Source organism: Danio rerio, chromosome 13 (genome assembly GCF_052040795.2).
Source record: "Danio rerio strain M-AB ecotype USA chromosome 13, GRCz13ab, whole genome shotgun sequence".
Classification (NCBI taxonomy): Eukaryota; Metazoa; Chordata; class Actinopteri; order Cypriniformes; family Danionidae; genus Danio; species Danio rerio.
Window position 1 is genome coordinate 7,782,555 of NC_141033.1, and position 72,089 is coordinate 7,854,643.

At 34.6% G+C, this 72,089-nt stretch overlaps 3 protein-coding genes and 1 long non-coding RNA gene across 13 annotated transcripts in view; 2 read left to right on the top strand and 2 right to left on the bottom strand.

Moving 5' to 3' along the window:
- Positions 1–3,847: 3,847 nt before the first annotated feature.
- tnfaip2b (tumor necrosis factor, alpha-induced protein 2b) lies at positions 3,848–15,523 on the top strand. Its single transcript, XM_087278919.1, has 11 exons — positions 3,848–3,997; positions 5,986–6,646; positions 7,349–7,460; positions 7,916–8,038; positions 8,124–8,218; positions 8,326–8,418; positions 9,504–9,630; positions 12,152–12,277; positions 12,890–13,045; positions 13,189–13,310; positions 15,150–15,523. Exons 1-11 carry the CDS (start codon positions 3,934–3,936, stop codon positions 15,310–15,312), a joined length of 1,842 nt encoding a protein of 613 aa, XP_087135045.1. The 5' UTR covers positions 3,848–3,933; the 3' UTR covers positions 15,313–15,523.
- Positions 15,524–21,546: 6,023 nt separating this feature from the next.
- si:dkey-196h17.9 lies at positions 21,547–38,931 on the bottom strand. 2 transcript variants are annotated; one of them, XM_087278928.1, is made up of 13 exons: positions 38,797–38,931; positions 36,644–36,925; positions 34,863–35,322; positions 34,681–34,774; positions 32,345–32,449; positions 32,158–32,258; positions 30,327–30,428; positions 30,087–30,219; positions 28,099–28,215; positions 27,840–27,992; positions 25,462–25,583; positions 25,336–25,390; positions 21,547–22,246 (listed from the first exon to the last, which is right to left on the bottom strand). In XM_087278928.1, exons 2-13 carry the CDS (start codon positions 36,741–36,743, stop codon positions 22,220–22,222), a joined length of 1,569 nt encoding a protein of 522 aa, XP_087135054.1. In that variant the 5' UTR covers positions 36,744–36,925; positions 38,797–38,931; the 3' UTR covers positions 21,547–22,219. The 2 variants fall into 2 exon arrangements, with proteins under 2 accessions (XP_087135054.1, XP_087135053.1); XM_087278927.1 differs by lacking the exons at positions 21,547–22,246; positions 38,797–38,931 and having other exon boundaries at positions 23,886–25,390; positions 36,644–38,613.
- Positions 38,932–40,459: 1,528 nt separating this feature from the next.
- Positions 40,460–47,077, bottom strand: LOC147840986 (uncharacterized). 2 transcript variants are annotated; one of them, XR_015505652.2, is made up of 10 exons: positions 46,975–47,077; positions 46,478–46,568; positions 45,102–45,400; positions 44,754–44,884; positions 44,579–44,625; positions 44,359–44,449; positions 44,131–44,261; positions 42,712–42,878; positions 42,221–42,308; positions 40,460–40,866 (listed from the first exon to the last, which is right to left on the bottom strand). It is a non-coding gene; the product is annotated as an uncharacterized LOC147840986 (long non-coding RNA). The 2 variants fall into 2 exon arrangements; XR_015505653.2 differs by lacking the exon at positions 44,359–44,449 and having other exon boundaries at positions 40,666–40,866; positions 42,807–42,878; positions 45,102–45,209.
- A 1,520-nt stretch (positions 47,078–48,597) lies between these two features.
- cngk (cyclic nucleotide-gated potassium channel) overlaps positions 48,598–72,089 on the top strand; it is a 53,956-nt gene continuing 30,464 nt past the window's right edge. For 3 of the 8 annotated variants that reach the window (XM_087277336.1, XM_087277340.1, XM_087277342.1), the window contains exons 1-22: positions 48,598–48,703; positions 50,569–50,694; positions 52,840–53,119; positions 53,203–53,302; positions 53,945–54,030; positions 56,180–56,258; positions 59,186–59,360; positions 59,444–59,608; positions 59,723–59,869; positions 59,962–60,024; positions 61,510–61,624; positions 61,726–61,862; positions 61,970–62,035; positions 62,113–62,248; positions 65,103–65,216; positions 67,780–67,952; positions 69,418–69,560; positions 69,630–69,739; positions 70,462–70,594; positions 71,167–71,283; positions 71,667–71,766; positions 71,911–72,057. In XM_087277336.1, the coding sequence (XP_087133462.1) occupies positions 50,569–50,694; positions 52,840–53,119; positions 53,203–53,302; positions 53,945–54,030; positions 56,180–56,258; positions 59,186–59,360; positions 59,444–59,608; positions 59,723–59,869; positions 59,962–60,024; positions 61,510–61,624; positions 61,726–61,862; positions 61,970–62,035; positions 62,113–62,248; positions 65,103–65,216; positions 67,780–67,952; positions 69,418–69,560; positions 69,630–69,739; positions 70,462–70,594; positions 71,167–71,283; positions 71,667–71,766; positions 71,911–72,057 (2,712 nt within the window). In that variant the 5' untranslated portion in view covers positions 48,598–48,703. 8 annotated transcript variants of the gene reach the window in all.

The following is a 72,089-nucleotide window of genomic DNA, read 5'->3' on the forward strand; positions in this document are numbered from 1 at the left end:
TACATATGACGTATAGCACCACTGAACACATAAAACGTCATGCACACACCATAATATCACAAATAATAATATTAAATACTGCATCAAATGGCACTAACTTTGCATCCCTATACAAACAATACAATATTATAGAAAAATATTACAAAAATAAAAAGACAAATCTCTAGTGCTCTTTATGGCTCTAACATTGACTGTCGAAAAAAAATTGCTTAAAGGAGCTAATAATTTTGTCCTTAAAATGGTTCTATAAAAATGAATAACTGCTTTTATTCTTGCCGAAATAAAACAAATAAGACTTTCTCCTGAAGAAAAAATATTATCAGACATGCTGTAAAAATTTCCTTGCTCTGTTAAACATCATTTGGTAAATATTTAAAAAAGAAATCAAAGGGGGGCTAATAATTCTGACCTCTGTATACTATTCATGCATGAATAGTATATGTTTTGTGTATTTCAAACAAATATTATTTATTTTAATAATTTTTTTAAATGGTAAATAATTAGGAAATGATTCCAACAAGCTCTTTATTGTATTAGTTGGTATCTATTCACCAATCATGAACAGACATTTGAACTTTGTGAAATATATAATGACAAAATCCTTAGTCAGCCCTTTGAGTCCTCCCTAACTCTTTTCCCCCAGTACCGATTAATAGCTTGTTATTGTTTCAGCCACCATAAGATTTAAACCAGGTCAAACTCATTCAGTCAGAGATAAAGAGAGGTCAAGAATTTAATTAATTCTTTTTCCAGTCTAAAGTTACTCACTGTTTCAGCTCAGGCCATCAAATGGTGTCAAAAGAGGAGTGTACTTTCCCCTCATTGGGAATTTCCAATAAAGCAGTGCTCCAGACTTCCAGTAGGCCTACCACTCTAGATATTCCGGATAAAGCAGGGTCAGGACATCCTGTGGATTTTACAGGTATGGACATATAGAAAGGAGGATATGGTGGCAGGATATCTGCATACAGTCAAAGCACTGCTACACACATTAAACTAACATAAATATATACATTTAGGAAGTGTTTTTATCCTTAAAAATTAGAAACATCATAAGCAATTAATCAGTAACTATACTTTCAGTTCAATGCCATATTTTGGGAGTAAAATATAATAAAAATGGAGATCTATATATAGTGAGTAGCTGTATTTTAAATATTTTGTCAAAAAAATAATTAAATTGAATTATGGTCTTCATTCATTTATTTTCTTTTCGGCTTAGTCCCTTTATTAATCTGGCGTCGCCACAGCGGAATGAACCACTGACTATGGTCTATTGTTTTCTTAATTTTTTTACATTAACTTTTTTTTTTTTTACAAGTCAAATGGAAAAAAAAGCTTACGGCCATATTTTAACTGACACGTGTTTCACCAAATATGTTGGAACATATTTAACATCACGCAAATAATGTATGGCTACATGCGGGAAATGATTCAAAAGTTGTGCCAAAAGAACTATATTTGGTTCACCAAAAAGCCTTAGACGTAAACTTTTTTAACATATATATGTTTATTTCGTATATGAGGAACATTTATTAAGCCATGTGCTTATGAAATCTTTTGTGCATTGTAAGAGCTCTTTAAATGTGCTTTATGGAATAATTTGTGTCAAGAAACATTTTATTTTACTTTTTATTTACTGTATGTTCTGTGCATTTTTATTGACAAGTGATCTCTGTAGCCAGCCTGGTAAAAGTTTTTTTTTTTTTGGGACTAATTTATTTGCTTAATTGATTCATTTCTGATGTGAATTAATTTTCACAATTTTTGATGTATCGAAAATATTTCCTCAAAATGTAAAAAATCCTATTTTTAAAATGCAAATTTACTTTATATAGAAAACATGTAGTCTGTTGTCATTTACTAGACATAAACTAGCCAGCTCATTCAACTTTCCTCAGAATTTGCCCATTTGAATAAAAACAATTGTAATATAGTAATAATGTAGAGCTTTACGATTTTTTCTAGTCTCTGAAGAATGTTAAAATTCATGGATAACAACAACAAACTAAATTGTATTAAGATTAACTTTAAAGCTGGCAGATTTTTGCCTTTTTATTTGTCTTTTTTTTTTGGAAGAAGAATAAGAAGAAGGTCCAATATTTAGAATAAAAGTTACTTGTCAAATGTTTATTTTTTTTCTATTTAACAACAGTAGGCCAATAGCAAAAGTTAACTTCACTTCCTTCTATGTTGCCTTTGATGGTTTATTTCCACAATTTATGATGGCATAGCAGACAAAATTGGACAAATCAGAAAAAGTGGCAAAAATTCTGGACCAATGGCAAATACTGGACCTTTGTCAGTGGGTGGTAAGTCTTTCGAACCACGTCCGAAAGCCCCGTTTTTTCACTAAATCCAATGTAATAGGGGCATGCTTCAAGCTATTAAGTTAGCCTTTCTTTCTTTCTTTCTTTCTTTCTTTCTTTCTTTCTTTCTTTCTTTCTTTCTTTCTTTCTTTCTTTCTTTCTTTCTTTCTTTCTTTCTTTCTTTCTTGTAGATCGTTTTACCACTTTAAAATCAGCTGTTCATTATATTGGACTTTTGTCATCCAATCAAACAGCAATAACTCTGCCTGTGTAGTTTGAAAAATCTCCACTAGGGTGAGGAGAAGCATGACCACTTTCTTCCAAACACTTAAGCAACATGTTCAGTGTTTTTATTTATATGTTTGCCAAGATTTAGGTTATATACAGAAAAAAGAGATGGCATTTATTAATAAAAGTTAAACATATATTGTAGAATTGCAAGTTTTAAATCAGGATTAAAAAACCATATGTCTGTCTATTATCATCGATTGTGCAGATGTAAAAAAATCAGTTTATTATAATGTACAACAGGTTTAGACGTAAACGGAATAGAGCAACCAAAAATCTAAATTGATTTGAATAGGGAAAAAATCTATTGGAGTCAATGGTTACAGGTTTCCAGCTTTCTTCGAATCAACAGAAAAAAAGAAAATCTTAAAGGTTTGAAACAGGTAAAGGATGTGTAAATGGTGACAGCATTTGTATTTTGGGGTGTATTTGTTTCAATGTCTTCACATAGTGGGTTTTAACGTGCAGTCAATAAACAAACAAACAAACAAACAAAACAAACAAACAAACAAAAAATGAAGTTAAAATATTATATTGTTCAAGTTTGTAACCTTCAGTATGTTAATTATTTTATTTTTAATTTCATGTTTTAAAGTAAGCTACAATTGCAATGTCCATTGAAATGGACATAATATGGATTAACGAGTGATGGAATTTGTATTGTTTTATTTTATTTGGTCTCAATTTGCATATAGAAGCTTAAAGAACAGGTAAAATATACTTTTGTAAAAAAAAATAATTCTGTAAATGGGAAAATAATTCATATCTGAAGGGGTTAATACACCAGCAATTGTGTAGAACACTGCTGCCAGATTTGCCCTTGTCATATTTTGATAACCTAATCTTGAATGTATTAGTCATAAGGTAGCAGATTAAATACTACTTTATTAATTATTATTAATTATTAATTAATAATTATTACTTATTTATTAATTATAAACAATTGAAGGTAAATAATCGAGGTTTTTTTTTTTTTTTGAGTCTAGAATGAGGAGATTAAATCGCTGAGAAGACTTCTTAAAATAGGCTCTTGGCATTTCTCCCACTTCCAGTTTGACTGTAGTATGTAGGCTATGTGTCTGTTTATTTATCCGTCTGTGCTGTGAGTAAACTCGGTCTTCCTTTTCTTAAGTGTGATAAACCAGAGCACGAGAACTCCTGGATGAATCTTGATGATGTCAGTAGTTTTGCTCCACCTCTCGCAGATGAAGCCTATAATATAAAAAGCCCGTTATGTCCACAAAGCCTTTAACTTGCTGTAGATGAATGAAAGAAGATCTGAACTGTCTCTCTCGCACGCCTAATATCGCGTTGTTTGTTTTCTTTATTAGAAACGATGACGAAAAAGCACGGAGTGTTAAATCTTTTTAAAAAGAATGGCAAAAAGAGCCATTCTCCAGGTAGGACGACTTAACTTTTCATTGAGTCTCCTGTAAAATATTAAATGCCTTAGGCTTGTTTATTAATCAATCAATCATATTGTGACATACTGTGTTATAAAATGTAACCTTATTTTGTAGATTTACGCAGTCTGCTTGAATTTATCTTAAAGATGCATAAGTAGAAAAAAGTAGCCATTTTAAAGTGTAGTCCATTAGTTAATGTTAGATATGTTTTCTAAATGTTAAACAATACAATTATAACAGTATTACAGTATTTATTCTCCTTTAATAATGTTAGTAAATAAAAATAAAGTTCATTTTTACGTTACCTCACAGTGTTTTGACAATTAAAATTTTAATATTGCCTTAGTAAACGTTTAACTTGGATTAATAAATGCTGTGCAAATATTGTTTACACTTGGCTAAATTTGAGTAAATATATAAACTAACATGATCTAATTGACCACTAGTTTAAACTGCAATATATCAAGTGTAGGAAACATTTTATTTTAGATTCATATGCCCTGTGCTTGTTTTAGTAGGCTAATAACAGTAAATTACGCATCTGCAATAACTTTACACTGTAAAACCAGAGAAGTACAGTTAACTCAAACTGTTTGAGGAAACCGATTGCAGCAAACCATTTAAGTTTTGAGTACTGAAAACTATATGACTTGACTAGAGAGTCATGCACACAATATTTGTGTTGACCATTTGTGTTGTCAAACTCTTAGAGTATTAGTAACTTAAACAATTTAAGTTCAGTTATCAAATCGCTATAAGTTCAACAAATTAAGTCCGAACTATTAATATAGCTACTTGAATGGTTTAGTATTGCTCCTAGTTTTAGAGTTAGGTTAACACAAAGATTACAATTAATTAATTCATAACTCATTAGTTTTGAAATCTGCCTAATATAATCCAGTCGTAAGTTAAAATACCTCTTTTTCACTTAGTGAAATTAACCTTTTTTAAAAATTATAAGTTAAACTAACTTATTTCATTTAGTGATTTTGACTGTTTTAAAGTGTAACCAAATCTATAGCTTACAGTAAGTCCATGCTAAATTATATTACTCAAATTATGCAAATTTTGTTAGAAATTTTACATTTTATTTGTAAACCAACTGAAATTAAACACATAAAGTGCAATAATTAAAAATACTCATATTTTAAGACCTGCCTATTTGTGAGATGTATGTTTATTTATCATTTCATTTTTCATTTAGTTTTATATTTACAGTGTTTTTATTATATATATATATATATATATATATATATATATATATATATATATATATATATATATATATATATTTTTTTTTTTTTTTTTTTTTCTATCTTCTGCATAACAATTTTTTTCTGCTATATTTGTGTTTTTTAAAAGTAAAATACTTTGAAAATTAAGTTTTAAAGATGCTACACAAAAAATAAATTGTTTAAAGTTAAATTGATGTAAGTAAAAGTTTTAACTTGGTTGTTTACTTATTTTACTCTGCTTATTTACCTGTGTTTACTCTACACTGTAAAACCCATGAGTTAAGGTAACTCAAATCATTTGATGAAACTGATTGCAACAAACCATTTAAGTTCAAAAACTAATCCTAATAAGTATTGTGAAATTAATCCATTTGAGTAAACGAAGCAATTTAAGCACAGTTAAACCCAATAAATGAAGTGAACTCAAACAACTGAGTACTGTAAAACCCAATAAGTTAACTCAAAGCATTTAAGGAAACCAATTTCTACAAACCATTTGAGTTTCAAAACTTAATCTGTATGAGTCCAGTGAACTTACTCCATTTAAGTTGAAGTAATGAAGTATTTAAATAACTCATTACCTTCAACACTGAGTTCAAAACTCTTTTCAAATGAGTAGAATTACCTTTGAGTAAATTTTGAGTTAACTACACTCATTTCATTTGATAAAGTTGACTGTTGGCTTTTACAGTGTATATAAACTTCATTGATACACACAAAAATGACACATTATTCTGTGTTCTACAGAGATTCCCACGTTTAAGCAGAATCTGAAAGCGCACCGCTTTGTGGATGCATGCAAGCAGCTGATCCTCAGAGAAGACCGTCTGTTTGTGCTGAAACAGGACGGGATTGGATCCAAAATGAGGCTGGTGGAGGAAGAGGAAGATTCCGAAGCGAGGCTAGCAAAAGACTATGAGGACTTGCTGGAGTGTGTGAGGCAGACGCTGGAAAACTCCCTGGAGCTCCAGAGCAAAGAGGAGCAGGAGATGTTGAAGGAAGCTGTGCATGCCGTCCTGGAGGAGGAGAAGCAGGACATTCGCTGGGAGGGCTTTCAGGAAAAGCAGAGACCATCATGGAGGCCTAGAAGATGTAAACAGATCCACGAGGCTCTGCTGGAGATGCTGGTTCAGAGGAGGATGGAGGAAGCACCAATAGATTCAAGCATCGATGTACGTTCCTCCATGCAGCAGTCGATCATCTGCAAAGCAAAACGCCTGAAAGAAGACTTGCTGAAAGTTGTGACGTGGGTGAGCTGCTGCTATCCAGAAGAGCTGAATGTGTGCCAGTTTTATGCCACACTGTATCATAAGGCCTTCGCTGCCAGACTGAGAGAAGTGGCAGAGTTCACACTGTGTGATGAAGACTGTGTGCTGATATTGCAGTGGGTGAACCAGGATTACCCCAGGTAAGAGAGACACAGGGTTATGCTGCTTTATTACACTCAAAAAATGACGTTTGCTGCCTGTTTAAATTACTTATTTAAAAAACAACACAATTCTTAAGGTCTTTGGGGAGGCAACTTAATTGTTTTATGTTCAATTTACTTAAATTTGCAAAAAACTATTACATTAACTTAATTGCATCATAACAGTCTTGTGAAAAGGTTCCATAATATTACAATTACTACAGACTGCACTGTTAAAAATAAATAAATAAATAAATAAATATATAAATAAATAAATAAATAAATAAATAAATGAATAAACAAATAAATGAATAAATAAATAAATAAATAAATGAACAAATTAATAAATGAATAAATACATTTGCATTAAAAAATGGCAAGTAAAAGTGGCATTTTATCACTAAAATGTACAGTAAAAAGTCATTATTAAAATATATAAATAAATAAATAAATAAATAAATAAATAAATAACCATGTAGTAATGTCAACAACAAAAAATGAAAATAAATAAATAGAAAGTGTCATACAGGGAACTTTGGGGAAGTGAAATTACGATTATTCACCATAAATATTAAGGAATTTCACTGTTTATCAGGTAACAAATATTTACTGTAGCATTGTAACAAGTTTTTCAGTTTTTTTTTTACATTGTAGGTAGCGATGTGGCTTTAAATTATATATATATTTGTTCTTTGTCCACAGCATTCTAAACTGCAGAGAAATAAAAGAAAGGATCGATCAAGCAAAGCTTGATCCGCTGCTTCCTGAAGACCTGCTTGCACCACTGGAACAGCAGTTTCTATCCAACGAGAAGGTTTGATGCTTTATGATTTACTCCATTCATTTATTCATTTTCTTTTTGGCTTAATACCTTTATTAATCTGGGGTCGCCACTGCAGAATGAACTGCCAACTTATCCAGCACATGTTTTTATGCAGCGGATGCCCTGAGCGTTTTTATGGGCGAGCATTCTCAGTAGACATGTAAACTTGCGTCCATATGTCTATACAGTTACATATAAACATGATCCTTTAATCACTTTATTCTGTTGAGCACAAAATAAAATAGTTTGAAGAATGTTGGAAACCTGTAACCATTGACTTCCGTAGAACACTATGGAAGTCAATGGTTACAGGTTTTCCACATTTTACAATATGTTCTCTTTTGTGCTCAGAACCAAATATGGTCAAGGATGAGGTAAATTATGCACAAATAGTAATTTTTCAAACAGTCCTTTTAAAGCTTCGATTTCAATTTGCTTTTCACCAGAGGGAAGTGAGCAAATGCCTCCACAATATTCTGGACAGAGAAGAAACAGCCTGGAGGGATGGGAAGCTTCCACAGCTGATGGACCAGGTGTACTGCTGTCCACAGGCCATCGATGTGATCCAGGTAAGGAAGAAAACTATGGATCAATCTTTTAATTTCGTTCTATAATGAATCATTTAGTAACATTTTTTTTCTCATTTCTTCCTAGTTCTTTCACAGACATGTAGAGTTCACTGAACAGGTGCTTGGTGATAAGACAAAAGCACGGAGGATCACTTGCCAGATGAGCAATTTTCTGAAAGAGTAAGCATTTAGTTAAGCTGTTTAGTTTCATATTAATTTATGAACATAATTTATGAATATATCTGTGGACAAAATCACTATAATCAACTCAATTTGTGTTCATACAGTTACAGAGCTTTTCATGCTAAAGTCATTAAGAGCAAGCAGCCTAACACTGAAGCCGTTTTGTTGGTCAACCTCTCATATCTTATACAGTGCAGGTACGTATTATCTACAGTTGAAGTGATAATTATTAGCCCCCTTGTTTATATTTTTCCCAGATTTCTGTTTAACGGAGAGAAGATTTTTGTCAACACATTTCTAAACATAATAGTTTTAATAACTCATTTCTAATAACTGATTTATTTTACCTTTGCCATGATGACAGTAAATAATATTTGACTAGATATTTTTCAAGACACTTCTATACAGCTTAAAGGCTTAACTAGTTAATTTAACTAGGCAGGTTAGGGTAATTAGGCAAGTTATTGTATAACGATGGTTTATTCTGTAGATTATCGAAACAAAAAATAGCTTAAAAGGGGCTAATAATTTTGACTTTAAAATGGTTTAAAAAAATTACAAACTGCTTTTATTCTAGCCGAAATAAAACAAATGACGCTTTCTCCAAAAGAAAAAACTTTATCAGACATTTTGTGAAAATGTCCTTGCTCTGTTAATCATCATTTGGGAAATATTTAAAAGGTTATTATTTAAAAAAGGTAATGATTCGCACTCAATTGCTTCGTACTGTTTTTATTTTTTATTTTTCTTACATTTTACGGGTGATTAAAAGACAGACGTTTCGGCACAAAGCCTTCCTCAGTGTGTGACACAATTCTTCAACTCCACCCTTTTATCTCATAGTCAATCACAATGTGCAATTAATTAGACCGTCACTCTCATTTCATAATCCATTAATCACACAATAACTTATAATCTCCACAGCAATAACAATAAACAATCTTCACATTTCCGACCTCACTCTACAGAGATAAAGTGCATCAACTATATCATTAATCAGGTGTACATCATTACAATAAAAATCCGACAGCTAACATTAAAAAAAAAAGTTTACATTTGACAATTACTCAAGGATTAAAAAACACAAATCTTACCTTCACCTCTACCCACATAACCAATTATACAAGAGACATTTACCCTCAAATTAAATTTAAATTAAATATTTAAAAGTAAAATAAAAATCAAAGGGGGCTAAAAATTCTAACTTTATCTGTATAATCAACTAAAAAAATCAAATCGACCCTTTTTGAATGTGTGCTAAAAGTCTTTACCCTCTCTACAGGGACTACATAATAAAGAATGCACATCTGTTTCCTGAAGATGTCAAGACAGATTGCCTGTCTTTACTGACCGGTATGACAGAAAGCAGCCACTGCTACTTCACTTCTAACATGCACAGGGAGATGAAGGTAAATGAGTTTTTTCTTTCATTTTTTCCCTTATATAATGCATTGATACATTGTATTAAATTGTTCTCACAGATATCTACATAGATGCATGTTGCTTAGGTCAGTGCAAAAATTCTTTAGAAATGGTCCAAAGTCTATTTTCAAGCTAAGGAACTGGCCCGAGTAGAAAACACTGTTAACAATATCCTGTAGGATCTAGTAACCTACTGGCAGCAGTTTACCAGTAACTTATTGTAAATCAGAACAGCAAAATTACTTAATTTACATTTATAGCACCATTTATCTAGCTGTTAGAGCAGGGGTCACCAATCACGGTCCTGGAGGGCCGGTGTCCCTGCAGGGTTTAGCTCCAACTTGCCTCAACACACCTGCCTGGGTGTTTCAAGTATACCTAGTAAGAGCTTGATTGGCTTGTTCAGGTGTGTTTGATTAGGGTTGGAGCTAAAACCTGCAGGACACCGGCCCTCCAGGAACAAGTTTGGTGACCACTGTGTTAGAGCTTAGATAAGGCCCAAAAAATTAAACCCGGCCCTACCCGAGCACATGCACCTTGTGTCTGAGCCCAACCCGTTCCAACACATTAACTGTAATCATGAGCCAGAGCCCGATTTCTTTCATTCATTCATTCATTCATTCATTTTTTTTACTTAGTCCCGTTATTAATAAGGGGATGCCACAGCGGCATGAACTGCCAACTTATCCAGCATATGTTTTACGCAGTGGATGCCCTAATGGCAGCAACCTATCACTGGGAATCCCGATTTAAACCCGACTATTTTGTAATGTGTGGGCTGTTATAACAGACATTCTCCAATACAACTCTGAGTTGTTTGAACTACAGAAATTAGTTTAGATTTATCTTAATGAATAATGCAACAAGGACGAAGAATGTAAACTGCATTGTTTGTTTATTCAGAATGAATCGTAACACAAGAGGACATTGAAGGCTGGCTATTATTCTTCTTGCCATGGCAAGCCTGCCCCATGTCTGTTCATAGTGGAAGTCCCTGTTGTTTTTTTGCTATCACATCTTTCACACCGTACACGGAAGCAGAGTATGAGCAGCGCATGTTTTTTTTTAAAACAAATTAGAGGTTTTTGGCTGCACGCAAATGCAGTGCATCAGTGCGGAGTGTGAGTAAAGCTGAAGCAGCAGTGCTGTGATCATTTCGGCTTTGGGTCTTTTTTTCACGCTCAGTTAAAGTGACAGTGCTTTGATAATGACTAAAACACATTGAATGACAGTAAAAAGTAGCGATTTTACCCAATAAATGCATCGATAAGATCCACTGATTTTTATGGACTGATTTTATGAATTCTACATATGCGCTGTGCACGCGCTTTAGCTCTGCTTGCATATGCGGTGTGAATGTGTGTCAGTGGAGGAGATTCTGCGTATGCTTGCGTTTTGACCTTATTTGGAAGGATTGTGAATATTAATGAGCTCCGCTCTGATGCTCCAGCAGCTCATGTCAGTGTCTGACGTACTCTGAATTACACACCTGCAAAATAAACATTCTTAATTGAATTTTTAAATATTTTAATATTTATTTGGTGGCATATTGCTTCAAAAAAATCACATTAAGTGGTGAAGGATTTGACACGATGCACAAATGTGCATTAAACTAAAGACTTCAGTAGTTTACATGTGCACATTACAAATGTGCATGTGTCTATTGAATCATGGTGAATGCACACTGCAAATTTCACAATATGCACATTAAACCAACAAAAGATACAATGGAATACATTTAAAATTGATATATCTCTGCTATAACTGCTCCTTTAATCTTCCTTAAAGCCATTTTCAAAATAAGAGTTCCACATACATAGTATAATACAAGCTTAGATTCACTAAATCTGTAATTTTACGGTTTATTTCAGGCAGCTGGGGTCATTAAATTAGACATTAAATAACAGAAATCTCTTTATTTAAAATTCTGGTAAATTACTGTAATTCAACCTCTGTTTATTTACAGTAAATTTCTGTAATTTAACAGCTGTTTTTTTTTTTTCGGCACCCCAGCTGCTGGAAATAAACCATACAATTACAGATTTTTTTTGTGTAAACTTTAAAACTTTTTTGGAATTGTACTGAACTCTTATCATTCAGTTTTGCCCAGGTATATCTAGATTTTCATTCTATAATAGCTTTAAACTATTAGCATGAAACACTATTTGGACTAGAATATTGCATGCACTGATTTAAAAAAAAAAAAACAAAAAACAAATCTTAAGCTGCATTATGCTCCTTATGGCTTCAAATGGCCTCGATCCAAGACCACAGCATTTTCATTGTTTGGGAAATCCTGCTGTGAGGTGATTTATTTTGGCAGTAAATAGACTCATCTGGGCAGCAATACCTTTTTCCATTGTATATAAAAGGCTGCAGTATTACCGTTTATTAACTACTACCCAAGTTCATACAAGAGAGCTACATAAGTAGTTGCTCTAGCATACAGTATCTACAAATCTATGGAAATTAATATTAATTTTTTTTTTTTAAAATCTGTTCCTACAGGACTTGTACAGGAAAGTGGGCTCCAATGAGTGGCTCAAGAACAGCAAAGGTGTATGTGAGGAGCTGCTTGCAAAGCTGGACAGACATATTCAGAAATTCAACAACTTGGACAAAACTTGTTGCCAGGTATGAAAAAAATTGGTTAAAAGAGGATTGATTTTTTAAAATCAGAATATGAGTGAGACATTGATTGATTGGTCACTATAACTCAGTCAAAATGTATACATTTGCAATTCATCCTTATCATATTGAGTGATTGATTGATTGATAAAGCCGCGGTCACACTGCACTTTTGCCCCCCAAGACTCAAGGCAGCAGACTGGAAATGCAAGCAGGACTTGTGCAACAAGTTTCACAGCTCACTACATTGCAAAGTCCAAGCTTGGTGAACTCTGACCTGTGAAATCACATCACATGACTTTGTGAGACCAATCAAAGATCAAAACATGACCTCTCTTTACAGAAATTTAAAATATAAACCAATCAATTGATTTTTTTATATCTAATCATCTTGTTTATTCCCGCCCCTTCTCACAGCACTATATGACAGTTTTGCAAGCTCAAACTCTTGTGTGACTGCGACACTAGTCAGACAAAAGATGACTTATGTGCTAATAATAATAGATAATAATAATAATATAATAAATGATAATAATAGCTCCATTTTATAGTGATTGTTTAGTTGACTGATTGAGTGATTGATTAGTTGGTTGATTCGTTTGCTTGTTTGATGATTAGGAGCTGCTGGGTCGGATACATAAGGAGTTTCTAGCTGAATATATACGAAAAATGATGAAGCAAAAGATCAAACTTTCCAATAAAGAACAGCAACAGTTGGCAGCATCAGCCCTCTGCTTCAACAGTGAACGCATACATACTTTCCTCACTTCAGCTGTAAGTGCTAACCAGAACAAGTGCATCAGACATGCCATGTAACATTAAAATAACAGTTTAGCATTCATACATTACAGAAATATTGACCTATTAAACAAATATGTCGGTTACATCATGACATTATTCTAATGCTTTATTTCCAGGGTTCAAACATGGACTGGTTGAAAGACATTCTTCCCAAGTTAGCCGGACTGCTGAAACTTCAGGATCCAGACAGTGTGAAGTTAGAGCTGGTGAATCTGATGAGAGCTTACCCTGACCTCAGGTATGTCAGGTTCTGGTGTTCCACTGTAACAAACATATGTGTTAATTAACAGTATCTGTTTTGTGTTATTCACTAGGTGATTTTATGTTGGATTATGGGAAACTTATCTCTTTTTTCTCAACTTTTAATGTAAACAATTCTACTTCACAGTATAACAAAGGGCTTTTTATTGACATTTTGCTACTTTGTATTATATTACGTATAAAAAATTATATATTCACTGTAAAAACATCCTGGTTGCCTTTAACTTTTACCCTGAATCAAATTTACCTTATGAGTCCATAGAACTTATATGATGTTAAACTTACTTGAAACAGCTTGCGCAACATACAAAATTAAGCTATAACATGATTAACTTAGTTTACTAAGTTACAATGGCCTAAAAACATTTGCTGTCAGGACTACTGTAATTGAACATTGCAGTACAGTGAAGAGAGTCTGAAGTCTGCAGTTTTTGTACCATAATATCCAACACCACAGTAGACAATGCATCACTTAACTATTAAAAATGTTAATAAATATCACTTTTTCAAACTTTTCAAGGTTAAAAGTTATTGGGAAAAAAAGATTAAGGTCCTAATATGTGATTCAAAAGCATAAATAGACCAAAAGAAAAAACATAAATCACAAAATATGGAAAACTGGTCATTTATAGACATTTTTTATAGTGTACAGTATATATACTCACCGGCCTCTTTATTAGATATACCTGTCTAACTGCTTGTTGCCATCACATGGCAGCAGCTCAATTTACTTAGGCATGTACACATGGTCAAAGCGATCTGCTGCAATATAAACTGAGCATCAGAATGGGCAAGAAAGCTGATTTAGGAGACTCTGAACATGGCATGGTTGTTGGTGCTAGATGGGCTGGTCTGGGTATTTCAGAAACTGTTGATCTACTGCGTTTTTCATGCACAACCATCTCTAGGGTTTACAGAGAATGGTCAGAAAAAATATCGGCAGTGAACGACAGTTCTGCAGGCGCAAATACCTTGTTGATGCCAGATGTCTGAGGAGAATGGCCAGACTGGTTCCAGCTAATAGAAAGGCAACAGTAACTCAATTAACCACTCGTTATAACCGAGGTATGCAGAAGAGTATCTCTGAACGCACAATACATTCAACCTTGAAGCGGGTGGGCTACAATAGCAAAAGACCACACCGGGTGCCACTACGCTAAGAACAGGAAACTGAGGTCACAATTCACACAGACTCACCAAAATTGAGCAATAGAAGATCGGAAAAATGTTGCCTGGTTCCAAGGCATGAATCCATCCTGCCTTGTATCAACAGTTCAGGCTGGTGGTGGTGGTGGGGGATATTTTCTTGGCACATTTTGAGCCCATTAGTACCAATTGAGCATCATGTCAACACCAAAGCCTACCTGAGTATTGTTGCTAACCACGTCCATCCCTTTATGACCACAGTATACCCATCTTCTGGTGGCTACTTCCCGCAGGATAATAAACCATGTCATAAAGCGCGAACAATAACAATGAGTTCATTATACTCAAAAGGCCTTTACAGTCACCAGAGCTCAGTCCAATAGAGCACCTTTGGGATGTAGTGGAATGGGAGATTTGCATGATGGATGTGCAGCCGACAAATCTGCAGCAACTGCGTGATGCTATCATGTCAATATGGACCAAAATCTCTAAGGAATATTTCCAGTACCTTGTTAAATCCATGATATGAAATATTAAGGCAGTTCTAAAGGCAAAACGGGGTCCAACCCGGCGCTAGTAAGGTGTACCTAATAAAGTGGCCAGTGAGTGTATGTATGTAAACAATGAATGCTGCATTTTCCTAATTTCTGATCTTTTTTTTCTTTTACAGTGAGCGTCATATTTCTGCTTGGCTGAAACTTAAAGGAAATCTTTCTCCGTCAGACCTGAAGATGATCCTGAAAAGCGTCGCTTGCAGCCAAGAGGAGATGTGTGGAAATCAGGACTTGCTTGATTTTAGCAAGAGCTTTTTTTCCATAGTGAGGATTAAATGAATTGCGCGTCTCAAAAACATTGCTTGTGTAAATCCGCTCGCTATTGTAAAATTGCTTGTACCTTTTTTGTAAATATTTATGTTTTTTATGTGGAACTAAAAATATCAAATCAACAATTATTTATAGTTCCTTTTTGTTTATAACAATATCCTACTCTGTGATACCATTGTTATGTGATCAAGAAAAATAAACCTCAGGGAATTCACGGCAATAGTCTCATGTTATTAGTACCAGATAATTCCAGTGAATCTGAATTGCTGTTATGAGTAATGACGGGAAACGCTGGATTATGGGAAAGCCTGTAAAAGCTGTCTGCGAACAGGATATGGTGTGATTGGTTCAAGTGGTGCTACAAGTTACTGGTAGACTAAGGAAACACACCTTCTGTCACAATGGATGCAATTCCTGCAGAACGCTTGTAATGAAGATTTCCTGACAGGCTGTATCCTCTACATGAACAAAGGATGTAGTTATAGTGTGCACATGTTTTTACCTTCTGCTTCCTATATCCTTGAAAACGAACTGTCAATCAACCATATGTAGCTAATACCACAACAAATTTAGTGTTAATGCATAGAAATAGACGTTCAAAGACTCAAAAAGAATTATTTATCTTCAACTGAGGTCTTGTCTTGGGTTTAAATGACCATGCATTTTTAAGAGTATAGGAACTGATAACATTGTAATTACTTTAATAATTGTTTACATTATTTTTTAATTATTATTATTATCTCTATTTTATTATTATATACTTGTATCTTGCATATTGAAATGTTCATAATATGATTATAGCTGCCTTTTCTGATTTTTTTGGCAAACGTATTTTTTTTTAAAGAGCTATTGGATATATACAGTTGAAGTCAGAATTATTAGCCCCCCTGTTTATTTTCTTCCCCAATTTCTGTTTAACAGAGAGATGATTTTTTTTCAACACATTTCTAAATATAATAGTTTTAGTAACTCTTTTCTAATAACTGATTTATTTTATTTTTGCCATGATGACAGTAAATAATACTTGACTAGATATTTTTCAAGACACTTCTATACAGTTTAAAGTGACATTTAAAGGCTTAACTAGATTTTGCTGCTTGCAGCTATATTTCTTCCTTTTTTTAAAGTTGAATATTGTTCATGTACGCGTTTGTTTCTGTAAAGTTCATGTCAATACATTTCTCTTTAAACCAACAGGTGGCAGTCTTTGTACTTTTATTTCGGAGTGCAGATTGCACAAGTTTTATTAATATATATTTTTTTACTTTATATATGTATAGTTAAAAATGTATATTTACTATTTTCCCACTACTGTAAGAAAATATCAGCATTCGGTACATACTTTCAGTGGTATCTTTGCTTGAACTGACCCGATCTAATCCTGTTTATATGAAATGAGCCTGATCCCGAGCAGTTTTGAGCTACCAGAACTGTTGCTATGACAACAAGTCTCAGTTGAGTTTTGAAGAATGAAACGATCCTCGATTGTGTCAAATCATCCTAATATCTAAATCCAGCTAATTGAGTAATCCACGTACGAAGAACAGACCCCACCTGGTCGATGAGCATGTAAGGGGAAGAGGAGATCAGGTAGTTCTCTAGAGCTTCCAGTGGTAAAGGAAGAAAGGGGAAGATGAGGGGTTTCTTCTGAAAACAAAAATAAGGGAGTAGTTTTAGCCGGGCTGCTTGTTTGAGTTTGGATTAATCTGATAATCGGCTAACTACTGATTGTAGGTGAGAGACCTGCTGTGGTCAATCATATCACATGCTCCTCTCAAAATTAGTTTGTGAAACTTCACTTAAATGTATTTGTTTACTTTGCTTTCCGGTGTCTGTTTTCTCCTATTTTGTCTTCAGTGTCTACAAGTTGGTCTCTGCCCTGTTTCCTGTATCCTGCTCTTATAGAGTCGTCTTTTGCTTCAAGCCTCAGGCACCTTGTTAGTTACAGAGTTCCCCATTCACCCACCCGTCTCCCTTCCGGCCCTTACTGTTTATAAATGGTCATTCTTTTCCCCAACCTGCCTGTTCTCCTATTGTGTGCCCTGATTTATTGTATTGATTGTTTACCTCATGGGGTAGCACAGTGGTTAGTACTGTCACATTATAGCAAGAAGGTCACTGGTTCGAGTCCTGACTGGGTCAGGAGGCATTTCTGCATGAGGCAGTTTGCATGTTCTCCCTGTGTTTGCATGCACTGTACACCCTCAAAAATAAAGGTACACAAGCTGCCACTAGGGTGGCCCCCTTTTTTAAAAGGTACACATTTTTACTTAAAGAGTCCATATTGGTACCTCAAAAGTATATATTAGTACATAAAAATTTTAAGAGGAACACTTTTGTACTTTTTAGCTACTAATATGTACCCTTGAGGTATTAATATTGACCTTTTAGTTACAAATTTGTACCTTTTAAAAAGGTACCACCCCAGTGACAGCTCGTGTACCTTTATTTCTGAGAGTTTATGTGTATTTGCCGCAATGTTCACTGTGAAAAATATCTGAAAGATTTACATTAAATAATGACAGCTGTGGTTGCCAGAATTTAACAATTAAAAATAAGGTCGAAATTATAAAATAAAGACTTGGTTTTAAGGTAAAATATTGTATTTCATTAATTTATGGTGTTAATAGACCAATACCAATGTTTTGAAGTACATCTTGAACCTTTGTTACACAGACAACAGCACCACCATAAGCAGGTGGTGATGAAAAAAATCATATGATGAACCAAATCTCAAAGGCAAAAGTGTGTGTGTAATGTAGAGCACAAATTAGGAGTGTACACTTACCGGCCACTTTATTAGGTACACCTTACTAGTACCAGATTGAACCCACTTTTGCCTTTAGAATTGCCTTAATCCCTCATCCCATGGATTCAACAAGGTACTGGAAATATTACTCAGAAATTTTGGTCCATATTGACATGATAGCATCACGCAGTTGCTGCAGACTTGCTGGCTTGACAGTCTAGTGACTGTGGAGGCCATAAGAGTACAGTGAACTCATTGCCATGTTCAAGAGACCAGTCTGAGATGATTTGCACTGTATGACATGCCGCATTATCCAGTCATCAGAAGATGGGTATACTGTGGTCATAAAGGGATGGACATGGTCAGCAACAATGCTCAGGTAGGCTGTGGTGTTGACACAATGCTTCAATTATTACTAATGGGTTCAAAGTGTGAAATAGAATATAGAATAGTGTTCAAAGAAAATATCCCCCACACCATTACACTACCACCAGCCTGAAGCCCTACCATCTGAATGTCACAGCAGAAATCGAGACTCATCAGACCAGGCTAAATTTTTCCAATCTTTCTGCAGAGTCTGCTTGGAGTCTCTCTCAATGTGAAATCATTTTTTTCTGTCCTGAAAGAAAAGCATCATTGTCTGGTTTGAGTTGATTTTTCTACTATGTTTTATTGTTGACGTGCTGTGGACATTTATACATCTTGTGTCAGAGTGAACAGTGAGGCTTTCTGAATGTGCTGGCTTGTGACCTTCCTTGAAACATGTTTGTGTGAAGGTCAGACATACCAATTCATGAAATGTGGTGTTTAAAGATCTTTTGCAAGTTTGTTCTTTGTTGAGCTTCACCACAGCATTGAAAAAGTAGAATAACGTTATTAAGCGTTTGTTTGAATAAAAGTTGTATTTACACTTAAATTCATAAGTGAACACACAATGGCAGCTGTTTTCGTATTAATGTGTTTGTTTTGATTGTGTGTGTGTATTTCACTTAAAGGGTATATCTAGCCCTGTGAGGTTATGAGTCTAAACTATGACATGACTCGATTTTTATAAGTAGGCCTATCAGTGGAGAATCTTCCACATCTAATGATACTGATTCGAGTTTACTAACATTTTAAGCAGATCCTTTGTACTATCACCACTAGATGTCATCATTGTCACCATTAACTCGCTTCTCAAACCCCTCTGAAATAATAAAAATGACATTAAAAAAGAAATTAGTTCGGTTATTCAGCAACAGTTTTTCACAGCTGATTATCACATTGGTAATATAAACAAAATATAACCACATTTCAATTGTTAATATTAAATTGTTATAATATTAGAAATAAATAGTATTTATATGCAACTGTTTTTGATGACACGTACGATTCATATTGTTGCTGTTCTTGTTTTTATTAAAATTATTACAAAATAATTACATTAGATATCTTTAAATCATTAATATTCTGATCTCCATACACATTCCAAATGTCTTTCTTCACACCAAAAAAAATTTAGAAATACACTTTTTGTTGAAATGAAATGTGGTATTCTCAATTATAATTATTGATAATTTAATAATCAGTTTCAAAAATACAAATACAACATATATCTAACATATATTCAAAACATGTTGGAAAGGAAAATTATATAATCCATACACTACCTAACAAATGTCTTGTCAACAAATAATAACTTGATTTCTAGTTGCTAATTTGGTATCAGAAATAGCTTATATGAAAGGCAAAGGCCTGTAGATTACGCTTATTTTTACCAATATTAAATATGATCAAGCCTTGATTTTTTATTCTTTAATTAGAAAAGTAAGGTCTGACTTTGCTTAGACAAAAGTCTTGTCACTGAAAAGAAATAATGTCCAGTATAGAATATAAAGTCATGCTGCAGTGGAAAAAAGATTAATATTGTGTCTGACCCCCATGAGCTTGGAGGACTGCATCCATACATCTCTGCAATGACTCAAATATCTTATTAATAAAGTCATCTGAAATGGCAAAGAAAGCGTTCTTGTAGGACTCCCAGAGTTCATCAAGATTCTTTTGATTCATCTTCAATGCCTCCTCCTTCATCTTACCCCAGACATGCTCAATAATGTTCATGTCTGGTGACTGGGCTGGCCAATCCTGGAGCCCCTTGACCTTCTTTGCTTTCAGGAACTTTGATGTGGAGGCTGAAGTATGAGAAGAAGAGCTATCCTGCTGAAGAATTTGCCCTCTCCTGTGGATTGTAATGTATTTGGCAGCACAAATGTCTTGATACCTCAGGCTGTTGATGTTCATCCACTCTGCAGATCTCTCACACGCCCCTATACTGAATGAAACCCCAAACCATGATTTTTCCTTCACCAAACTTGACTAATTTCTGTCAGAGTATTGGGTTCATGTGGGTTCCAATAGATCTTCTCCAGTATTGTGTGATGATTGGGATGCAGTTCAACGGATGATTCACCAGAAACATTTACCTTCTGACGCTTTACAAATTATCAACTAGAAGTCAAGTTATTATTTGTTGCTCTACAACTGGGATCGAAGACAAGACTTTTGTCAGGTAGTGTATTGTATGAGAGACTGCAGTTTCTTAGTAAGTGATTTTCAAAAAAATAGATGAAAATGAAATTTCTAAAAATAAAAATGAATAAAACTATTAAAACTATGAGCATCAAAATAACCAAATCTCCACAGACTTCTAAATTCACTGTAAATCACAGCGTTGTGTGGTTTGTGGCTTTTATAAAATGGTTGCACATAAAAATAAAACGTAGAATATTTGTATTTTCAGGTTACTTTCCAGGTGGCACAGTTGCTCAGTGGTTAGAACTATCACCTCACAGCAAGAAGGTCACTGGTCACTGCTCCGGTTTGCCCCACAGTCCAAAGACATGCGGTATAGGTAAATTAAATAAACTAAATCAAGGGTTACAAACATGGATTCCCATGAGGATTACATAAGTTGCCCACAGGCCTGTTCTAAAAATAGCTCACCATTGCACCACATACCAGTAAGCTGAATCTAGTATTTTTTTGAAGCTATTCTTTTTAAATCACACCTGCATTGGTGTAAAATTTGTTAATGACATTAAGGTGTATATATAAAAAAAACTAAAACAATTTCAGATAAATAAGCTGCATATTGATATTTCTGTTTCTTACCTTGTTAAATTATTGTTGAGAACTATTGTGAGAAATCATTAACATGATTATTGTGTCTTCACATAGATGAATATCATTAATCATTAATAATAACAACATAAAATTAAAAGTAAAGTTTCAAAAAGGTTGGTGACCCCTGAACTAAATTGACAACAATGAATGAGTGAATGTTTTGTTATGAGTTGGCGGTTCATTCTGCTGTGGTGACCCCAGATATAAGGGGCTAAAAATGAATGAATGTTAAAACATTAAACCCCGTCCTTCCAGTAAAATAAATGATCTCTGCCCATGTAAACAGCACTAGGAGTTATAATCTGATGGAGCTCAAATAAATCAGACTAAGAGCCTTTTGCATGCATTTTATTTAAGAACATAGTATTTACTTCTCACATACATACACAGAAGTGCACCTTTACAGCAAACCGGTTTGTTGCATAGCACAAGTGTCATCACATGTATAGAAAGTGTCATCAAACTGTGCAAATAATGAACACATTAATAGTGGACATTTTCAAATAACACTCCCTTTGAATGATTACACACACACTTCAAATAAGAAACATTTCTTTGAAGGAACAGTGTTATAATTAAAAGGGAATGATACTGTAATGAATATACAGATAGTTTGCAAAAACATGTCATTTTTGAACAGCATTAAGACTGGCTCAATGATACTGATGTAATGAGGTCACTGGTATGTTTATATGGTCATTAGTAACGGCTTTGAATGCAGCTGAACCAATCAGAATCAAGCACCTGGACCATCTTTGATTCATTTATGCAGGTTCATACTTGTGCATGTAAACAGTAGATTCGCCAGTTGTCTCATAAATAGATTACTCTCTATTTTTCAAGTAAAATATTTGTATAGAATAAATGTATAGAATATCTGATAGAAAAAACGCATGCATACTATAAACAATTTAAGTTCATACAGTAACTGGATTTCAAACAGTCATGCTATTAAGGGTTCCGACTTCAAGCCAACTATAAAATTCCCTGACTTTTCCCTGACTTTCACTGACCAAAAAGAATTTCCATGACCTGTAACGGAAAAAAACAGGTTGATGCTGTGCTTTGCATAATATTAAAATGGAATGTCATTTTGTGTCTAAAGGTTTTTACTGTTTGTGCTGCTGTGAAGTGCTCCCTACACATACAGTACTTAGATGTGGAAGAGTCTTCACTGATACTTATAATGAATGCTTAGGCTTTAATAAAAAACAAGTCATTTTATAGTTTAGATTTTATAACCTCACAGGGCCAGAACTTTACATTTAGTGTTTATGCCATTTATTTGAACAGCCAGTCTTTAAAGACCCCCAATCATTGAATTTATATTATCCTGATATATTAGCCTTAATAAACTCTCTGATGTTTACTGTACCACAGTGTGAATGTTCTGTGTGTATAGGACATTTATTATGTATGGCCATACACCCAAAGCGCTTCACAATCATGAGGGGGGTCTCTCTACACCACCACCAGTGTGCAGCATCCACTTAGATAATGCGGCAGCAGCCACAGGACAACAGCGCCAGTGTGCTCACCACACACCAGCTATTGGTGGAGTGTTGAGACAGTATTAGAGCCAATTCTGCGGATGGTGATGATTGGGAGGCCGGTAAGGAAAGGTGGAGGGAATTTAGCCAGGACACCAGGGTTACACCCCAACACTTTTCGAGAAGTGCCACGGGATTTTTAATGACCACTAAGAGTCAGGACCTCAGTTTAACGTCTCATCCGAGAGACGGTGCTCACTAAGCTCACTAACCCATCAATATTCTGGGGCGTTAGGACGCAGGCTGTCACAAAAACCACTTTCAACAGCAACCTAGTTTTTCTATGTGGTCTCCCATCCAGGTACTGAACAGGTTCAGCCCTGCTTAGCTTTAGTGAGTAACATTTTTTTTTAATTGAAATAATTTAAATTAAAATCTTATACAATAAATCATGATAAAAGTGATAATAATAGTGAGTAACCGTTCTTGGGCTGCAGGGAGATATGGCTGTACCGCAGGCAATACAAGCCCTTTTTTATGTCAGTGCTAAAAAACTTAAAATATTGTTCTATTTTGAAATACAAGTGCCAAACATATTTAAAAAAATGTAATGTGCTTTGTTTATAATAAAAATCATATTTAAGCTTAAAATGACAAATGCACACAGGATCCAGCAATACTGGATTTTGTATTGCTACAATGCATGTAAACCAGTGGTGCCCCCAAAAAATGTTGGTCCAGAAGAGGCCGCACCAAATCTCACACACACACACACACACGCACGCACGCACGCACGCACACACGCACGCACGCACGCACGCACGCACACACACACGCACACGCACACGCACACACACACACACACACAAAAAAATTATATATATATATATTATAAAAATAAAAATTATATATGATATAGATATATATATATATATATATATATATATATATATATATATATATATATATATATATATATATATATATATGAATTCAGTGTAATTTTTGTTTCTGGTAAATGAAATAATGTGATTTTAATTCATTTACTAAATTACTCTAGAAATATTGCAATTTATTCCTAAAAAAACAACAACTATTAATTCAATAAAATAAATTGTAAAAACCTAGATATAGTTTATAAATGTTTTTATTTATATAAAAAAAATTTTTTAGTTATTTTTCACATACTTTTATTGTACAGTATAAGGTATATGCCATGTCTAAAATTAATGCAGATTAATTAAATAATAAAACAAACAAATGAACAAAAGGCATTATACACACACACAAACACACACACACACACACACACACACACCATTGATATTTACACTAGATATCGCATAGGAACCCTGAGTATGCGTCAATAGCGCCGCCATATTTGTACAGTGCTCCCAGGACAATTGTCATTCAACCGCACTAGTCAAGACAGTGTTACTACGTGAAGATGCTGGGCTTTAGCGCTGTGTACGGGTGTAGTAAGAGCAAACAAAGAAAACTAAGCACAAAGACAGGACATTTCATAGGTAAGGTTTAGCTTTTTACATTTTTGTGTGTTAAAAGCCTAGAATGTCTGCTTTTAAATGTTTAAGTTCAAATGTAAAACAAATACTCTTAGTTCCTTAAATCTGCGTGAAAGTAAGAAGAGGCATGGTATTCTGTTTAATGGATTCAGCCTGGAGACTGCATTTGACTTTAGAGCAGGGGTCACTAATCACGGTCCTGGAGGGCCGGTGTCCCTGCAGGGTTTAGTTCCAACTTGCCTGAACACACCTGCCTGGGTGTTTCAAGTATACCTAGTAAGACCCTGATTAGCTTGTTCAGGTGTGTTTGATTAGGGTTGGAGCTAAAATCTGCAGGACACCGGCCCTACAGGAACAAGTTTGGTGATCCCTGCTTTAGAGTCTGACACTTGTTAAGCATACAAGGAAAAAAATGTAGCAGAAAAATAGCATAAAACAATCTATTAAAAAAATGCTTTAGAAAAATGCCATTTTTATAAACGCAGACAAAAAAATTACATGACAATTAAACAATCTACAATTCCATGACTTTGATAAAAAATATATATATATATATATATTTAAAAAATCCCTTACTTTCAATTTCTGGAATAGACCTTTTAGAATTCCACGATATTTTAATATAAATGGTCGTGCCCAACAGAGCCTTGTTTCTCTCAAGGTTTTTTCCCTTCACTTTCGTCAATTGGTGAAGTTTTGTTCCTTGCCATGGTCGCCACTGGCTTGCTTGGTTTGGGACTAGCGGAGCTGCGCATCAATAGATTTGCTCTTCAGTATTTGGACTTTCAGCAGCGAAAATTAAACCACACTGAACTGAACTAAACTGAATGTAAACTCTGAAAACTGAAGTGACACTTTCACTTTACTAGAACTTCTGTGTTAAGCTGCTTAGACACAATCTACATTGTGAAAGCGCTATAGAAATAAAGATATCCCATAACATCCATTACCATAGGGAGCCTTGTACACTTGTGAACAGTTTTATCATTCTGGTTGATAATGTTTTTTTCAATTAAATACAACAGCATAGGGCCTTCAAAGGATGACAGGCGACACGTCTGGAATTTGCATCCAGGTCGAGATCCCGAACTTTCAGCACTTTCCTCACCTGCCGCTTTGATAAAGTCCCCTTCCAGCGCAGCAGACCAGGAACATACTGCTGACTGCAAAACATTCAGAATCACTCATACATTCACAAACACTAACAGAATGACCACATCACGACTCAGTTTACCTGTCATCAGGAAAGTCTTTGAACAAACTTCCACAGTCGAGCTTCAGTGCTTCTATATCATCACAGCACAAAACTTCACTCATTCTCTTAAGGAGCTGGTTGTTCTGGTCATCATTGCCATTCTGCGGGAAACAGATACACTTTGAGTTTATTGGCTGGAATAACAATGTCAATGTAATTGTGCATTTTATACAATACAAGTTATAACATGTAACGTAATTAAGTAATCCACTGCAATGTTAGTATAATAAATGTCATTTAGCCATCTTGTGGGCGTATTATGTTTGTTATGTGGATGAATCAGTCAACATGCCTATAAAATACTATTAATATCTATTATGCCATTTAAAAAAAAAATAAACAAATGTCTCATTAAAACATTTACACATTTATTAATCTGGTATTTTTTATGATTACTAGTAAATTGAACTGGACTCATAGAACCATTTACAGCATATATTTAAAAAAATCTAAACAAATGTGCTTATGTAAGTTATTAAACCACTCATTTGAAACCAAATAATCAAGTTTTTTGTCGTTTTTACAACATTGATTTATATATTGACATTGTACGAAAAACATTTAGCTAAAAAAAAATCTTCCGATCCCCATTTTTTTGAACTGGTGAACTTTTAACCTCGAACAGATTAGCTAGAATATACACACACACTGGCCACTTCATTAGGTACATTTTACTAGTACCAGGTGGGACCCTTTTATGCCTTCAGAACTGCATTAATCCTTTGTGCTATAGATTTAACAAGGTACTGGAAACATTCCACAGAGTTTTCTGTCCATATTGACATGATAGCATCACACAGTTCCTGCAGATTTGTCGGCTGCACATCCATGATGCGAATATTGGATTGAGATCTTTTGACTGTGGAGCATACCTGCCAACATTTCTGTTTTTCCTGGGAGTCTCCCACACACGCCACCCTCCCGTTTTGGTATTTCCCCCAGAAAACTCCCGGAATTTTACAACCTCAGCTTTTTGGAACAGTCTGTAACACCCCCTGGTCACCAACTTTGGTATAATATCTGATTGCAGTGGTCACCCGATACCCGGTCTATAATAAAGTTATTAACACAACAGTTACTAATCCGGTTCTCAACAGTGTTATTCACCCTGACTGATATCCAGCACACCAACCCCCCAAATTCTGATTCTAGATCATTCTACCATCTGAATGTCGCAGCAAAAATCGAGACTGATCAGACCAGGCAACATTTTTCCAATCTTCTATCATCCAATTTTGGTCAGCCTGTGTGAATTGTAGCCTCAGTTTCCTGTTCTTAGCTGACAGGAGTGGCAACTGGTGTGGTTTTCTGTTGATGTAGCTCATTTTCCTCTGACCCCTTGCATCAACAAGGCATTTGTGCCCACAGAACTGCCGCTCACTAGATATTTTCTCTTTTTCAGACTATTCTCTGTAAACCCTAGAGATAGTTGTGTGTAAAAATCCGAGTAGATCAGCAGTTTCTAAAATACTCAGACCAGCCTGTCTGGCATAAACAACCATGCCACGTTCAAAGTCACTTAAACCATTTTTCTTCCCTATTCTGATGCTCGGTTTGAACTGCAGCAAATCATCTTAACCATGTCTCCATGCCTAAATGCATTGAATTGATGCCATGTGATTGGCTGATTAGAAAATTGTGTTAAAGAGCAGTCATATATAGTGAGTAGTGTATATACTGTATATAGTATATATATAGTAAGAGTAGTGTATATATACAATAGCTTTTTAAGACTGTGTGTATAGTTACATTTATAGCAAAATTACAGCTAAGAACAACATGGTAATTTTCAGAACAGTTAACAGACAAATTAAATAGGGGACCCAAAACAGTTCTTCTGTTTGAAACCTTCTTATGAGACATTCAATTTAAAAAGAACAATCCACCATTTCTGAAAAAGACTAAAAGGCATATTACAAGTCTCCTGAAATTAAACAGTTGACTTGAATCATTTATGATTTTTTTGTTCAGCTGTACAGCAGCAAGGTTTCATAATTTACACCAGAATAAGGGTATAGTTTCTAGTAATAGTAGACAATTTAAATTTTTCTTTTTCTGTCAATTTTTATTACACAATTTCACTACAGAAGACTGAAGCTTAAAATAAGAAAATTATCAAAACTCTTTTTACATTGTTTTAACAAAATGCTAATGGTCAAATCTGATTCAATTCATTATGCTAAGCTAAGCTAAAAGTGACCACTCCAGAACAAGCGATAGGCTGAATGGATTGAAAATAATTCCTGTCAACTTGAATCAAACTCTAGGAGACAAGTGAAAGAAGCTGCTTTTTAAAAACAGTGGATTGTTCCTTTAATATTGTAATTAAACTGAACACTATAAAGTATTATTTTTACCAGTTGAGTGAATGTTATGTGAAAATGGGCAGCGTCTTCTTTTATCCTTTCTCCAACATCTCCCCATGTCTTCTCTAGACGTTTCCTCTTGCTCTTCATCAGGCAATCAAGATACACACGTGACACACAGTCATAGACAACATTCACAAAGATCTATCAGAAAAAAGCAGAACAGAGAGGCAGAGGACAAGTGTGAAAAAATGATGTAAAGATGAAATTCTGATTTGGAAAAGACAACAGAAGACTTGACAGAACCGACCTCCCGAATCTCCTTTCCCACATCAGTCTGAGGCAGAGACGCACAATGATTTCTGATTTCTTCGGTCAAGATATGAATGGGCAAATCCCCATGTTTGAAATACCGTCTTAAAGTGGCCTGAAAAGATACATATATTATAAAAATAGTTTTTACTAATATATACATATATATACACACAATAGTAATGTATATGTACATTCAAATACTATCTAGTTAGTTTGTGAAGTAGCAATGGTTTCTGCTTTATATTCTTATATATATACACACGATGCACCAGGAAAGTATTCACAGCACTTCACATTTTCCACATTTTTTTTATTTTACAGCCTTATTGCAACATGAATTAAATTCATTTACTTCCTCAAAATTCTACACACAATACTGAACATGATTTCGAAAGCCATACACCTGTCTATATAAGGTCCCAGGGTTGACAGTGCATGTCAAAGCACAAACCAAGCATGAATACCAAGGAATTATCTGTAGACCTACGAGACAAGATTGTCTCAAGGCACAAGGCTAGAAAAGGTTACAGAAAAAATTCTGCTGCTCTGAAAGTTCAAATGAGTACAGCGGCCTCCATCATCCATAAGTGGAAGATTTTTGGAACCACCAGGACTCTTCCTAGAGTTGGCCGGCCATCTAAGCTGAGTGATCGGGGTACAAGGGCCTTAGTCAGGGAGGTGATCAATAAACCGATGGTCACTCTGTCTGAGCTCCAACATTCTTCTGTGGAGAGAGGAGAACCTTACAGAAGGACAACCATCTGTGCAGCAATCCACCAATCAGGCCTGTATGGTAGAGTGGCCAGACAGAAGCCAGTCCCCGCCTGTAATTTGCCAAAAGGCATCTGAACAACTCTCAGACCATATGAAACTAAATTATCTGGTCTGATGAGACTAAAATTTAACTCTTTGGAGTTAATGCCAGACACTACATTTGGAGAAAACCAGGCACCGCTTATCACCAGGCTAATACCATCCATACTGTGGGGATGTTTTTTAGCAGCAGGGACTGGAAGACTAGTCAGGATAGAGGGAAAGATGAATGCAGCAAAATACAGAGACTTCCTGAATGAAAACCTGCTTCAGAGTGCTCTTGAGCTCAGACTGGGGCGATGGTTCATCTTCCAGCAGGACAATGACCCAAAGCACACCTCCAAAATGTCTAAGAAGAGGCTTCACAGCAACTCGGTAAATGTCCTTGAGTGGCCCAGCAAGAGCACAGACCTAAATCCTATTGAACATCTCTGGAGAGATCTGAAAATGGCTGTAAATCATCGCTTCTCATCTAACCTGATAGAGCTTGAGAGCTACTGCAAAGAGGTATAGGCAAACATTTCTAAAGACAGCTGTGCCAAGCTTGTTGGATCATATTCAAAATGACTTGAGGCTGTAACTGCTGCCAAAGGTGCATCAACAAATTATCGAGCAAAGGCTGGGAATACTTCTGTACATGTGATTTTTCAGTATTTTTATTATAAATTTACAACAATTTCAAAAAATATTTTTTTCACATTGTCATTATGGGGCATTGTGTGTAGAATTGTGGAAATAAATTAATTTAATTCATTTTGGAAAAAGGCTGCAACATAAAAAATTGGGGAATTTAAGAATGGATCAATATTTATGGAAAAAAGTTCTGAATCTGAATTACTGAAGGCAAAATAGGGGCAACAAACAACATAATTATTATGCTAGGTTAGTGTAAGTTTATAAATGTTTACTGTTAAATCATGATTGTGATATGAACCGTTAATTGATAGTTCACTTTAAATACTGCAGTAACTAAAGGTGAATCTGACTACAAAGTGTAACTTCTTCATATAAAAAAAACAAACACAAAAAAAAAAACTAATAGGTATGTAAAAGGCCATTAACCTCATGAACAAACACATTAACAAGCATTGAACCAGAACTAATCTGGGAAATCCCCAAACTTTCCACCAGTGCTTAACAACAACCAGTGACAACAATATGATGACACACCTGTGCGAACTCTTTCATCATCTTTTGTACTAAAGACAACACCTGATCCTCCATCTTCTGTAACATGCAGATGATGTTTAAGAGGTCGTCTGTCTTATTTGTATCCTGATTATAGAACTGGGGAGCCAAAAATCTACAGCAAAATAAATACACATGCTGGTGTTAGGACAGAATTACAGTTCTGTGGTGAGCTGATTATACAGTAAACATGTTATTGTGGTTTATGAACATTAAACTGACCTGAGTTGCCTACAGGTGCTGATGACCCGAAGCAGATATACAGAGTGCTTTGTGCTGAGGGGTTGCAGCTTTTCAATGTGTTTTTTCTCTGAATGCACATACCTAGGAAGATAAACATTGGTTTTGAAGTATAAGTTCATATTACAGGGTTTCTGCAGGTTTCACCAAGTCAAATTTAGGCTTTTAAAGACCTTTACAGACTATCAAGAATGAACTTTTAGACCTCAATAGGGCTAAGCGCTAAGGATTTTCTTGATGGCCCAGCATAAAAATACTTGCCCTATCAAGAAACCAATTCTAACTAGTAACTTGTTGGTCACATACTTTAAATAAGTGTCATATCAAAGACGAACACACAAGACATGTCACTCGTATACTTTTGAATGGGGAAAAATGTAACTGTCAATATGGTGAATGAAGCCCCGCCTTTTAGTACACGAGCCAATCAGCGATCGCAATATGGCGAATAAAGCCCACCTTCTAGAACAGAAGCCAATCAGTGATCGAAATAGAATGACAATTCTCCGGAGGAGGGGCTCGGACCAGAGGTGAGTTTCTGCATATTTTATGTGATACGAACATTTAGAAATGAAACTAAATTGATATTTGTTGTTTAATTTTATTGGTTATTTGTAATATGAAATGTATTCGTAAGTTTGGCAAGTAGTTTAGGATTTTAATGTTTCCCCATTCAGACAGAATGCTCAAGCATACTGCCCGAGAGGCTTTTCAAAGATGGCTGCTGAATAAATTAACTTGCCTTAAAGGGACTTTGGTCAAATCAAACAAAGTCTCACATGCAAATTGTTTTCAGCTTAAAAGCTTTTTACTTTTGCCTTATAGCAATTTTATGTAAATAAGTATAATGTTGTGTGTGTGTATTTATTTGACTTTCATTTTATATCAAGCCTCCCTTGGACAACTGTTAAGAATTAGCACATCTGCTAAAACACTTAAACAAAAGCATTTGGTTTGTCCAGTGTAATTGTGATGTCTATGTCAAATAAACAAAGAATAATATAACATTAGTTATAAATAGAGTTTTGCTTAAAGTTTTATTGAGATGTATTGTTGGCGATTGGATGTGTGCTGGCTCAATTGCAGCTTTACATAAACAAAGGAAAATGAAGACCTGTTTAAAATCATTTAAGAAAAATATTTCAGTGAATTATGGACTTTTTAAGGCATGAAATTTTGTTTTGGACCCCACAGACACCCTAATATTATTTTAATATATACAGTTACAAAATGTTTAGTGCCCTTCTGTGGATTTTGTTTTTTTTTCTTTTTCACATGTTTCCCAAATGAGGCTTAAAAAAAGACAGAATTTTTTACAGTATTGCCTATATTGCCTATTTTTTCTTCTGGAGAAAGTCTTGTTTGTTTTATTTTAGCTAAAATATAAGCAATTTTTAATAATAAAAAATAATAATAATAAATAAATAAATTATATATATTATATATATTTATAGACCAATAGTATTAGTCCCCTTCAACAAATTTGTCTACAAAACAAACCATCGTTACACTACGAATTGCCTAATTAACCTAGTTAAGCCTTTAAATGTTACTTTAAAATACTAATATCTTGAAAAATATCTAGTAAAATATTATTTACTGTCATCATTTCAAAGATAAAAGTAATCAGCTATTTAAAATGAGTTATTAAAACTATTATGTTAAGAAATTTGTTGAAAAAATCCTCTTTCAATTAAACAGGAATTAGGGGAAAAATACACAGGGGGGCTGATAATTCAAGCTTCAACTGTAAGCATGTAAACAAGAGTACAACATTTGATAATATGAGGACAAGCATACTTTAGACACTTACATCTCAACAAAATGATGAAGCTCTTGAAGACAGATGTTTTGGGCCAAACACATCAGTGTATCACTAAAGTCTTTAGAATTTGTAATAACAGCGTTGAGACACTGTAAAGAACAATATTTATCAAAGATTAAAAAGCATATTTTCAATAACTGAGGAAAATGTGAGAATTGTACATTGTTTCCTTTACCTGACTGACATCTAAGTGCACCCTGATGAAGGTCTCTTCGTCCACTTGATTCCTATGATGCTGATCATAATCCAGGATATTCTGCAGACGCCTAGAGATTTCATCCTGTGGCAATTAAAACGGGTAAGAGATACATGTATTAAGTCCATAGTAAATTTAGCTACAGTAGTTTGGGTGCTCTTTGTTAGCAAAATATATTGTAAAATATCTGCTAATTACACTCCCATGTTTTTTTTTTTTTTTTTTTTTTTTTACAAATTTCCTAGGGTAAACAGTTGAGTTTAACCATTTTTTAAATCTATTCAGCTGATCTCTGGGTTTGGTAGAACACTTTTAGCTTAGCTTAGCCTAAATACATGAATTGGATTAGACTGTTAGCATCTCACACGCAAAAAAAGAGTGTTAATAATTTCATTATTTAAAGTTTGACTTTTACAGGGGCTAGACAATGACACTGAAACACTGTAGGCCAATGTAGTGTTGAATGATTCATGGCTAAAAATGAGCAGCCTGGTGGTCAATCTTCATTGATTACACATTCCACCGGTAAAAGAGTGCAGGTTTAATTAGCAGGGTAATAGCACAGTTTTGCTTGAAATATTGAAATGAACGCAACATTATGGGTGAGTTCAAAAGAGGGCAAATTGTTGTGTTGCATCTGTGACCAAGACAGCAAGTCTTTGTGATGTATCAAAAGCCACAGTATCCAGGGTAATGTCAACATACCACCAACAAGGACAAACCACAACTAACAGGAGTTACTGGATGCAAGAGAAAGCTGACTGAAAGGGGATGTCTGAGTGCCTACCCGGATTGTATAAAAAAATAAAAAATAAAATAAAATAAATAAATAAAAACACAACACAGCTGCACAACTCACTGCAGAATTAAATGTGCACCTCAACTCTCCTGTTTCCACCAAACCTGTTTGTTGGGAGCTCCACAGGCTCTGTAACATGGCCGGGCTGCTATAGCCAAATTTTTGATCAAGCATGCCAATGGCAAAAGTTGGTTTCAATGGAGCCAGCAGCAAATATTTTGGGCTGTGGAGAATGTGAAACATGTACTGTTCTCTGATGAGACCATCTTCACTTTCTCTCCCACATCTGCGAGATTTATGTTGTGGAGAAGCCCCAGATAAACAGACTGTTGCATGCCCAGAGTGAAGCATGGAGGTGGATGAGTGATGGTTTGGGCTGTAATGTCATGACATTCCCTAGACCAATACTTGTGCTAGATGTGCACATCACTGCCAAGGACTACCAAACCATTCTGAAGAACCATGTGCACCCAATGAGTCAAACATTATCTTGAAGGTGGTGCTGTGTATCAGGATGATAATACACCAGTACACACAACTAAACTGGAGTGGTTTGATGAACATGAAAGTTAAGTCAAAAATCTCCTATGGCCTGCTCATTCACCTGATCTTAATATTATTGAGTCACTTTGGGGTGTTTTGGAGGAGCGAGTCAGGAAATTTTTACTACAGTAGCATCATACTGTATACACTACTATTCTGAAAAATACCTCTGGCCACTGTGCAGGACTTGTATCTGTCATTCCCTAGACAAACTGATGCTGTATTGTCCTGCACAGTTTAGCTCCAACTTCATTTAACACACCTGCCTTGGAAGTTTCTAGTTCACCTAGAAAGAGCTTGATTAGTAAGTTCAGGTGTGTCTGATTGAGATTGGAACTAAAATTTGCAGGACACCGGCCCTCCAGGACTGAGTTTAGACACCCCTGCCCTACAACATACTACTGAATTATTCTGCTGTAACACCAGGCTTTTCAGTTTCCTTGTCCATCCCCTGTAATTTCATCTTGCACTCAGACTGATGGAAAATGACACGTTATTTTTTCTAGGTAAATTTGGCTTGGCACTATATTCTCATTCCAGCATAAAAGAACTTTGCTGCTGAGTAATGATATTACACAGTGATTTTGCCTATATATGTTTTTAATCATTAAGACAACTTTTTAATTATCAAAACTCTTTATTGATGCTAACGGTCTAATGCGAATCAATGATTTATGCTAAGCTAAGCTAAAATGCTGCACCAGACCCAGAGATAGTCTGAATGAATTAAAAAAAATTGCTAAAACCCAACTGTTTAACTCGAGGTGACTTGTAAAATGAGCCTATTTCCAAAAAATTTAGTATGAAATTATATTTTTTTGAGTATGAAATTATATTGTCTAGATTGGTCACATAAATTACAGTACCAAAAAAAAAAAAACGTATACGTATTCCAGTAGCCTATACATTTTCTGTTATTTCACACATTTCTTTTTAAGGGAGTACATTGGTAATACTTTTTGAAGAAAACAACCTGTAGTTCTGGCAGGAGTTTCACTTTTGCTCTCTCAAACCATCCTGTCAACAGCAGAGGGTCACAAACTCTGAAGACAACCTTAGAGTCTGAACTGAAACATAGACAGACCCATATATTCATCAGTATGCTTTGTCGTAATTAAAAGCACAAAGGTAAATTAAAGACAAGCTTAGGCCTACCTGAAGAAAACATCGTTTCCCCACCGAAGAAGGCAGAAAGTCTCTTCCCCTGAAAGATTTCGGTTTAAGAGGAGGTCTAACTTGGTAAACAGTAGACGGAAGTAATTGTTTATCAGATGATCCAGCAGTCCAGTGTCCTTCAGTGCAGGTGTTAAGCGAAGTACATCATTGTAAATCTGGCTCTCTGCGCTCTTCAGAAATTCCCGCAACTGCTTCAATTGAGATCCTTTGGTTCCCTCATCTGGCAGCTTTGGAAAATTCCTTTCCACAAACTCATCGATTACCTCAAAGTTGCTTTTTTGAGGGAAGCCGTCCACCACCTCACTGTCAATGTCCTCAGGGTATGATGTCTCACTCAGGATCTTTTTGAGAAAATTGAGTGATTTCTTGTTACTCACTTCAGAATTAGCTGTAATTAAATCAGGAAACCCACCAGACATGTTTTCGAATGCCTGTCCTCCTGTTACATGGTAAAATAAAATAAAAAATACAGAGATGTCAAATTCCAAGAAATGTCAATTTCACATTCATTTCAGTTTTATAGGTTCTGAATATTTGTGGTGTAAGCTAACTAAAGGTCTTCCTATTACGTTAATACTTTAGGTAGCATCGCCTCACAGAAAGAGAGTCGCTGGTTCGAGCCCCGGCTGGGTCAGTTGGCGTTTCTGTGTGGAGTGTGCATGTTCTCTCTGTGTTGGCGTGGGTTTCCTCCGGGTGTTCCGGTTTCCCCCACAGTCCAAAAACATGAGGTGTCTTGGGTAAGCTAAATTGTCCGTAGTGTATGTGCGTGAAAGAGTGTGCATGGATGTTAATCAGTGATGGGTTGCAGCTTGAAGGGCATTCACTGCTGAAAACATATGCTGGATAAGTTGGCGGTTCATTCCGCGGTGGCGATCCCAGATTAATAAAGAAACTAAGCCGAAAAAGAAAATGAATGACTGATACTTTTTTATTACATTCATACTTTTTTATCCTATATACACAAGCATTACTCATTCATTGTTCTTCGTCCCTATTCATCAGGGGTCACCACAGCAGAATGAACCGCTAACTTATTTAGCATAGGTTCACACACATACACTACGGTCAATTTAGTTTATTCAATTCACCTGTACCACACATCTGTGGGGGAAACCAGAGTATACCGGAGGAAACTCATGCCAACATGGGAAGAACAAGGAGACCCGAACCAGCAACCTTCTTGCTCTGAGGTGACAGTGCTAACCACCAAGCCATTGTGTCACCACAAACTAAACATTATTTAATTAATTAGACCATTATTAATTTATAAATATAATTTAGGTTTCTGAGGATTTGTATCACATAACATTTTACAAGTAAGCTTGTGCAGTCATAAAACGTAAAAAAAAATAATATTAATATTATTAATACTAATAAATAAAAATAAATTACATGCTATCAGGGTAATTGTGTCATCTTGATAGTTTTTACTTTACAAAACTAAAAATAGTAACATTTAGATTTTTTGTCTTAGAAATGTAAAATAAACAAAATTCATTAAACATATAAAATCATTGTTTGCAGGAATTGCACTTTTTATTTTTTATTTTAATAAACAAAAAGTCACATGAACAAAAAGCAGACAATTGTATCAAATCAAAAATTTAATTCTGCTGAAATCACTGTTTAATCCTAAACTCAAATATGATTTATCAACCCAAGATGCCAAATACTGTTGCAAAACTTCAAACAATACACATTGCCAAGACCCTACTTTTCAAAACATGCAAGCAAAGGCTGCTAAAAACTAATAACCTTACCTTCAGTCTGCTCTATGCTTTTCAATAAAGACTTCTTCTCATTCCCATTCTTTTTCTTTTTTCCAAACCTCCAGAACATATTTCTTTGTTCAAAGCCCATGCTTGACTGAAAAACTGAGCTTGCTGTTCAGCAGTGCATCAGAATGAATGCTGAGGTGTGGATCTTAAATCAGTACAGGTGGGAGTTTCCACCAATGAATATCCAATGGGTTTGCAGCTTGGTTGCTTGGTACTTTCCTCAAACCTCATCCTTCACTGGACTTAATGGATACTATTTACAACCTAAGAATAAATGAAAGTGAAACCATGGGCAAAAGAGGTGTCACCCAAATCCTCATTCAAATATAAACAAAACAGCACATTTGACTTTTTCTGATAGTAAAAATACATCAGTTAAGCTGTCATACTGTAGTTTAATTGTAATTTTAAGAATATATACTCTCACTGGCCACTTTATTAGGTACATCTTGCTAGCATCAGGTCAGACCCCAGTTTGCATTCAGAACCTTGTTTTTTATGGTAATCTAATATCTGGTGGTTGTGGAGGCCATTTGTGAACCCATCTATGTCATGTCACATTATCTGTTGGATATGGATCATAAAATGGGACCACAATAACATTATTGTTTCAGTTTTACTGACCAACAGTACTCAGACAGGTGGATGCAATAGCCTGTGCTTTTCTGTCAAAAGCCTTACGGTCCCATTAAAGCTTTAAATTACACGTGAAAAAAATATGGTAATATGAAGCACACTATATAATAAAGTGCATCATAATGTATAGTATTAACTGTAAAAAATGAACGTATATTTCTATATTTACAATGATAATCTGTTGTGCATTTACTAAAATATACCCTTTATTTGTAGAAAACTTGTACAGGTAATTTGTTTATATTAGTTGTGTATGACCACAGCAGATTAATTCAAGTACTGTGCTGTAGAATGGTTTAAACACAATATACACTATTTACTATAAATTACTATGGTAATTTTATGAGGATTACAGAGGCTTAAAGATGTTTCAGAAGATCATCTTGACCATATTTACATGAATAAATTACATAAAAGCTGTTTTTAAGTTTGGCCGTGTATAGCCTATATGGCAAACAGTTCTGCTTCAGAGATTGTGAAATTGAAAGTGGAGTAGTGCCTTTTTTAAATTTGAGCCAACACACACACACGTAGTAGGTCATATTGCAGTATCGTGCACACGTGTCAGCACTGCACAGGAGGCATCTGAATAAACGAAAGGGTTGGTGATGATGTAATGCAAAAAGCAGTTGACTCCCACACCCAAGCCATTTGTCTTACAAGCTAAAAGAGAGGATCTCCATGAGCTAAACACACAATGTTGTTACTTAACTTAATCTGTTTTGATGTTTATACAACATACATATTTTAGGAGAGATTGCACCAAAAACTGTTGTAAATTTCTTTGGTGGTATGGGAAAATTATATTTTGCTAAGAATTCCTCATATATGAAAATAAGGGCATCTGAGTTAAATAATTGGTTTACCAATACAATGTTATTTATTAAACAGTTATCAAAAAAAAAAGAAAAAAAAATGTTTCATATAAAACGTTCTTGTTATTCTAAATGAAGTAACAGTGTGGTCAATAATTGTGTTTGTAAATCAAAAAAAGCTTGATAGTGATATGATGAATGTTTCACAGGTATTTTGTCACAGTAATATCAAAATTACAAATAAGAAAAAAAAAGTTTATGCCACCCACACAGGATAAAATATAAAGGAGAATCATATTCCAAAAAGAGGTTGGATATTTAACAAGTTGTCTAATCCAGTTGATTTTAAAAGTATAGTTTAGTATAGTTACATCCAGAAAATCCCTCTAGTAAATAGTATTCCCAACCACAGAATAAGATTCCCACCTAGTGGTCAATTGTGTAAACTACTATACTACAGTGATATATTGGTCTGTTTGAGAACACTCGGTTTGCGTTTAAGGGCATACATTTTTTCTTCATAGTTGTAATTTATCAACTTTGTAAATCTTTAGCTAATCTTGGCCTATAGGTTATCTCGTAGCTCCCACTAATTTTCGTAGTTAGCATAGGTCACAAAAACGAGAGAGTAAAAACTATCGCTATTACTATGAATTGGTGTGAAACACTGCAAAAACATCTTACCTAAAGCAGTTAATATTCCCCCGTTTGTATTCTTTTTGCTTTTCATATAAACTTTCACTGTAGATTTAATGTTACTTTCTAAAAAATGAGTGTGAATTTTACATTGAGGTAGGCCTATAGGCTCAGACCTTCACTAGATTTGATCAATATTCTGTATTGTTTATATATTTTTTATAACAGAACATTTACAGAGTTTATTAGTGTGGCTACACTTAAAATAGCATAAAATATAGCAGAACACTTTTTATTGCACATTTAAACAATAAGAAACTACTAGATTAAAAATTATTAAAGACCTATCTTTTTAGTGAAGCATACACACGATGCATCACATAATGGTATGATGCATGTGCGCCATGCTAGTGAGTTGGCTTGACAAACCACCTGTTGGACACACTCTTCCCAGACAGCACACATACGTTGGGCCGACGTCGTGCCGATTTTCAAAATTCCATCGGCGCGATGTCGCTCAGGGAGCGTTTGCTAATTGGCAAAATGTCGCCGCGACGTCGGCAAATGATCGGAAACGCTGTCCGGCCGATGTTAGGACGACGCAACCGGAAATACCGGCCGCTCCGCGGAGGCGCTGTTCTCAGGCGTTTTGCTCATACTTATGGACCACTAGCTGCAGCAGCTGCTTATTTATAATAAACACGACACACCACTCTCAATAACAGTTGAAGATTTATTAATATTTTCACAAACATACAGACAGATTAACATACTTTTATCACACATAACCATGTTTTACCACGTTTAAAACAAAACCAACAAGTTGTACTATAACCATGGCTGAACTACTGTGCAATAAAGATTTTAAATACAAAGTCCATTGCAGCATTTACATTAAGACCATAGGAATATTTACAAGTACTTCAAAACATGTACACTAAGGGTGACTATAGTTTACTATAGTAAAAACACAAATAACTTGTGTAAGCACATGTTATAATGCTTATAAATTCTTAAATAGTGTTAAAGAAAATGCATGTTTCCAAGACAATAATTTTAATACCAGTCATGATAATACCAGTCATGTGTTCAGTATCCAAAAGACTTTCTTCAGGGAGTTACAATAATAAAAGAGTACACAAACACAAAATAAATACCAAGCAAACAATATTTACAGTAGTAAATAAAATCATACAAATTAAAATAATTGTCTGATAAAATCTTATTAAAGACTGTAGTCAATTTATTTTTTACAATTTTTTTTATAAATGGCATTCAACAATTTGCAATCTCCTCTGAACTAATAACACATCAATAATATAAAATAACAATACTTTCTCAGAGATAACCAGTTTTTTTAAGCAAACTCTAATGCACGACACAAAACAGTTTTTGTCATATATATATATATATATATATATATATATATATATATATATAATCCCTTAATTTCTGTTTATAGGATATATTTTTTACCACATTTCTAATCACAATATTTTTAATAACTAATAACTAATTTCTAATAACTGAGTAAATAATATTTGACTAGATATTTTCAAGACACTTCTATACAGCTTAAAGTGACATTTAAAGGCTTAACTAGGTTAATTAGCTTAACTAGGCAGGTTAGGGTAAGTAGGCAAGTTATTGTATATCGATGGTTTGTTCTGTAGACAGTCGAAAAAAATTGCTTAAAGGGGCTAATAATATTGACCTTAAAATGTTTTTTAAAAAAATTCAAAACTGTTTTTTTTTTTCTAGCCGAAATAAAAGAAATAAGACTTTCTCCAGAAGAAAACATAACATTTTCTTGCTCTGACCTATATATATATATATATACACACATATATATATATATATATATATATAAAACTGGTTGTAAATTGTGTACAATGTTCCAAGAAAACAGACAAAATTAAAAGAAATAACCTGTCATTTAGTTTTGTTTTGTCTTGTGGAATGTTGCTTACACATAAAAGGTGATATATAGGTGGAATAAAAAGTGTGTCGCCATCCTCTAAATTGTTCTTGTATGTTGTCTTCATCTTTAGTCTTCACAAGTGAGGCTGGCCCAAACCGGGACTGCAGTAGCCAAATCTAATCCTTGTAGTGGGAACCCTTAAATAAAGCAAGAAACCAAAAGGAGAAAGAATAGCATTGCAGCAGTTCATATTACCACAAATATATATTATTTGTTTCATGACAGACATATAACTGGAGTATGTGTTATGCAAGTGCCTAGCTAAAGTGTGTAATTTAATTTAAACTTAAAGAGTGTGTCTGAGCACTAATTTTCAGAAAAGCCATTTGAAAGTTAAATTCCTTGTAAAATTATAATGAATGTTTTTTTTTTTTTTTGGTTTTTAGTATCATTGTGTTAGTATAAATGTGTATCTAAATATGTCTAATCTTCAGATACCACATTACATGCAAATTAAACTAAGTTTTGTCAACTAAAATGTCACACTGTACACCACATTTAATATATCATAACTAGGGCCAGGAGGAATCTGCAGATGTTTTTTGCTATTTCTGCTGAAAATTTTGGTGGAAGTCTGCGGAATTATTTTGGGAGTATCATAACTAAAACCTTAATATATGAAATATAAAAATAATATATTTTTAAGTTTTATTTAATGTTTAAAAGGCAAATCCAATTAGATTCACTTTATTTGGTAAATAAAGCAAGTTTTTCACATAACATATCTAGTAAGACAGAAAATATTACTGTACAAACCTCATTGTACATAAATCAGATTAACATTTTCACATTAGTCAATAATATTACTGAAATTATTTAAAAACTGAATAAATATAGATTTACACACGTTTACTCAAGTAAATAAACAGAATTAATGATAGGCTAAACATCTGCGGAGTTCTGCGAAAAATCCGGGTGGGCCTAATCATAGCTTTATTTCTGCTACAAAAAGGTTTTTCAGCAAACAACTTCTATTAAATGTAGGCTATAGAGGAGGATAAATAAAGAAATTATATATTCAACTCTCTAATTAAATGCACCTGATGCAGCTAATAAAGTCTTTTAGGCTTATTTGAAAACTTAAATGACGTGTTGGACCACAGTTGGACAACGCTCAGTGAGAATACTTTTTTGCACAAATTCTTTCTGTTCTAAAGAAACATGTCTGATTGTTAGCAATCATCAAAGAGCAAACTTTTTTTTTTCAAATAAATACTATGCTCTTAAAAATAAACTTTTCATACATCAAGAATACTAAAAATATGTTTATTTAAAATGTTTTATATTTAAAAAAACAGCTTGAGGAGAGAATCAGTACATTGGAATACTATTTTTTCATCATGTGACACTATTAATTATATACATTGTATTAAATTTACAGTATTACTGCTTGACTATATTAATTAAATAAAGCTGACACTATCAGAAGAGAATTTACCATACCAACCTAAAAGCTATGAAACAGTAGTGTATGTTTAAGATGTTACTTACTAGTCCTATTGTATTTTGGAGAGGTTGTCTGACAGGAGGATCCCTTCAACTCAGCAGAATTCTCAGCAGACCATCAGCGTACACCAATCTAAGAATAAAATAAGCAATTAGTTAAAAACCAAAAATATATATATTTTATATTTCCAGGTTTATAGGAAAGAAGAAAGCTAAAGCAGATTTAAAATGTAGAAAAAAAATAAAACCTATTGACAATTTAATGGCACAACATACCCCAAACTAAGCACGCTCAAATGGTTAATTTACATAAATGACAACTGCTGATCATTATACCAATATTAACTGTTAAGGATTCATTCATTCATTTTCTTTTGGGCGTAGTCCCTTTAATAATCTGGGGTCGTCACAGCGGAATGAAAGGCCAACTTATCCAGCATATGTTTTACGCAGCGGATGCCTTTCCAGCTGCAACCAATACACACTCATTCACACACACTTATACACTATGGTCAATTTTAGCATACCCAATTCACCTATGTCTTTGGACTTGGGAAAACAGGAGCACCCGGAGGAAACCCACGCCAACACGGGGAGAGCATGCAAACTTCACACAGAAACGCCAACTGACCCAGCCGAGGCTCGAAGCAGCGACCTTCTTGCTGTGAGGCAAACGTGCTACCCTCTGCGCCACCGTGCTGCCCTGTTAAGGAATCAGATTAATATAAATGAATTGACATGTTTATTTAGTGTCTGACACATTAAATATTGCATTTTTAAATATTGTTTCATTTTAAGATTTATTTCAGAATTAACTATAGAACCTGGATATATCGTCACATTTTCATGCACAGCAGCATTTCCAAGAACATAGAAAAACAGAATATAGGCCAAATGAAAAAAAAATTAATTAAAAAAACTCTGACTGTAACTGGCTAGGAATGGGCAGGTATAAGATTCTGAGGGTATAATCTTGGATAAAAATATCACAGTTTCACAGTATTGTGATTACTGCTCTGAAATGTTTTTTTTTTTTATCTCTGTGTAAAAAACAGCTACTTTTTCCCCATTGAACACAATATGTTTTATTTTAAGAAACATTTAAAATATTTTGTAACAGTAAACATGCCAGGCTAAATAATAATTTAATAAAATAGTACTATCTTCATTAGACTCAAAAACACTGATTTCTTGTGAAGGCATAATAAGCTATTTGTTTTTCAGATTTTTGCTTAATCGTGAGCTGACCAGTAGCTTTTGATGTGGAGGGTATTTTGCTGCTGTAGATAAAGTTGGACTATTTTTTTAAGCCTTTGATAACGCGCTAAAAACCATATACAATGCATCCGGAAAGTATTGATAGCGCTTCACTTTTTCCACATTTTTAATGGTTCAGTCTTATTTCAAAATGGATTAAATTCATTAATTTCCTCAAAATTCTACACACAATCGCCATAATGGTTGTTGACCCGATTTTAGTTAATCATTTACAAGTCAATATTGCCAATATGGATTGTGATTTAAAAAAAAATAACATATAAAATTGCAGTGTTAAATGCAATGCCATCAAACATTTTAGATGCACCAGTGCAAAAAGCTAGTCTAGAGCACTTGGAATGCTGGTGTAGTTCTAGTTAAATTCAGTTCAGTTAAAGCTGTGCAGCCGGTCTCAAGTATAGGATTTAGTATTCAACTAATCTTAACAACTAAACATTTTCGAGTCTGTATTTTCCAGCTCATGTACTACAATGTAACAGATACTGTATATTGCCACCTTGATACTTAAGCTTTCTTTAAAATATTTTGTGTTCAACCGATTAATTAATTCTTTCATATAATTTTTTCAGTGCAATAGTATAGCTTACACTGGTGTATTTGTATGGACCCCCCAAAATAGCGGAGGCCACATTTTGGCCACCCAAGTATAAACTTCTAGCCTAGCCACTGTGAACTACCTGTCTGTCCTGCTCCAGAACTCTTTGTCGGCTGCTTGTATGTCTGCATACAGCTGCACAAGTCTTTTAACACTGACAAATACAGCCTCTGCACATCCTCACAACCAGGAGAACAGAATGATCAGGAGGACCTGAAAAATATAACCAACTGAAATCAGTTGAAATGTATTTTGTCGTGTGATGATGACACAAAAATATATCTTTTTTTCACAAAGGATGTGCTGTTACCTATGAAACGGTCTATAATGAATGATCTTTTGATCCTGTTTCCTTGATGTCATTCACTCAGAGATGGTTTGGACATTTGATTGTATCTAAACTGTACTGAATTTAAGTTACAAAAACATTGATAGCAGAACCGTTGATCTTGTAACTTATACAAATTGTTAAGTATTGAACAAGTCTGCAACCAAACTAGTCAAGTTAATAATACTAATCTCAACTCAACTATGATTAGTTGTCTTGTTTCTGCTGCCCAGACGGTCTCTCCACCTGCTGATAAAAAAGGAAAAAGTATGGTATTTTTACAACAATGAAACTGCAAACAACTTAACTATAAGGGGGTAAGCAGTGAGCATCTTTTATTATAAGCAATTTACTGAATACTTTGTCACTGGAATTACCTAAAAGCCAAACGTCCCAAGTTTGGCTCATAGCTGTCCACACATCTGCCCAGTAGCTTGTGGTAATACTGAAGACACTGATCAGCTGGTCCAACTGAGTTTGGAGTTGAACTGCAATCCGGCATCCAACACTGCAAAAAAAGAGAAACTCACTTTGGGTTAACAAATAATTGAATCCCATCCACACATTTCAAGTAATTGTGCAGTTAATTCTCTTATTGAATTTTCTGAGAGCTTATGAATATATTTTGTCTTCCCAAAATAGCATGTACTGAAACACAACATTATATAAATATAATTTAATAAGAGCGTGACTTGGTGGCACAATAGGTAGTGCTGTCGCCTTACAGCAAGGATGCTGACTCGAGCCTCGGCTGGATCAGCTGGCATTTCTGTGTGGATTTTGCAAATTCTCCCGGCGTTTGCATGGGTTTTCTCTGGGTGCTCCGGTTTTGCCTACAAGTCCAAAGACATGGGGTACAGGTGAATTGGGTAGACTAAATTGTCTGTAGTGTATGAGTGAGAACAAGCGTATATGGTTGTTTCCCAGTGATGGCTTGCAGCTGGAAGGGCATCCACTGCGTAAAACATATGCTGGATAAGTTGACAGTTCATTCCGCTGTGGTTACCCCAGATTAAAAAAGGGACTAAGCAGAAAAGAAAATGAATGAATGAATTTAATAAGAGTTAAACTGATTTGTTAACATGTCTGTCAGGAGCTGATCTACCTTTTAATTAATTTTTTGCTTAATTTTTTTAACAGGTAAATCAATACACTTTTTCTATGCTATTTGTGAGATTGTGTATGTTGTCAAACTGATGAAAATGTTTTCTCAATTTACTTTAACATTTTTGTGTTTGTTTATGTTTTTATAACTTGCAGCCGTTGTTAAATTTAAAAGTATTTTAAACATGGATGGACATCTAAATGCATAAAGGGCACATATCTCAACAAATTATGAAATATTTCCAGATAAATCAATTTTGAATTAAAATGTATATTAATCTCCAGACTTGCATCTTTCATCAGCTACACAGCACTTAGGTTAAACTTTGACCTCCTTTTCAGTTGATGTGGAAAACAAAAGCAAAAGAAAGAAAAAACAAAACGACTGAATACAAGTTGCATATCATGCCTGTACAAATCAAAATGTATTCATTTAGGGCTTAAATTGACTTGTTTGAGGATGAGTTAGGGTGTAAGGGATGGGTGAACGGTGTAAATATACATGTAATTCATAGCTATGATGTAAAGCTGAATTTTCAGCATCATTACTCAAGTCTTCAGTGTCACTTGATCTTTCAGAAATCTTTTTTTAAGATGTTGATTTAGTGCTTGAGGTTGAACTAATATAATGGTGATTATCAAATGGTGCTGATTTGCTGCTCAAGAAACATTTCTGATTGCTATCAATGCTAAAAACAGATGTGATGACAAATAATTTAGTGTAAACTTTTTTCTAAGATTTAATAAATCAATTAATCATAAAAAAATTAAACAAAATGAAAATCACAAATATTACTTCATTAGCAGCAAATCTGCATATTTATTAAGTTCTGAAGAATCATGTGATGTGAAATTTAATACCACGTTTCAATATCAAAACTTTCTTAAAATAACTGCAATAAAGACAAGTAACATATGCATAATATATAGACATGTAACATGTGCATAATGATGTGCAATGGAAATTCATATGAATTAATCCTCTGCTTAAAGTTACCTGTCTTTCCTGCATCTCTGTGATCAGCTCCCTTCAGAAATTTAGGAATCTTGTGTTATATTTTCTGTAGCAGGGGGTTATTCTCTCAGTCCTGAAACCACAGAACACTTTTTTTACTTAACATTTGTTTAAGATACCATGAAATATCAAAAAACGATTGAACTTTTGATTCACGGTCCTTTACAGTAAAATGCGTATTTTAGACTACATATGGAGTGCATTCAATAAAACATTGACAAAACCTCTCATCTACACATAAAGAATAAATAAAAGCCAAAACTTTAACAAACAAGTTTAACAAGAGCTAACATTAAGTAAGTTAACGTAATATTACCCCGACGCTAACGTTACCAGTGCTAATATGCTAACGGACTTTTACGAAGACTTACCACGCTTATATAACATATTATTCAACTGAATATTCATCAATTGCCAATAATAAAAGTGTGAGGAACAGTTTTATGTAGTATTTGCTTTGTTTTAGGGACTAAACTTACCTGAAAATAGTCAAAACGGCAGCTTGAGAGAAGTCGTGTTGTGTCTTTCAGGTGTGGTGTCATGTCGTGTTGTAGCTTCGTTTCCCATAGCAACATCCTCTCCGCTCCAGTGTTGGAATGAGACGCGCGCGCGCACATCAAAGTCATGCAGTATTACATTTATAAACATGATCACTCCATAGACAATTTAAATAATAACCTTGTATTTTATATCTTGAATTTAAAATGTATTTAGCAGTTTTATATACGCTATTATCTTTAAGACGAGCTTTATTGCCTACTAACTGTTACAAAACAAACACTTTATTTGTGCAACAGATTCACTGTCAAAATAACCAATAAATATAAATGCAAGTATATATAAAACAAAGATGTCACTCTGTAAAAAGGGGTTTATTTTAATTAAACAGCCGAAATGCAGAACATACTTGATTTTTACACTGGGAAAAATTTAATAGAAAAAGCCACGATGAAAAAAGCAAACAGCAAAAAACAGAAAAAAACAACGTTTTCTTTATTAAAGCATAACAATAAAGCTTTTATATTTTAATGAATTGAAATCATGTATTGTAGGCATTTTGGTCAGTTTTACTGCATTAATGTAGGCTATTCAAAGCTGGACCGACCGACGCAGTAGACATGATGCATGGCGCGTTTGTCTAATTAATTATGCACGCAAAAACTTACTTGTAAACAAATATGTTGCCGGATTCTTTCATGGGCATGAGAGATAAAGTGCTTATATAAGTGCTTCGTCGGCCTCTGGTCGTTAACCGATGCAGAGCCGACGTTTGTTGAGCTGGAACAATAGAACACACGACCGAACGATCATGCGTATGTTTGGCCGACCATATACCGATGTTAGAATTAGAGGGGCCGACGTGTTGACCTTCGGCCGACGTCGGCCCAACGTATGTGTGCTGTCTGGGTTTATGCATCAGACATTTTCTTTAAAATAAGTTTTATAGACATAGACATCACCTATATATGCTTTAAAACTGAAGATTAATGATGTATGTATATAATAAATTTGATTGTAACCTTAACTTAGTTTGATTGTAATGCAATATTTCCCTGATGGGTTGCAGCTGAAAGGGCATGCGTGAAACATACACTATTTTTTGATTGCACAAACTACTTATTTATAATTATAGCTTAAACAACACAGTTCTTAAGATTTCAATGGAACAACTTAATATTTTTTGTCAAATCCACATAAATTTGTTAAAAGTGTTAAGTTAACTTAATCGATTTGTGTTGGGACATGGATAAAATGTGTGAAACTCTACATTTTTTACAGTTACTATGCTGGATGAGTTGGCGGTTCATTCTGCTGTGGCTACCCCAAAAAAGGAAGCAGAAAAGAAAATTAATGAATGAATGTAATACAATAATGTGCATCTTTTGTAAAGCTGCTTTGTAACAATAATTATTGTAAAAAGCGCTATCAGCTTAGTGATTCTATATGCTCTTTGGTGCTATGCAGATAAACTTGAATTGATTTAAATAAATAAAAATATCATTGGGTGACTTTTGAGAATTAAATAAATTAAAAAATGAATGAAAAACAAATAAAGTAAATCTTTTGAATAAATAAATAAACAAATAAATAATAAAACTAATAATCCCGTCTGTTTTTTTATTCTGCATTCAAAAGGCAACAAACTTAAACGGTCATAACGAACTTCGACGAAGGAAATGTGCAGTGGAGGATTATCGAGCATACAGAGTAAATAAAATTTATGAAATACATCAAAATTACTATAACAATCGTAGCTATATCCATATATTTTGTCTTTACATGATTCTGGGATACACGTAAAGTGTCGTTGCTAAACTGAACATTAGTAAACCGACCGTCGACTGAAGTTAGGAGATGTGCCGTGATTGTCAAGCATACAGGGTAACGTTAAATACAATTGATGAAATACATCAAAACAATCATAACAATCGTAGCTAACTTATATACATATATTTTGTCTTTACATAATTCTGAGATCTGTAAGGTGTCGTTTGCTTAATTGATCAACAGAAAACCGACCGTCGACGGAAGTGTCACTGACAAGTTTCGTAGTTAAAAAAACGGTGGTGACCGTAAATTAACTGTTAAGTTATCGCTTTTACCGTATTTCATATAAGACTACATCTGTTGTAAAACATGTAACGTTATGTAACGTCAAATGTTTTATATGTGTGAAATAACGTTACATTATAAAGATCGCATGATGCTGGAAATAATGTCCGTTCAGATTTTTTTGAATAAAAATGCTTGGATGTTTGAGCGATTGAGGCTGCTTGGATTTTATATTATAAGTCATTACATTAATATTACGTTAATATTATACATTAGTAATACATTAATAATACCACGGTTGTATTGTGGTGTAAAGTCAGAGTAAGTTAACGTTACAGTCCTGATACAATAGCTAAAGTTTTGCTAGAATGAGGGGTTCATGCGGCCACCCTGCTGAAAAATCCAGCTTAAACCAGCCTAGGATGGTTGACTGGTTTTAGCTGGTCGACCAGCCTGGTTTTGGAGGGGTTTTGGCCATTTCCAGCCTGGTCTTAGCTGATCAGGCTGGAAAGTGACCAGCTAAAACCATCTACACCAGCTTGACCATCCTGGTTTAAGCTGGACAATGACATAGCTGGTTTTGGCTGGGCTTGGAAAACCTGGAAAAGTCATGGAATTTTTACATGGCATTTTCCAGGCCTGAAACAGTTTTGGGAAAGTCATGGTAATTAGTTTAACAAATATCTGTATACTTGAATTAGGACTGCACAATATTGATAAAATCTGACATTACCATATTTTGTACTTTTGTGATGTGAATACAATTTCAACAGATGATTTAACAGGGTTATTTAGATTTGTTGGGGGAAAATTTACTTGAAAGTTCTGGAAAAGTCTTGGAAAAGTCATGGAATTTTAGTAGTAAAAATGTGTATGAACTCTGTAGAATATGAAGCCTCTAATTACAAGTACAAACAGCTAAAAAAAGATAGGTAATTAAAAAAATCCACTAGATGGCAGAGAGGTTACACTATTTAAAAAATATATATTTTGTCAATTTTCATCATTTACTTAATTATAAAACGTTGGTAAAGGGGGATGAGGCTTTTGTAACCTTTTTCACATCAGGGTCCAGTTTTTGGTTAACGTTAGACCATACACAATCAATCTGAAGGCTAAAGTTTAATCAAACATTACTTATCAAATAATCAATATTATTTTTTCAAGACAGTACACAAGAAAATTATATTTCATTAGCATAATGCTGATGAACTTAAGGATATCAGAGATTTAATGGCAATGTAAGCTAAATAATTTATCAGCTTGCAGCCAGTGTTCCTCTTAAAGTCCACATGAAATCAAAATTTTCAACGTCTGATTTGATAGTGCACGTTGTTAGTCTTAAGATTAAGTTAAAAGGATAGATCACCCATAAATTCAATTCTGTCATTTACTCACTCACCATTTACCTAAAAGCTCTTAAATGTTGTCACATATCTGTGAGTTCTCTGAAGCTTTGTTTTTCCAGCTCAGATAGCCCCACTTGTTTTTGTAATTCATTAAGTCAAATTTTGTTGCAGATGCATGACCCCAGAGAAATGAAGGACGAGGCGTCCATTCGTTCTCCTAAGCAGAGAAATGTCCGCTTATGGAGTGCTTTTTTTTCCCTGACATGCCTGGCAGCAGTATTGGAGTGTTTGTTTGAGGTAAGACTTTTATCTGAAGGATGTAGTGAAAATGTAACGTTTCATACTTCATGGATCTTGTTCATTGATGTTGACAAATCTTGGCAGAGCGTGCTTATCTAGATGGCAATACAAGACATTCTGTCATCATTTACTCATCCTCCACTTGTTTAAATCATTTTGATTCTCTCTCTTCAGTTGAACATTATAAAAATCACTGGAAATGGAAATGCTAGAAACTGGTAACCATTGACTTATGTATTTTATGCTTACCTATGGGTAAAATTTAAGGGTAAAATTTACTCCGTGGTGGTTCTAGTGTTAAGATGCAGAGAATCATTCTCAATTCATCAGTTCTTAATGTATATTAAACAACATAACCTATTGATTTTTGGTCATGCTTTATTGATATATTAGCCCCCTTTTAATTTTTTTTTCTTTTTTAAATATTTCCAAAATGATGTTTAACAGAGCAATGAAATTTTCACAGCATGTCTGATAATATTTGTTTTATTTTGGCTAGAATAAAAGCAGTTTGGAACTTTTTGAAAACCATTTTAGGCTCAAAATTATTAGCCCCTTTAAGCAATTTTTTCCCGATAGTCCACAGAACAAACCATTGTTAAAGAATAATTTGTGTAATTACTCTAACCTGCCTAGTTAACCTAATTAACCTACTTAAGCCTTTAAATGTCACTTTAAGCTGTAAAGAAGTGTCTTGAAAAATATCTAGTCAAATATTATTTACTGTCATCATGGCAAAGATAAAATAAATCAGTTATTAGAAATGAGTTATTAAAACTATTATGTTTAAAAATGTGTTGAAAAAATCTTCACTGCGTTAAACAGAAACGGGGGAAAAAAATAAACAGAGGGCGAATAATTCAGGGGGGCTAATAATTCTGACTTCAACTGACTTGATGGGTTTCTAATGAAATCAATGTCCACTCCAGAGAAGAAAATTGATAAAATACACTTTTATTAATAAAATAAAATCCAGTGAAAAAGTAGAATAGACAAAGATACAAATAACAGAAAGCAAAATCCTTACTTTATCCTCCGTTGAAAATAAAGGGCCTACGACATTAAGTATATAAGTCAGAAAGCGCAAAGCTGGTTTGTATATTTCAGCTTTTTATACTCCTCATGCATAGATAAAGGTCCACTAATAGGACAGTATTCAGAAACAGTGTTCAGAAACAGGTCTGTAGAGGCAGATCATAGAAACAGGTGTATAACCTAAATAAATCATACTGTACATTCAAGATCATGCTTATCAATTGAACAATGGCTTAACCCCTCGGGCAAACAGATACATAGTCATCCGAGTATATTACAAAACATAAATCAACATTTAAGCAGTTTTATCATCAACATGCAAAGTGTGCCTACACATTCATGCACTGAGAGTCATGTGCGTTGGGTGAGCAGTGAGGTCAGCCAAAGTTCCTCCAGCTGATCAGTTGGTTCGGCGCGCCCCCTGTCGGAGACACCTTACTCTTACGCTTGGCTTCATAAGAGTTGTGCTTTTACGCATCTATATATATATACACATACAGTTGAAGTCAGATTTATTAGCCCCCCTAAAATATTAGAATTATTGTTTATTTTTTTTCAACACATTTCTAAGCACAATAGTTTAAATAACTCATTTCTAATAACTGAGTTATTTTATCTTTGCCATGATGACATTAAATAATATTTGACTAGATATTTTTCAAGATACTTCTATAGAGCTTAAAGTGACATTTAAAGGCTTAACTAGGTTAATTAGTTTAACTAGGCAGGATAGGGTAATTAGGCAAGTTATTGTATAACTATGTTCAGTAGACTATCAAAAAATATATAGCTTAAGAGGGCTAATAATCTTGACCTTAAAAAGGTTTTAAAAAAATGACAACTGCTTTTATTCTAGCCGAAATAAAACAAAGAAGACAAAAAATAAGAAAAAATATTATCAGACATACTGTGAAAATTTCCTTGCTCTGTTAAACATCATTTGGGAAATATTTAAAAAAGAAAATAAAATTCAAAAGGGGGCTAATAGTATATATTATATTATCTGTGATAATAAACATTTAATATAATAATGAATAGCAAGTAATAAGCCAGTAGTAAATGCTGTAAATTGTAACTAAACTAAATTGTTACCTGTTTATTTTCCAGCTGTTTTTCAACTCTGACATCTCAGGGCTCAGCTTCATGAGATACATTCTGGATGTGATTTTCATCATCAACATCATTTCACGCTTTTTCATCGGATATGAAGTCCATGGAGTAGTTATTACAGACCCAAAGAAAGTTAGGAAGAAATACCTTAGGACTTGGTTTTTTTTCGATCTTTTGTCTGTTTTACCCTTCCAAGCATTAAAACAAGTACACCCATATATGAGGTTTTTGGAGGCCAGTAGATGTCTACGAGTGTTCCGATTGTTTACTATCATTTGTAAGTTATTTATTTATGTCCTTAATAGAATTTACCCTGTTACTATCATGCATCAAGTAATTGTTTTTTTTTCTTGCTTGTAGCCTATTTTAGTAAGGAACCAGACACAAACAAGGTCCTACTCACAGCGTTCAGGATGTTTTCTATTATGGCCCTGTCTGTTCAGTTCTCAGCCTGTCTTTGGTAAGCCTGAAAAAATGGACAGATATCATACCCTTATGACGGTCCTTTTCACTACAATTTGTGTTTCCCTAAGACAGGGGTGTCCAAACTCAGTCCTGGAGGGCCGGCGTCCTGCAGATTTTTAGCTCCAACACACCTGCAAGGATGTTTCTAGAATGGCTAGTAAGAGCTTGATTAGCTAGCCCAGGTGTGTCTGATTGGGGTTGGAACTAAACTTTGCAGGACACCGGCCCTCCAGGACTGAGTCTGGACATGTCTGCCTTAAGACATTGGCCTTGAATCAATTTTATTTTGTTAACAGAAAAATAGACTTCTCTTTTTTTAACCGCTTAATGTTAAAATAGCAATCAATTATTATTGTAATTCCAAGATATATAGTTTAAGAAACAATTCACTCCATTTACTGCTGGATTATTACCTGCTATAATTAAGATATTATCTATTTATTAGCACATATAGAGTAAAATCTTATTTTTAATTAATGATATTTTAATAAATTTTAATGATATTATCAGCTAATTGGTAGTTTTTTTTTTTTAACTAAAATTAATAGTTAAGGGTTTGTTAATTGCATGAATTGTACTTTAAAATAAGGACCAAAACAATTGCATAGCTAAAAGTAATGATGTCTTGTCATTTCAGGTTTAATCAGGTGTGTGATGCAGATTATAAAGGCAATAAGAAGGTTTGCACTAAAGGCGACAACTGGTTGCTGCTGCTTTCAGAATGTAATTTTTTTTTCATTCAATTTCCAATAACACATACTAAATGTGTCTCACTGTTTTTAAGAACTGCTCTATGGAAGATTTTGGTTAAAAAGGTCATTAGATTTAAGGCATAGATTACAAGATGAAAATGCAGACATTATTTAGCATTTACCATTGGTAGCACTGCACAGCATGCACTTCTGAAAGACAAAAACAATGTCAAAAAACTTCTGGTAATGCAAATATTGTAATATTGACCTTGTTCTTTCACATATGAGTGGTGCAACCATTGGAATCTTATTGGCTCAAGATGTCTTATTCACTGTCTTTGATTTTTAGCAGATCATTTTGTATGGAGGACCAGGAGTGCCAGTTAGAAATAAAATGAAGAATCAAATTATCAATTTAATAATTGAAGCATTAAAATGTGTATAAATAAATTGCAATTTACATGGACAAATAAATAGAATTATTTAAATGTGTTTATTTAACTGTGTGTTTAAATGTCATTTAATAAAGCATTAAAACAAAGCATTTAAAAAAACTTTTAAATGTATAAATAATAAGACAACTTTATCAGTGTTTATTTAATTCATGTTTTAAAACGCTGATTAATCAAATGTATACAAACAATAAAAAGCCTATTTATAGATAATTTTAAATGCATTTAAATGCACAGTTTAAATAGTTTTTTTAAAAAGGCAAATGCTTTTTTTCACTCTATTTGTCACTTCCTTTTCTTGTTCTATTGCCACATGCTTTTCTTGAGTTAAAAAAAAAATCGAGCTAAAAAATGCCATTGAACAGTTCACACTTGAGAGCAACCAATCAACTTTCGCTTCAAATCACTGTCATTGGACAGAGAGAAAACTATAGTTGATTTTAGGAGGAGTTTAAAGGTCAGCGAAGCGACTCAAATGTCAGGGCATTCTGAATGTTTTTGGAGTCGGTTTGTGGATAAATTGTGCAATAAATTCACATTTCCTGATTTACATTTTTAATTTCTATAGCTTCTGATAATCCAAAATAAGACCACATATTGATAAATAATGTTATGATATCTGATTAGCTGTTTTAACACAAAGTTATGATTGAATTGCCTCTTGTTACAGTGATGAAAATAATTTAATAACAAGAAGGAAATGTTCAAGGGCCGATGACATGACCACATTGAAATGGTCTATAAAAACGTTTGATAATTGAGTGATGGCGTTACTGCGGTCATTCTAGCCCTTGTTATTTTTTTGTCGCTCATAAACTGAGGGTGAGATGGCAAAATGGGAAAATTAAGGTTTGCATACTCCTGGTTGGAGAAAAAAATGAGTTTAAACAGTGGCTGCAAACAACCGTGTAATTAATTCTTTCAAGGTTTGTTTCTTTCAAGCTTATCTGAGTTCTGTTGCATGCTTTAATGATTTATTTAACTACAACTGTTTATCAAGCTAAAGGTTTGATAATGATTAGAACTTGACGTTTTGATGATGTCTTAAAATATTCTGAGAAGGTCTTTCAAAAGTCCTAAAAAAGGTATTGAAATTTTCTTTAGGATTCCTGTATATATCCTGGTATTTCGATACAACGCCAAAAGAACTGATCTGAACACAAATACCACTACCCAAAACACATTTATCATTATATATCAAAGCCCCACACTGTCTGATGATAAAATATTAAATAGAAACAAAATAAATAACAAAAGAAAACACCAAAATAACAGGATTTTTGGGTCTGGTTTATTCGTAATTGCAAAATTAGAGCCCTTCAAATCTTATTGATAGAAAGCACTTTTGTGTCCTTGTATTTAAATAATGTACATCAGGCATGCAATGCATCATCAGACAGTGTGGGGCTGTGATATATAATGATAAAATGCCTTCGCGGTAGTAGTATCTGTGTTCAGATTGGTTCTTTGGCACTGTCGAGAAAGCAGTTTGACCATTTACTGCCGTTTATTACTATTAGTCATTTCCACAGATCTAATTTATTAAAGCGGTTCCATTTATATTAGTGTACACCTGACCTGATCAAGCTTATATCTTTAAAATCATTGGGTGATTTAAAAATCTAGTGATGTCTTTTTTCAGAGGTTTGTTTTTGCAGTGTGTTAAGTCTTAAAACTCTCTTGTATTACAGCATATTTCCGAATATTTTTTTTAATCTTCAATTTCAGCCAATCTGACAGGCATTTCTGATGTGGAGTGGTATGCTACTTCAGTTTACTGGTCGGTGATCACACTATGCACCATAGGGTAAGTACTCTCATTGCTATTTGTCACAGTAGTGCTTACTATTTTTCCTTATATATTTTCTAAAATTGTTTGTTTTCTCTCTGCAAGATTTGCAGCTCCTCATCATACCACTAAAATATATGCAGCCTCGTTTTTAAAATGGATGAATGGACTTAGGTCATTTACTTAACGTAATGTTGTTCAAAAACTATTTTCCTTTCTTACATTATTTATTTATCCCTCTACGTACTTTTAAATATCTTTTATCTTGCAGTATCACATTTATTTCTATATGAAAGCAGAGCTGAAACACACGCACACCCACAAATTCTTTATGAAGATGCATGAAGTTTGATTTTTTCAGCTGCCACTTACAAAATATAATGACGCAGGGCTCGAAATGATCCTTTTTTGCTTGGTAGCACCGGTGCTCCTAACTTCAAAAATGTAAGTGCACCAGCCAAATTTAGGCGCACCAGCCAAAAATTATGAGCACTCTTACTAAAAGATTTATATTAACAGATTTATGGCATTTGAAATCAACGCTAATCTAAACTATCAAACAAAAAAAAATTGCATGCGCTCACTGAAATTCCAACTGTTTTGGTCACATGTGCATCCGAAGTTTTATCTATGCGACCTCAAAATATATTTGGGAGCATTTGTGTGATTGCAGAAATTGTAGCCACTTTTCCACTATTGTGCTGAATCATTATTTATGCTGAACCGTTCCATTCCATGCAAAACCAGGCCAGACAGCACAGATTTCAATTTCCACTGTCGTACTGCAACAGAGCTATTTGGAACGTTACACAAAATGCATCAGTAGTAGTTGCCTTGTAAAGCAATGTAAACGGCTCCCTTTGTTCGGTTCAATTTAAATAAAAGTAGAAAGTTTTTTCATGTTCATGCCGCGTGACTAAACACTGTTATGCCACTCTCTTGTATAGACATTTTTCTTAGAACACAAAGTTACCCATTACTCTTTGCGTGTATGCGCAAGGAGAATGCTAAGAACTTCTGGTCGGCAGCTTTTGCGTTTACACAGTCACATTTGGACAGCTTAGAAACGAGTTTTTATCTATTTTACCTGCTTTTATCATCTTTGAACTAATACTGGTGTCCATCACGCCACCTCCTAAACTGATCATTTTAATAAATGCAATAGGATGGAAAATAACTGCTGTGAAGCATTTTTCCCTCATTGTCACAAGGCATCTTCTGCCCTTTAAATGAAGCCTTGTCATTGCTAAATTCAACATTTTCTCTTTCTTTCAAATATATAACCAGCCCAAACAAATGTAGTTCACCAAAATGTTTGACACACACACGTAGCCTAATGCCCCACTAACACATTGATTTAATAACTGTGACAAAGTGAAAATAAAGAGACATTTGCAAATGACAGAAAAACACAAACCATGGTAAAAACAACACACTCGGTTCCCGATTAGAATGAACATGCAAATCAGTCAGCAGAGTACAGGGCCGGAGTGGGACTCTTTTTCAGCCCTGGAGTTTCAAGCCTCAGACCGGCCCACCTCAGTTCAAGACGGACTATATTAAAATAAGGTCATTTCCAATTCAGTTTCTAATACTCTATCACGTCTTTTTTTGAGAAAACAGCTGCTTTAGAACTTTAAATGTTCAACAACCCTAACAGTATTATATGTCTTGATAATAAATATTGAAAAAAAAAATAATAATAATAACATACTCAGTCGAGGATCAAACCCGGGTCGGCAGCATCATAATTTAACGTGCTAACCACTGGACCACAACAGTTGTATATAGAGAAGTGACTCATCTGAGTTATATCATCATTAACCTGCAGGCTGGTTACATATAAAAAGAGCAGAGCTGCGGTAAAATAATGAATAAGAAGACTGTGGTCAAGTAAATAATAAATTAATTTAAAAAGTGTGACTGCTGAGAGCAACAGATTCTGGAGCTAGGGACACCGGCCCTCGCGGCCAAAAAACGGACCGGCCCACCGGGAATTCTCCCGGTCCTCCCGATTAGCCAATCCGGGCCTGGCAGAGTATCAATAACTGTTAATCTGTTAAGTTTCATGCCAGTAACCTGGTTTGCTCCATGATGTAGTGAAGTATTGCATGCGACACACACACACTGTATTTCTGATGGCAGACACATGAACTTGGAGAACGTTTTTCTCTTTCGCTTGAACCACGTATGACAGATTATAACGGCTTTAACACACACCTTTCAAAGTTGTGTCACAAAAACAGTGTAATCCACTCAAAACGCTATTGAAACCCATTTTTGGATTGCAAATTACCAGTTGTAAACACTGTAAACAGAAGTTCTAAACATTCTACCGGAAGACGCTGGTCGCTATGATGCCCTCCATGTAGCAGCCAAGAAGAAGGTCTATAGGGGTGCTAAATATAGCTACAAGTCAAAGCACCCATATTTATTTTAAGGTCATATGTTGTGCGGCTCTGGGCAAATTTTAATCAAATCAAATCAAATCACTTTTATTATCACATCATCAGTAGCACGTGTGCTATGATAAGTGAAAAGCTTAGGTGCTGGCTCCAGACAGTACAAAATACAGACAGTGCAAATAAAATGACAGTGCATAATACAGACAGTGCAAAATGCAGACAGTGCAAATACAACGACAAAATACAACAGCATATCTCCTCAAAAAAAAAATGTAAAAAAATAAATAATAATAAATAAAAAAAATAAAAAATAAAAACGGGACAATGTAAAATTGACAGCGATATGTACAATGAATAGGTGTCCGCATAGTTGTAGGCAGCATTGTTTAAGTATGGATTGGTTTATCAGAGGGAAAATGATCAAAATGTAACTTGATAAAATTTCGGCGCATATGTGATAAATTCAATGCCATATATATTTATGCGCTGGTCGTAAGATGTTGTTTTTTATCATATTGTTTAATAAATTACATTGAACAGCTATGGAGATATACATGCCACAAATTTAGAAGAGTCCACAGTTGCATCTGTTGTGATGCTTCTCGGATTGCTGGCCTTCGGATTCAGCATGTCTAGTTTGAGCACAGTCATAAGCAACATGGCTTCACTAAGAGGAAGGTTCCACCATAGAATTGAGGCTGTTCTTCATTATATGGTTTGTAATAGAGAGATTTTTGTTATCCATTTGTCACATGTCTACTGTTTATTTAACCTTGAATTGAACTCTTTTAATGAAAGATGCATATGGACTTACCCATGGAAATCCAGACGATGGTGCACCACTATTACTACTACCTTTGGTTGCACCAGAAGGGCCGCAACATCACAGGACTCATGGACGATCTTCCAAATGTACTGCGTGAAGATATTTCAAGTAGCTGTTACCGATCTCTGATTAAAAAAGTGAGTTATTAATAAAGTGGCTGAGGACTTAAAACATTTATTCTTAAAAACATCACAAGAATTAACAATTCAATGTATATTTTAAAGAGAATATACATTTTTTTACATTTCTAGGCTAAGCTGTTCAGAAACACAGCAAATGGCTTTAAAATGGCATTGTCCCTGAAATTAAAGACATACACATACATTCCTGGACAAACTTTGGCCAAAGCTGGAGAAATTAATCAAAACCTGTATTACATTAAGCATGGCCATGTACAGGTATGGCTAACATAAATCTTTGAGAATAACTGTAATTTATTTAGCGTTTTAAAGTACAGGACGTTTTGAAATTCATTTGCTTTGTTTTTTAGGTTTTCAGTCAGAATCCTGAGGTTGAGATCGCAACGCTGCTACCTGGCACATTATTTGGAGAGGTATGTTGTACAGATCTACAACTTTAAATCAGAAACACATTGAAATTTGCACAAATTTGTAGGGGTGTCACGATTTCAATTTTTAATCGAAATCAATCGAAATTTATGCTCAATTTCGATTATCGAATCAAAAAATAGAATCGTCGATGCTGCCACGCCCCCATGTCACGTCAGCTTGGCGCTTGCCGACAGAACTTAAACGCTCTCCTCTTTCAATGAAGTCGCAGGTGTGTAAGAATTTTGGATTTCCTGTGAGTTATGTTGACAACGTTCGTGTTGTCAACAAAAAAAAACACAGTTTCGCAAGCTCTGCTATGTACGTATTACGTACGGTTCGTCCGATAGACAACACCGGCATCGCAATCCTCCGCCCACCCCCGTTGCAAATCCGCTCGCGAAAAATACACACTCAGGCCCTGTTTACACTGTCTTTGTTTTTAAATGGCATTTTAGAACGACAACGATTTGACATCCACAGTGGCGTGTAGCATTTCTGAGCAGCCCTCCTTCCTCTCTACCTCTGAAAATGCACATCACGTGACCACACAGACACAGCCATGCGCTCGAGACAGCAGGTCCAGGCAGTCAGAGGACTGCTTCAATCTTTCACTCACTTGTACTTAGTCATTTTAGCGAACACCTCAGATACTGTTGGCTGGTTCCTGTTGGTTGTGCATCTTTTTTACCGACGCCATTATAACGACACAGATCACTTCCTATGTACGAGTCCCGCAGAAAAAAGTGATTGACAGGTGGTAATTATGTGTGTATCTTGCCATTATTCATTTACTGTATGATTTGTTTATGGGTAAAACAAAGACCATGCAGGTCAGGTAGTTTAAACGGTAGTCTACAAATAATTAATTGGTCATTAATTAATTAATTATTCATAATCGAAAATCGAATCGAATCGTGCCTTTAGAATCGAAAATGTAATCGAATCGAGAATTTGGTGGATCGTGACACCCTTACAAATTTGTTGTATCATAAAAGATAATTCACAATGTTTTTACTATCCGAATTAACTGTTTTTTTTATACATAAGCTATATTTTATAACTGCAAAACATTTGGAACAAAATGAAAATAGACATAAACAGAATATAGTATATCTGTAAAATAGTTTGTTGTTTTTATTCCACTTTACTGACTGCAATTGCTAGATTAATTTGATTGGATGAATACATTTTAGTAATAAAGATTCACTGGTCAGATGCACACTAATGCCAAACGAAAAGCACAAACTAAAAATAAACTATTTTATTTGAGTTTGTAAGTGTGAATTTATTGTTGTATCATGCTTGGTGTGAACAGCGTTTAGTTGACTATATATTAACACATTTAAAGTGGGCTCCAAGATGCATCTAAGGAATCTAGAATAGTAAGGATTTGTTCATGTTCAATGTTCCCGTTTAGCTTTGATCACTATTCACTTTCTTTTTATTGAGTAGTCTAAAACCTAATTCAGTTGTATTTACCTTTTCAGGTCCATTTGCTGTATGAGATTCCTAGAAATGTCACAATCCGTGCATCAACACTGTGTGAAATTACCATATTGGAACACAAGGATTTGCTTTCACTCTTTGATGAGTTCCCTGAAGGTAATAACTTTTTTTAAAATGCTCAGTTGTTTGTGATGGTTTGTTTTTCCTATAGAAAAAAATCCATTATAGTGCATTAATAAAGTTTCTCATCTCTGAAGCTGCTGTTCAGATTTCTAGAGATGCCAAGACACGTCTTCAAAACCTAAGGTGTCCCATAGAAGAAGCGTACATATTTGGACTTGCCTCCATCCCACAAAATGTTGCTTTTGAAAGGGAGCAGTGGATCAACCTTCAGGTTTGTGACTGAATGTCTGCTTTGGTTTGGCAAATTTTTTTTTTTTATTTAATTACCTAGAATGCATATGAATATTGTCCTAGATGACTGTAACACTTTTGTTTTAGCCAAGAGAACAGAGGATTTTTGCAGCATCATTTGAATATGCATCGAACCAGATTCCTCCAATGAATGTGAGTTTTGTGCATGTTTGCATGTTTATTTTATTTTTGTGCCGTTTAATTTTTACTAACTGTGTCAATTTCTTTAGTCTTTTTGGAAGACAACTTTCCATCCTCAAAGTGCTTTTATCAAGACCTGGAGGTATTTTTTTAGCTGGTGCCTCACCGTTTCAGTTTTTCTGGAGGCGTGGGTGTTTTTCTTCACCCACAGTGCAGATGCTAAAGGTATGTTTCTGTTAGATTTAAAGCAGTGATTTTCAAAAGGTTAAAATCATTTGAAAAACTAAGCATTGTTTCCAAACAACATATTAGCAATGTAGAACAAACTTTTTTTATATTATATTAAGCTTTACAAAGACTTTAGGGTTTTAAAAGGTCTCCTAATGTCAAAATGTCATTTTTTCGGGTGTTAATATCAACATTTTAGGGTGCACTTTCACTATGCTATGCAAACAGTGCCTGGGCACATTTCCTGGTTCGTTTGACAAGTTTGAGTGCTCCAGATAGGGCCCAGGCATGGTTCAGTTGGCCAGCCCTGGCCTGATTGGAAGAGGTGTTGTGCTTGGTGCAGTATACTTGTAGTGTTAGTGCAAAGTGCGCCTGTTGTCTTAACTTAAACAATTAAGTAAAGTTGACTGAACATAACTTAAAATTTTGCATTTTGGTGCTATCACTTAAAATATGAGTTAATTTAACTTGATTTAACTTAAAAATGCAAAAACTTAAGATTTCAAGTGTAGTGAGCTCAAAATCTTAATTAATCATAAAAAATGCCATTTTCACAAATGTAACCTTGACTGTAAAATTATAATATGTGCAACCTTTTAAGTACAATGTCTTTTTATTTAAATCAGAAAACAAATGGCTTCAGGTGTAATTATTCATCACAATGTGAATAAATGGCTACTTATTTTTTTGCTTAGTACCAAGTTTGGTGAACTGAACAATTTAAGTATAATCTACTTAAGTACCAAGTTTGGTGAATTGAACAATTTAAATATAGTCTACAAAACCGTCAAGTTAAATGAACTTAAAAATGCAAGTTTTGGGAGACTCCATTACTCAATTAAATGAGGCAATGAGTTTACTCAATTTAGTTCAATCAACTTATTAGGGTTTTCAGTGTAGTGGTGTCACTTTTAGGGCACTTAATGTTTCATATGGATTTCTTAAAAATTATTTTTAATAAACATGAACTGTCATAATTTATTAAAGACACAAACCACTCGCTGCATGTCAACTGCCACTTTCAGCAAACCTCCTAATACATGCAGCACGAGGACTTTTATGATAATTTATGAGCGTCAAAAGTTGTTGATCTGTTCTGTAAAATATTTGACTGTGTGTCACTGCATCCCAAACGACTAAAAATAAAACAAAGCCATATAACTAAAGCAATGTCCACTGTGCTGAGCGAGAGAGCTTCTTTTTCTGTTAAACTAAACAGTTGCATCATCGATGATGTAAGCGTGCTCCGGCTCGGAAGATAACTTGCAATGTGAGTGAAGGCTGTTGGGGGAGAGGAGAGGGGGGGCAAGCGTGCTTCGGCATGGTTCAAGGCAACTGTACCTAATGTAAATGCGCCATTAGTTTTAAGGTTATCTAATTCTAAAATACACCTTAATGCAAATTAGACACATTGTTAGTGATGTACCCTGGGTTTACTGGGTGTTTCGGGTCTCGACAACCATGTCCAGATGACCTCTATAAGCTAGTGCAGTCTAAAATTTGCATTCAGAAGATTAGTGATGCATCAATTAATTGCAGATGACTGGCCAGTCTTTTGGCTTATTGCAGTCGGTTCGTATTGTTTTACCTATTGAAAGCGTTATTCTTCAATAGCTACATTGCACACTAAAACAGACTGAAAATGAAAAGTTGCTATTTTCTAAGCCGATGTGGCTAAAAGCTATACTCGTTCCGGCGTAACAAACATTGCGTCTACTCCAACCATGGTCTGGCAGCAAAGTTCCTTGATTATTACGCCAAAATGAGAGTATAGTTCCTAGCCATATTAGCTTTAAAAATAGTAACTTGTCATTTTCTGTCAGTTTTCGTGAATGATATAACTACAGAAGTTCCTATTTTAACAGAAGACTTTAAAGAGGAAAATGATTTTAGAGCAAGATGCTAACGATCTAATCAGAATCAAAGATCTATGCTAAGCTAAGCTAAGCTAAGCTAAAAGTGCTCCCGTTTGACCCAGAAGTCAGATGAATGGATTCAAAAAAGGTCAAACTCACCTGTGTAACTCTATGGGAGTTGTAAAATTAGCCCGTGTGTTGAGTGTTTCTTTAAGGTGAGCAGCTCCTTGCAGGTTTATCAACTAAATGTTTTGGAAATGGGCGACTCGGTGGCTCAGTGGTTAGCACTAGTGCCTCACAGCAAGAAGGTTGCTGGTTCTGTGTGGAGTTTGCATGTTCTTCCAGTTTTAGCGTGGGTTTCCTGCGGGTGTTCCGGTTTCCCCCACTGATCCAGCCTTCTTGCTGTGAGGTGACAGTGCTTACCACTGAGCCACCATGTCGCCATCAATGCAGTTTTCCCTTTCTAATCAACTAATTACTGTTTTATTATTGTATCTATTTATTCAAATGTATTAGTGTTTTATTTAGTCATATTACTGTTTTCAGCAGCGTATAGCTGAAATATACTGTATATCTTAAGGGGATAGTTCACCCAAAAATGTAAATTCTGTCACTTGTTCAAAACGTATTTGAGTTTCTTTCTTCTGTTGTTGTGAACACATAATAAGCTATTAAGCTTATTAAAAAATGCTACCTATTGACTTCCATAGATTTTTACCAAAACAATGAAAACAGAATTCTTCAATATATATATATATATATATATATATATATATATATATATATATATATATATATATATATATATATATATATATATATATATATATTTATGTAACTCATTACAACCATGAAACCACACAAAGGAGAGTAAATGATGGTGTCATTTTGATTATTGGGTGAATTATCCCTTTAACTTATTAAAAAAATGTGTCTTAAAGATTTGAAATGTTTTGTGTGATATTTGCTGTCTGTTTTTGTTCTTGCTTGTGAAGGAGTGTTCACTGAAGACTGGGGTGCCTTTTACTTTGTATTCAAAGTCCTGATTTACATTGTCGCTGCATTTGACATATTTGTCAATCTTCGCACTGATGTGTTTACAAAAGACGGTAATGTTTTATGTTCATTCTTGTTTTTGTAATCAAAGCATTTTTAAGCCAAAAATAATAATAATAATAATAATAATAATAACATGTATAACATTTTCTGTAAATACTACAGATCTCTTTTTCATAGAACGAAGAATTGCCCATTATGCGTACAGAGGATGCTTCCAACTTCTGGTCAGCAGCTTGATATGTGTAAACCATAGACTTTAAAAGATATGGACGTAGTATCTGTGACGTCATCAATAGGTTTCTGAAGAATGCAAAAGTAGCTACCAGTAGGCGTGGCCAACTGTCGCCTTTTTAGCTGCTTTTCCACTATCGTGCCAAACCGTTCTAAGAACACTTCGGTACGGTTACGGTTGTTTCTCCACTTGAGCCTGGAACGGCGCGGCACGATTACAAACCGTTCTCGGCCCGGAATTCTCGGCACGGTTAGACAACCGTGCTGAACTGTGCTGACAGATTCTGTGTGTTGACGTCGCGACTCGGTTGCTAAGCTACCACAGCTGGCTCAGCAGAAGCGCGCTAGTCATCAGACATCCTCAATAAACTACAGTGCATTTAATATAAAATAACGATCCAGGTCTAAACGATACAGTTTGAAAAGGGTTTTAAAACCATAGAGCAGTCTCTGGCAGAGAAGTGAATAACTCATCACATTCTAACGAAGATATTTTATTCATTAAAGTTATTATTTTATTGACTTGAATACAGACCTACTTCGCCTGCTGAATGTGAGTTTATTGCACGCAGCGCTGTATTCCACAGCACAAAACTCGCTCTGATCCGGGAGAGACATGCCAACGACTTGCGCTGCTGACTTTTTTTTCCTTCTGCGCATCGAATAAAGCGAATAAAATCACGCTTTGCATCGTCGATGTCCAAATTCCACAACAACATCACTATATCCATGGAACACGAACTTGCAGACTCTTTTAACAACGAGGAAATAATTGAAATAAAAGCCAGGACAGCTTGTTAATACCGGCGAGACCACCTGAAGGACGGCGTGTTCGTGTTGTAATGTCGGCCGTTCAAAAGACATTGCTTGAAAGCTTTACGGAGCGGCACTGTAACTGTCCAAGGTACTGTTGTATGATTTATATTATAGCATATGCACTAATAAACAAGTCAAAAGAATGAATGAATTAAATTAATATGGATTCTTAAATGTCAGTATTGTTTACTCAAAAAATATCAATACGTTTTGACAAATGTTTTATAAAAACAAAATGAGCAATTTTCATCATTTCAGCTATAGGCAATTATATGATTCAGTTATACATAAGTTATATGACATTTATGAGGCATGTAAGATGTTTCTGTGTTTTTTTTTTTTTTTTGTGGTGATCTTTAATATAGCTACGCAAATATTTTCTAAAACGTCTAGCAATATTTCGCCTACAGCTTGTTAATAATGAACACAAAAATAATTATAAAAATAAAAATAAAATGATCAAAATAAAAAGATAATAAAGCAGCATTTTAGTGCTTTATATGCTTTAAATCCTGCAATATATGTGTTGTTTCATATTCGTTTTTTTCACTTGCTGCATTCGTTATTTAATGTTTGAATAGTAAAACAAATAACAACCATCGCTTAAATGGTTTCATTTTACTATCAAAATGTAGTATATTTTATATCATTATCAACTTTTGATATAAATACGCAGTGTAATGTAATTAATTGTTAAAAATGAAATAATTTATGTGCTGTGTTTTTATTAGTGAAAGTGCCCGCTCACCTTTGACAAAGCCTGTCCAAAATGATATTTTTGCCACTATAATGCAAATGCACTATTATTGTTGTCCTATCATTGTTTTTTTTTCTGTTATGTTCAGAGATTTTAAATATTATTTATTTCCCCTCCAATTATTTTTAATCATCACGTTACATTTTGGTAATTTTCCCTCCAAATAAAATTTAGCCAGAGCTGCGCAACATATAAATAAATAAGGGTGCTCATTTAGCACCCCTATTTGATAGAGCGGCATAACAGTGTTTAGTCACATGCTTTTGCTTTTATGAAAAATAAATAAATAAATAGTTTCGGCTCTTATTTAACTTTAATTGAACAAAGGGAGCCGTTTACATTGCGTTACCAAGGGAACTACTGATGCGTTTTGTGTAATGTTTTAAAGAGCTTTGTCGCAGCACGACAGTGGAAAATGAAACCGTATCCGTGCTGTCTGGCCCGGTTTGGCACGGAATGGAACAGTTCTGTTTAAAGAACGATTCAGCACGATAGTGGAAAAGCGGCTTTTGTTTGCAAGTCATTGCACCAACCACAGGGGGGGTTACTAAACAAGGGCAAAGAGGCGGAGCGTGAGCAGATCTACAGACGCCTGCTAGATTTTGCTTAGAGGGGCTGTGAATGAGAGTGGGTTGCAGCTGCAAGGGCGTCCGCTGCATAAAACGTATGCTGGAAAAGTTGGCGGTTCATTCACATCAAACTTTCATTAGACTTTTTCCTGCTGGCTTAAGAATGTTCCATGCATGTGGTCAATTGTAATATTAATAAGTGATTCATAAAGCTCAATATGTTTTTTGTTTTGTTTGCAGGGCATGTAACAGATTTAGCAGTGATATTTCGAGTCTATCGAAAGTCGTGGAACTTTTATTACGATGTTCTTGCATTGTTGCCCTTGGAATTGATTTCTTTTGCCTTCGGCGCTACAGAACCCTGGACAGTTTCATGCCTAGTCAGGCTGAACAGACTTCTTTTGATTCGCAGGGTATACTGAATGTTTTTTATATACAGTTATTTATTTATTTAATTTTTTTTAGTGCTTATAATAGAAATGATTCTTGCGGTGCCTTAAAGATGACTTGTAGTTGTGATAATATATTGAATGTATGGGTTAGATTTAGAGATCAGGGACCTCATGTATCAACGCTGCATACATAAAAACTGCATACGCCAGATTTCACGCTCACGTTTGGATTTACTAACGATTAAATGAACGTAAGAATGTGCGCTGGTCCACGCAACTTCATGCTTGGCATACGTGCATTTCTTATGTGTGTTTGTTTTATTTCCATTGGTGACTCCTAGAGGAAATTATGTTAAATTGCACACTGCAATGGCCGTGCCGTGCAATGGCAGCTGTATGGGATATGATCATCCGCATGTCTAGCAGGTATATAAGGTTTGCATACCATGCAGTTGACAAGCCAAACATTAAAGCGCAATTTGCAGCGATTGCCGTTTTTCCCTGTGTAATTGGAGCAATTGACTTCACGCACATTGCTATAATGGCGCCATCTGGAGACGAATTTGCATACGTGAATCGGAAACATTTCCATTCAAAAAATGTGCAAATAATATGTGATGCTCAAATGCGCTTAACATAATACACACATATATTAATGATTTCTACTTGTGTTCCTCATGATGAAGAGTAGGCAAAATCTGATATGTTGTGAGGGAAAAAAGAAGAATGAGTTCATCAGATGCTGGATTTGAACAAGGTTCATGATCGAACGTGTCAAAACATGTTGTCATGCGTTTTACGAGCTACGCCACTCACGCTACTTTTTGCCGCTCTCTTTAGTTATTTTGTCTCGGTCAATCAAACGGTGATGGGTGGGAATCACTCAGCCAGCTTATTCCAACGAGGTGTGCTATTTGCACTTAGCTGAAATAGACACTACAAAATTTTACACCTTTACATCGGACCATTTGTTTTTAATTCACTTACAGTGTAATGTTCACTCCCAACTGCATTAACCACGTCAGCTAAGCTCTCCCACTCTATTTTTTTCTTTTGTTATTAATTCCGCAGGACAAACTTGCAAATAACACAGTTTTTCTCCGGTCTACCTCCGAAAGCAGCACCTCCAATTCACATTCTGTTGAAAGTTTCTCTTTTTGCTTGCTTTTGCCATTTGCTTTTTTGTTTGGTTTTGCCAAAGTAGAGTCATTAACATATTTATTAAGGGGAGTAGGTAGGGAGGGGTTTTGCGCTTGTGCACGTGCGCTCAGTTTCACGTTAAGTCGGATGTACAAAGAGAATATGCGTAGGATTCCGTGTACGCAGTGTTTCATACATCTGAATGTATTATTGTGTACGCACATTTACAGATTTGTGCATACGCAATGTAATTGTAAGAATTCAACGCAAGTCTTTGTATATGAGGCCCCAGGTGATTTATTGAATTGTGAATATAATTATTTATTTTTTTGACTTGTCCTTTCAGATCTATCTGTATTTCAGACAAAACGAATGTGACCTGTACAGCCACCTGTACGAGCAACGGATAGCAAAATGCCTCTTCATCTTTTTTTTTAGTTTGCACTTTTGTGCTGGCATGTTGTACCTGTCAGCCTGCGACAACAAAAGGTAATAGTATTTTAGAATTTTTTCATAAATTAGTAACAGTTGTTTTCAGACCTCTTATTTACTTTTAAGATGTCTAGAGGAATCGTGGGCATGGAATGCTGGACTTAAACCTTCTCAGTCCTCGTTCGAACATTATATAATTACAGTGTATTGGACAACTACGACCTTCACAAGTGTCGGTAAGGACTATATATGCATAAAAGTGCATATATTTATAAAAGTGACTTTGCATTAAACTGCTTTAAACTCAAAAGTTTTTTTCAACAATTCTCCTTAAAATTTAGGTTCGCTTATCTTCTAAAGCAGTGGTTCTCAAACTGTGGTACATGCTACATATATTTCAAAATTTATCAATAATGATTTATATGTGAATATGACATAATAATATTCATTATATGACATATAGCCTATATTTCTGAGGTCCAGGCAACATTTTCAGGTGTTGATGAATTAGCTACTATATGTTAATACTTTACATTTAAGTACAGCACTTTTCTTTTTACCTTAAGCACATTTTAATTTAAATGTTGACGTTTTTAGTTTGTTTTTGTTTTGTTTGTTTACATATAAGCACATTACAGTGTTAACGCTCAGACTATTTATGGTTAAACTGGCTGACAATAATAAATATTCTTAATAACAGGAATTAATCTGCCACGTTTTTGAACTGTGCAGAACTGTAGCTGCTTTACTGGGCTACTACTACACCACTGTATTTCAATACTGCTCATTATGGTGATACTTGAAGAGACGATTGTTTTCTGAGGTGGTACTTAGTGAAAAAGTTAGAGAACCACTGTTCTAAAGGTTTTAAAAAGACCTTTTAAAGTCCCAATTTCCTTCAAGTAGAAAGCAATGTGGACTAAAGCACTAAAAACCTGATGCAGTGTTTATTTTTCAGGATATGGAGACATTGTACCTGGCTCTTTGATAGAACAGTGTTTGGCAGCGATTGTTGGTCTTATTGGTATGCTGGTTTTGACCTATGTTATTGGCCTGATGTGTGCCACAATATCTGACAGAAATGCCAAAAGGTAAGTGTATTTAAAAACAGTTACTAATTTTAAATATATAGGGTGACCTCTGGTCAATTGGGACATTTTTCCTTGGTAATCTCAAAGGGAAAAAGTGCTCAAGTTGACCTGAATTCACCCTATACCAGTGTTGCCCATCCTTGTTCCTGGAGACACACCAACAGTACATATTTTGGATGTCTCCCTTATCTAACCCCTGTTAACTTCAGGTTTTGGAGTCTCTTCTAATGCTCCGATAAGTTGATTCAGGTGTGTTTGATTAGGCAGAGGTTGAAAATGTGTACTGTTCTTGGAACAGGGCTGGGAAACACTGCCCTATACAATACATATTCTGAAAAAGTTCATTCAGCACATTAAAATAAACGTATACAAAGATACAAAGTCATTACACATATTATCAGAATTGATTGAACAACTGATCATTGGAGTATGTTCAGATAGTTTGAGTTGTTATTCAGAAATTCTGAGTAATAATCTTCTTTCTTTTGTCTAACTGAAAACTGTAACAAAAGAGATGTGCAAATTCATTTTCAGCAATTCAGCAGTCTTTGATGCTCTTGTTTTTTGATCAGGTTGACTTTTCAGAATGTTTTTTCTGAAATGCGTCAATTTATGGAGCGACATGGCGTAGCAGCTTCCCTACAGATAAGAGTCAAAAACTACATGAATCTCCTGTGGAACAAATATCAGTATGTTTTGATCTTGTTTTGTCCATTTGTCCGTCCATATTTGCTTTAGTTTTGATGTCTAATGACTAGAAAAATCATTGTAATAATTAATATGTCACATCATATGATGAAGAGACTAACTAAAGATTGTGTACAGTCACTAGCATCAGTAAAAACAAGAAAATAAAAATACATTTTAGTAATCCGACACTAGTATACTCTCTGCTATACTATATAATATGCTCTTCAGTCTAATGATTATTTAGAATTTTTTTTATCAAACGATGTTTATTAGTTCCAGACAGGGTGTCTGTGGGGTCTTAGAATGTATTTAATTGACAAATTAATTGCTTTGCTATCTTAAGTTAGGTACTGTAATTTATTATTATTATTATTTTATTCAGAGGTGCAGCTTACCCAGGAGGACCCTTTCTAATGCATGACTTGTCAATTGAGCTTAAACACAGTGTCCTCATGGCGGAGAGAGGAGAGCTTCTGTCACAGGTCAGTGCTTTTTTAAAAATGCTTTCAAAAGATTTTTTTGTTTTTTTAGATCCATTCACCTTTATCTTAAATCCAAACTCAATTGTAAAAGTCTGCAGAATGATGAGAGCTGGCTCATTAATTGCTCTTTTCCTCACTTTACAGATTCCGTTCTTCTCAGAAGCTGAACAGTCATTTATACAGAACCTTGCTTTAACTTCAGTTATTTACTCGTTTCCTGAAGGTGAAATCATCCAGTACAGTAACACTCTCAGCACAGAGCTCTTTTGCATTCTGCAGGGAACATGTCAGGTCAGCACAATGTTTGATTCATTTTAATCTGT

What these genes read in the sequence shown, in the direction of transcription:
- tnfaip2b (XM_087278919.1), top strand. Translation starts at nt 3,934, where the DNA reads ATGACGAAAAAGCACGGAGTGTTAAATCTTTTTAAAAAGAATGGCAAA. An exon ending in TGGACAAAACTTGTTGCCAG is followed by an intron (nt 12,278 to 12,889) that starts GTATGAAAAAAA and finishes TTTGATGATTAG; the next exon opens with GAGCTGCTGGGTCGGATACA. An exon ending in ATACTTTCCTCACTTCAGCT is followed by an intron (nt 13,046 to 13,188) that starts GTAAGTGCTAAC and finishes CTTTATTTCCAG; the next exon opens with GGTTCAAACATGGACTGGTT.
- si:dkey-196h17.9 (XM_087278927.1), bottom strand. Translation starts at nt 36,743, where the DNA reads ATGGGCTTTGAACAAAGAAATATGTTCTGGAGGTTTGGAAAAAAGAAA. An exon ending in TGCACTTAGATGTCAGTCAG is followed by an intron (nt 32,259 to 32,344) that starts GTAAAGGAAACA and finishes TGTTCTTTACAG; the next exon opens with TGTCTCAACGCTGTTATTAC. An exon ending in ACATAACATTCACTCAACTG is followed by an intron (nt 25,584 to 27,839) that starts GTAAAAATAATA and finishes TGTTTCCCGCAG; the next exon opens with AATGGCAATGATGACCAGAA.